We start from the raw sequence: 72089 nt of genomic DNA, 5'->3' as shown, positions 1-72089 counted from the left end.
TATTATTATTATTATTTTAACCACTTTATCTGGTTTATGTGTAGAAATATCAATAGAATACTTGATCACATTGAATGACATCATTCAATGTGATCAAATATTCTACTCACATTTCTATTTATAATTCATACATACAATTATGGCGGCACGGTGGTGTAGTGGTTAGCGCTGTCACCTCACAGCAAGAAGGCCCGGGTTCGAGCCCCGTGGCCGGCGAGGGCCTTTCTGTGTGGATTTTGCATGTTCTCCCCATGTCCGCGTGGGTTTCCTCCGGGTGCTCCGGTTTCCCCCACAGTCCAAAGACATGCAAGTTAGGTTAACTGGTGACTCTAAATTGACCGTAGGTGTGAATGTGAGTGTGAATGGTTGTCTGTGTCTATGTGTCAGCCCTGTGATGACCTGGCGACTTGTCCAGGGTGTACCCCGCCTTTCGCCCGTAGTCAGCTGGGATAGGCTCCAGCTTGCCTGCGACCCTGTAGAAGGATAAAGCGGCTAGAGATAATGAGATGAGATGAGACATACAATTATAAGTTACTCACAAATGAACAAAGTGAGCAATAATTTAACACTTATTCAAAATTCAGAACTGTGCTTTGAACTTCGTGCTGAGATGAAACCCTTCAATGCAAACATCTCATCTCATCTCATCATCTCTAGCCGCTTTATCCTTCTACAGGGTCGCAGGCAAGCTGGAGCCTATCCCAGCTGACTACAGGCGAAAGGCGGGGTACACCCTGGACAAGTCGCCAGGTCATCACAGGTCATCACATTTCAATAAATAAATACACTTTATGATTAAAAATAAATGAATACACTTTTTGGTTTGTGGACACCTAGCTATAACACAGGGTGGCACGGTGGTGTAGTGGTTAGCACTGTTGCCTCACAGCAAGAAGGTTCTGGGTTCAAGCCCAGTGGCTGACGGGGGCCTTTCTGTATGAAGTTTGCATGTTCTGTCTGTGTGGGTTTCCTCCCACAGTCCAAAGACATGTGAATTAAGTCAATTGGCTACTCTAAATTGCCCATAGGTGTGTATGTGTACCCACTACCAGATGAGGGTTTTGGTCCCTCTGGTGTGCTATAGTCGCCCAAGAGAATTCAGGATCGCTGACCAGGCAATAGACAGAACTCTAACAATTCCTGAAGGTGGGATAATGAGGGACTGGAGACAGGTGCTACAATCCAAGGTGCACTTTTATTTTTAATACTCACTTTTCAGTGATTAATACTTACTTGCGTGCGTGCGTGCACTCACTCTCTCTCACTCACTCACTCACTCTCTCTCTCTCACACACACACACACACACACACACACGTTGCAGGACACATCTCTCTCTCTCTCATTACTGGCTATTTGAAAGACACACAGACACACACATTAATAGACAGACAGTAATTAGGCACAGGTGTAACTCGTGATATGTTACCTGCTGGTTCAACCTAACTCCTCGCCGTTCACAGCCAACACTCAACCACACCCTCACTACCACAAACACTAATATGTGCTTATTGAACATCCTGTTCCAGACTTAGTTCCCAATTTGCTGTTATAATAACCTCCACCATTCTGGAAAGGCTATCCACTAGATTTCAGAAGATGGCTGTAGAGTTTTGCCCATTCAGTCACAAGAATGTTTATGAGGTTAGGGATCGATGATGAATGAGGAGGTTAATCAGTTCATTCTGAAGGTGTTCAGTGGGTTTGAGCTCAAGGCTTTGTGCAGGCTACTTGAGTTCTTCTATTCCAACCTTGGAAAACCATCTCTTTATGTTTTTCATTTTGTGTACAGGAGCATTGTCATGCTAGAACAAGTCTCTTAATTCCAGTGAAGGGAAATTATAATTCTATGTCATACAAAGTAATTCTCTATGATTCTGTGCTTCCAATATTCTGGCAACAGTTTGGGGAAAACCCACAGATGGGTGTGATGATCAAGTGTCCACAAACCATTGGCCATGTAGTGTATTTTCCAAATTAATGGCAAAATATTAATTTCTGGGGTATTATTTTATAGGGTCAAATGCTGGCTGAAATTTGGTAACAATGCCAGTGAAGACATGTAAAACTATAAGTAGCAACCATTATGACATACTTTTATTCATAACAGTACTGTGAAAAGGTCTTAGGCACCATAATTTGTTTTTCATAAAATGTTGTCGTACTGTAGGAGGCAAGTTTTAATTTTATGAACCCCCCCCCCCCCAAAAAAAATAAAATAAATAAATAAATATCATTTTACGGAAAAATATTATATATAATCCACTAGTAAAAAAAAAGTGATATATTCCATCATAGACCTTTTTTAATAATAATAATAATAATAATAATAATAATAATACACATAAGGCTGTTAGGGATTACTTGAGAAAAACAACTAAGAGCAAGTGGGACATTCATAATCTGTGAGAAGAACTGCTTCAGTGTTCTGATAAAACTCTATGATGTGTACTTGAGACTTCTGATGCATTTTTAAAGACAAAGGGTTGTCATGTCAAGTCAAGTTTCTTTCTATAGCGCTTTTAACAATAGACATTGTCATGCCTGATATTGGCTTTGTTTAGGTTATTGCTGTTAATGCTCTTTTTTAAGGCATCATTGCTTTACAGCAGGGCGGCACGGTGGTGTAGTGATTAGCACTGTCGCCTCACAGCAAGAAGGTCCTGGGTTCGAGCCCAGTGGCCGGCGAGGCCCTTTCTGTGTGGAGTTTGCATGTTCTCCCTGTGTCTGCATGGATTTCCTCCGGGTGCTCCGGTTTTCCCCGAAGACATGCAGGTGAGGCTAATCGGTGGCTCTAAATTGACTGTGAGTGTGAATGGTTGTTTGTCTCTGTGTCAGCCCTGCGATAACCTGGTGACTTGTCCAGGGTATACCCTGTCTCTCGCCCATAGTCAGCTGGGATAGGCTCCAGCTTGCCTGCAACCCTATAGAACAGGATAAGTGGCTACAGATAATGGATGGATGCTTTACAGCACTTCTTTACATGTACCCAATACCCTTGCACAGTACTATATTTTAAAAATGCTGTTGGTTCATTTTGCACATTCACAAACAGACAGCTATAAAAGGGGTAATAAGTCAAACATGTGGCACACCAGTGTGTGTGTGTGTTACATTCCAGCCGTCTATGTAAATTGCAGTTAGATTTGCCACTCTCTCTTATGCACTCACTGTGTAAACTGTTGTCATGACTAATTAACTGGGGCTTGAAAAGGGTCAAACAGCACACAGCTGTATGGAGAACCCCTCTGCCCTGGAGCTTTATGCCTCTCTGTTCCAGCTTGTTTGAATATGCACATTGGCAGAGAGAGTGCAGTGGTCAGGAGTGAGACACCTGTCTCAGTTCTCCCCCAGAGAGCCATTCTGCACTTTAATGAGCTCCACCTGCAAGCACACAGAGCAGTTGACACTCCTATCCTAGATACATATGCTACATAGCCAGGTTCTCGGAGACTACCACTCTAATGAGAAGGCTCTAAAGGTTAGATATGAAAAGCAAAAAGTCCTAATTAAAGTGTACAAAGGTCACCATCTAACATGTATAAAGAACAGAATCTGTGGTCCTGCAACATACAGAGAACATAACGGTGTGAAATATTTGTCCGTTGATTTTGGAACTGTCCTTGATGCTGATTTGCACAAAAACACAGCACAATGATCATGTTGCTGAAAAAAAATGTAACCTCAAGTTATGCATATACACTGGAATAGCTGCCAAACAGATTTAAATAGATACTACAGAACTAAATAGTATATTGCACAACCCCGATTCCAAAAAAGTTGGGACAAAGTACAAATTGTAAATAAAAACGGAATGCAATGATGTGGAAGTTTCAAAATTCCATATTTTATTCAGAATAGAACATAGATGACATATCAAATGTTTAAACTGAGAAAATGTATCATTTAAAGAGAAAAATTAGGTGATTTTAAATTTCATGACAACACATCTCAAAAAAGTTGGGACAAGGCCATGTTTACCACTGTGAGACATCCCCTTTTCTCTTTACAACAGTCTGTAAACGTCTGGGGACTGAGGAGACAAGTTGCTCAAGTTTAGGGATAGGAATGTTAACCCATTCTAGTCTAATGTAGGATTCTAGTTGCTCAACTGTCTCAGGTCTTTTTTGTTGTATCTTCCGTTTTATGATGCGCCAAATGTTTTCTATGGGTGAAAGATCTGGACTGCAGGCTGGCCAGTAACAGTACCCGGACCCTTCTTCTATGCAGCCATGATGCTGTAATTGATGCAGTATGTGGTTTGGCATTGTCATGTTGGAAAATGCAAGGTCTTCCCTGAAAGAGACGTTGTCTGGATGGGAGCATATGTTGCTCTAGAACCTGGATATACCTTTCAGCATTGATGGTGCCTTTCTACATGTGTAAGCTGCCCATACCACATGCACTAATGCAACCCCATACCATCAGAGATGCAGGCTTCTGAACTGAGCGCTGATAACAACTTGGGTCGTCCTTCTCCTCTTCAGTCCAAATGACACGGCGTCCCTGATTTCCATAAAGAACTTCAAATTTTGATTCGTCTGACCACAGAACAGTTTTCCACTTTGCCACAGTCCATTTTAAATGAGCCTTGGCCCAGAGAAGATGTCTACACTTCTGGATCATGTTTAGATACGGCTTCTTCTTTGAACTATAGAGTTTTAGGTGGCAACGGCGGATGGCACGGTGAATTGTGTTCACAGATAATGTTCTCTGGAAATATTCCTGAGCCCATTTTGTGATTTCCAATACAGAAGCATTGTGTGATGCAGTGCTGTCTAAGGGCCTGAAGATCACGGGCACCCAGTATGGTTTTCCGGCCTTGACCCTTACGCACAGAGATTCTTCCAGATTCTCTGAATCTTTTGATGATATTATGCACTGTAGATGATGATATATTCAAACTCTTTGCAATTTTACACTGTCGAACTCCTTTCTGATATTGCTCCACTGTTTGTCTGCGCAGAATTAGGGGGATTGGTGATCCTCTTCCTGTCTTTACTTCTGAGAGCCACTGCCACTCCAAGATGCTCTTTTTATACCCAGTCATGTTAATGACCTATTGCCAATTGACCTAATGAGTTGCAATTTGGTCCTCCAGCTGTTCCTTTTTTGTACCTTTAACTTTTCCAGCCTCTTATTGCCCCGTCCCAACTTTTTTGAGATGTGTTGCTGTCATGAAATTTCAAATGAGCCAATATTTGGCATGAAATTTCCAAATGTCTCACTTTCGACATTTGATATGTTGTCTATGTTCTACTGTGAATACAATATCAGTTTTTGAGATTTGTAAATTATTGCATTCCATTTTTATTTACAATTTGTACTTTGTCCCAACTTTTTTGGAATCGGGATTGTATGTTTCCCTAAATATACTTCCCACAAGAAAGACTCTGAAATAAAATATAGCACAGTTATAGCAAATATTATTTGCTTTATTTTTCTTACCTTGGAATATTTTCTCTTAATAAACTCATTATGTATATGGAAGGAAGGAAAGAAAGAAAGAAAGAAAGAAAGAAAGAAAGAAAGAAAGAAAGAAAGAAAGAAAGAAAGAACACTAATGCCAAATTCAACTAAAGGTTTTCCATCCATTATCTGTAACTGCTTATCTTGTACAGGGTCGTAGGCAAGCTGGAACCTACCGGTATCCCAGCTGACTATATGGGCGAGAGGCGGGGTACACCCTGGACAAGTTGCCAGATCATTGCAGAGCTGAACACAGAGACAAACAACCATTTACACCTATGGTCAATTTAGAGCCACCAATTAGCCTAACCTGCACGTCTTTGGATTGTGGGGGAAACCTGAGCACCCGGAGGAAACCCATACAGACACAGGGAGAACGTGCAAACTCCACACAAAGGCCCTCGTCGGCCACTGGGCTCGAACCCAGAACCTTCTTGCTGTGAGGCAACAGTACTCACCACTACACTACCATGCCACCTCAACTAAAGGTCCTAACTCAAATTCCAACCTGTGAAAATGATCAATACCAAAAATTGTACAAATGAGGAAATATATGTTGGCTCAACATAATGGTTGTGTCATAAAAGAAAAATATGTTTGGTCAATGATTGCATGATTTTCATTCTTGTACTACAAAATGTTCATCAAAAGAAAATGTACAATTGTGTTCACGGAACTTTTAATGTTGCACAAAAACTATTATGTTGGCCAAGCAAGGGGGACCATCAACAATCGTCCGAGCATACGCAAAGGAGTTCTAGAAGGCTTCTGGAATTTCTCTCATGAGTCACGATGTTGTTTGAAGTGGTGAGTGCCTCAAAGTTAGCTCCCTGTCTTTGTTCTGCGAGGTAATCAGCAAATTTAGGTTAAGAATATATCTATTGTCTATCAGCAAAGTTTGAAATAGTTATATTGTCAGTGCCTGCAGTGATTAGCAGTGCTGGCAAATCACATTTTTAACTCATAAAGGTTAGCATTCCTTTCCAACTGGCATGTGGTTAACGTTGACCCTAACGGTTACGTATCACTACATTGCATGGCATGTTCATGTTTAGTATTTTTAATGGTCAATATTTTCAAATTCCATTTGCATTCTGGCTTATGATGTGTGTGATAATTCACTCTGCTACAGCCAGCTAGTCTTGGCAACTAACGGTAGCACGGTTTGCTATCACAGAGTGACTGATCAGATAGGCTAGTTCTAGCTGGCATTCAAAGCACGTATGCCTTCATGTTAGCAGCTAGTACTCTGCACAAAGTCTGCTTTTGCAAGTGTGCAATAACATTTCAGTCCGATTAAAAAATAACCAGTTGTGCTAACACGAAAACTAATAGCTGCTACTGGAGTTGTAAGCTGTTTAACATATTTGTACGTAAACAATTTGCCTCACAAAACCCCCTGTTAGCCTGGTACCCAGCTATACTTAGCCTAGAAGAGGCATGATGGCAAATGCGCCATAGTTAGGTTTAAGAATGCCCTAAAAATACTTAAGCATAGTTTAGTATGGTTGTTTTGTTTATAGAATTATGAGTTATTGATACATTTGTCTTTGTTTGTATTTCAGGCATTTTTTTTTTCAGGCTTAAAACTAAATGCAGTGCCGCTATTTTAAATTTTCACATCTGCAGCAAGATATCCTGCTTTAGCACTACAGGCTTCATCACTGGCAAGCAGGTAAAGGTTATTTTCCCTGCATTCATCCAGACTGTGTTTGTATTTTTACAACAACAGGGGCCTTAAAACCCATTTATGGAGAGCACATCCTAAAATAGATAGACTTAGCTCTGCATGCACTGACCATGCCAGTTTTCTGTGTGAATTATGTGAATTCTCAGATATTTGCTCACTTAATCAATTTCTGAAACATTTAGGAAGACATTTGCAAAACCATGAGCAAGTTCATTGTCCCCAACTGTGATTTTAGCAGCAACAACAGCACAACTTTCAGAGCTCACAAGTCCAAGAAACACAGAAAACAAACTTTGAATGACCTCTGCACATCTGTTTGTACAGTAGGCAGTACAGACAATGAGTTTGACACAGTCTCAGTTTCACAAAGTCTATCAAATCAAGCTGGTGACATTCAGGCAGATTCTCATATTTCAGATTCGGACCTTGAGGAATGTGAGCCAGTACTTGAACACAAATTTGCTGCTTTATTCTTGTGTATGCAGTCACAGTTGCATGTGTTCCAAAGTGCCTCTCAGCAGATTATTGATAATGTAAATAACATTCTGTCAATTGCTAACTCAAATACACTGTGTGCAATTAAGAATATTCTGCTTAAACACAACTGCAATGTCAATGAGTCTATTGTTGCTGACATTACTGACGCATTACAAAAAACAAACCCGTTTCTGAGTGCCACCACTGACAAAGGTCCCCTTTCAACTAATCATAAGCGAAACATCTACTTTAAAAACAATTTTGGCATAATTGAACCTGTTGAATGTGTGTTCAATAAGGTACAAAATCACACACTTGTTTATGTTCCTCTTTTGAAGACTTTGAAGTCTTTGTTGGCGCAACCTGACGTTCTTGAGAAGACGTTTCCCATAAAGAAGGGTACACCAGGATTCTACACTTCACCTTTTGATGGTCAGTATTTCAAAGTTAACAAGCTTGTTAATGGTCAAGATTTCAGACTTTCACTTGGGTTTTATATTGATGATTTTGAAATTGCCAGTCCATTGGGAACTTCTAGAAAGAAGCATAAAATTACAGCAGTCTGTTGGGTCATTTTGAATTGGAAATCACAGTACAGATCGAGTCTCCACTCTATCCAATTGGCGCTGCTTGGGAAAAGTTCTAAAGTGAGAGTGTATGGTTATGAATCATTTTTGAACCATTTTTACATGACTTGAGGAGCCTAGAGAATGAAGGCTTGTATGTTGAATAGATAGGTGAGATTGTCAAGGGGACTGTGCTTAATGTGTCTGCAGACAATCTTGGCGTGCATGGACTTGGAGGTTTTCAAGAAAGTTTTCGTGTTGAAAAATTCTGCAGATTTTGCTTAGCATCTCTGAAAGACATTCAGACCACAGAAGTTAGGCAGGGACTCTTTCCACTCAGATATCCTGAGCAACATGATCAATGCATTGCTGAGTTCAAGAGCAATGAGTTTGTAACAGATGTGCATGGTGTGAAAGCTGAATGTGTTCTTCAGAAACACCTATCCTTCTTTCATGTCATTACTGGTTTTCCTCCAGATGTTTTACACAATCTGTTTGAAGGGGTAATACCTAGGGAATTGGCCCTGTGTCTGCAGAAATTGATTGGTGCCAAGTACTTTACTTTTGAGCAGCTCAATAACATTATCCAATCATTTCAGTACTCGTATTCAGATAAAGTGAATCGCCCTCAAAGAATTCCAAAGAACTTTCACTTGAAAAAAACAGTTGGAGGAAATGCACATGAAAATTGGGCCTTAATTAGACTGCTCCCTCTCATGGTAGGTGGTATGGTGCCTGAGGATGAAAAAGCATGGCAACTTTTAATGGACTTAAAAGACATTGTGGAATTAGTGGTTAGTTCAAAGCTATCAGAAGAATCTCTCTGTTATCTAGAGAGTAAAATTTCTGATCGCCAGTTGTTCACTGATGTTTTTCCCAATGAGAGGTTTCTACCTAAACATCATTACCTTGAGCATTATCCAAACTTGATCCGCTGTTTTGGGCCTTTGGCTGATCTGTGGACAATGTGGTATGAGGCGAAGCATAGCTTCTTCAAGAGGGTGGTGCACGACACCCGCAATTTCAAAAATCCCCTCAAAACTTTGGCAAGTAGGCATCAATCAATGATTGCTTTTGCTTTGGACTCTCAAAATTTCTTCAAAGCACCACTGCATGTTGAAAAATTGAAAGTGGTCAAAATGTCGGCTGTTGATCCACAGCTGTTGAGAACAAATATTCAAATTTGAGTTCCTTGTCCCTGGCATCAAGTGCAACATTGCTTGGGACTTTGTATAGTAAAGGAATGATTCTACCAGTTGGACTTAGTGATGGCTTTCCAGAGTTTAGTTGAATTCATAGTATTCTGGTTGTTGTTACAGAGGTCTCATTCATAGTGGAACAGCTGTCTTCATGGTACTTTGAACATTTTAGAGCATATGAAATTGTTGGAAGTACTTACTGCAATGTAGCCACTGTCAACCCACAAGATCTCATTGATTTCTACCCTCTGGCATCATACAATGTAGGTGGAAAGATTATGGTGTCTGCTAAGAGATTTTTACTTTGCTAAAATTGAATTTCTTCTCAATTTTCTTTCCCAGGAAACAATGTTACTTCGAGTAATTCTCTCACCTGACAACATCAGGAAGCTATCAATACCCACACCATTGTCAGTTGAGGAACTCTCTGCAGTTCGCTGTGAAAAACTGCAGATAATGGGAAGTTTTGTTATCCAGTTTGAAGACCCTGACTTCAACAATGAACTTTGTACTTTACATGACATCGCAGAGCTTCCAAAAGACAAGGCTACTTTTGAGAATCCACTGGGAAGTACAACCCCGATTCCAAAAAAGTTGGGACAAAGTACCATACAAATTGTAAATAAAAACGGAATGCAATAATTTACAAATCTCAAAAACTGATATTGTATTCACAATAGAACATAGACAACATATCAAATGTCAAAAGTGAGACATTTTGAAATTTCATGCCAAATATTGGCTCATTTGAAATTTCATGACAGCAACACATCTCAAAAAAGTTGGGACAGGGGCAATAAGAGGCTGGAAAAGTTAAAGGTACAAAAAAGGAACAGCTGGAGAACCAAATTGCAACTCATTAGGTCAATTGGCAATAGGTTATTAACATGACTATAAAAAGAGCATCTTGGAGTGGCAGCAGCTCTCAGAAGTAAAGATAGGAAGAGGATCACCATTCCCCCTAATTCTGCGCTGACAAATAGTGGAGCAATATCAGAAAGGAGTTCAACAGTGTAAAATTGCAAAGAGTTTGAACATATCATCATCTACAGTGCATAATATCATCAAAAGATTCAGAGAATCTGGAAGAATCTCTGTGCGTAAGGGTCAAGGCCGGAAAACCATACTGGGTGCCCGTGATCTTCGGGCTCTTAGATGGCACTGCATCATATACAGGCATGCTTCTGTATTGGAAATCACAAAATGGGCTCAGAAATATTTCCAGAGAACATTATCTGTGAACACAATTCACTGTGCCATCCGCTGTTGCCAGCTAAAACTCTATAGTTCAAAGAAGAAGCCGTATCTAAACATGATCCAGAAGTGCAGACATCTTCTCTGGGCCAAGGCTCATTTAAAATGGACTGTGGCAAAGTGGAAAACTGTTCTGTGGTCAGACGAATCAAAATTTGAAGTTCTTTATGGAAATCAGGGACGCCGTGTCATTCGGACTAAAGAGGAGAAGGACGACCCAAGTTGTTATCAGCGCTCAGTTCAGAAGCTGCATCTCTGATGGTATGGGGTTGCATTAGTGCGTGTAGAATGGGCAGCTGACACATCTGGAAAGACACCATCAATGCTGAAAGGTATATCCAGGTTCTAGAGCAACATATGCTCCCATCCAGACGATGTCTCTTTCAGGGAAGACCTTGCATTTTCCAACATGACAATGCCAAACCACATACTGCATCAATTACAGCATCATGGCTGCGTAGAAGAAGGGTCCGGGTACTGAACTGGCCAGCCTGCAGTCCAGATCTTTCACCCATAGAAAACATTTGGTGCATCATAAAACGGAAGATACGACAAAAAAGACCTGAGGCAGTTGAGCAACTACAATCCTACATTAGACAAGAATGGGTTAACATTCCTATCCCTAAACTTGAGCAACTTGTCTCCTCAGTCCCCAGACGTTTACAGACTGTTGTAAAGAGAAAAGGGGATGTCTCACAGTGGTAAACATGGCCTTGTCCCAACTTTTTTGAGATGTGTTGTTGTCATGAAATTTAAAATCACCTAATTTTTCTCTTTAAATGATACATTTTCTCAGTTTAAACATTTGATATGTCATCTATGTTCTATTCTGAATAAAATATGGAATTTTGAAACTTCCACATCATTGCATTCTGTTTTTATTTACAATTTATACTTTGTCCCAACGTTTTTGGAATCGGGGTTGTAGCTTTAAGCCCAGTGGTGGACGATACTCACCTTTCAGATTTCACTGTGCATACAGCAAGCATGACATCCACTCAGTCGTCAGCTTCATCACCCCGTTCAGTTTCTCATCTCTTTCCATCTAGATTAGAGCAGTGGCCAAGCACATTTCCAGTGCCTTCATTTTCATATGAGGTGGAGTTGAGGCTGAAAAAAGCTAATGAGGATCTTCAAGTAAATGGAACAGCCCTGATTGTTCCAAGAGACATCTCATCTCATTATCTCTAGCCGCTTTATCCTGTTCTACAGGGTCACAGGCAAGCTGGAGCCTATCCCAGCTGACTACGGGCGAAAGGCGGGGTACACCCTGGACAAATCGCCAGGTCATCACAGGGCTGACACATAGACACAGACAACCATTCACACTCACATTCACACCTACGGTCAATTTAGAGTCACCAGTTAACCTAACCTGCATGTCTTTGGACTGTGGGGGAAACCGGAGCACCCGGAGGAAACCCACACGGACACGGGGAGAACATGCAAACTCCACACAGAAAGGCCCTCGCCGGCCACGGGGCTCGAACCCGGACCTTCTTGCTGTGAGGCGACAGCGCTAACCACTACACCACCATGTCGCCCTCCAAGAGACATGAAAATGAATACCTTGGACAAATTGGCTGAAACTGTGTTCTCTTACAAAGCCTACCCAAAGGACTCTGAAATAGAGAAGATTGCAACTGCTTTGGTAGAAAAACACCCATGTCTCAAAGACCCAGGATCTGACATGACGGGATATGAAGCATGGAAAATTAGCCTGAAGTTTAAAATGGCTAATTATCATCAGAAACTCCACAATACAGGATGCAGTGAGATGGTTGTGAATACCCACTCAAGACAAAGTTCATCTCGAGGATCTCTCAAGAGACCCAGAAAATCTGAACTCAACTTTCTTCCCGACCATCCTGTTGGTTTAGATGAAGAATAATTGGAGAAGGAGAGGTCATCGATGGAGGAAGAAGTGAAAAAGAGAAATTTTGAGCTTGACTCTTTTGAATGCAAAGATGGAGACGACATTTTCCTTGAGGAGAAAGGAAATTATGCAGGATCAGCCGCTGGTGTCAACAGTCAAGCAAAGATGGCCAGGACTGTTTTCTGAGGAGGAGGTAAGTTATTTTTTCCTGTGTCACCATTGGAATTGAATGTCTTGAAATAATTTGCTTTGCTATTACTTGTTTGCTTATTCTGAATCTCTCATTACCCACAGGTTTGTGCTGAATTCTTCCGTATCAACCGTATTGACCTGAAGTCAACATTCCTGACATCGCTGGACAATCACACCTGGGGTTGCTGAAAATGTACAGAGCCAAAGCAAGACAGGGAAGGTGGAACAACTTGGATGAACTTCTGGAGAAACTGGATGCCCAGGTATGTTAATCATTTCTTTGTATATAATATACGTAACAGTGTTAAACAGTGTAACATCATTTACTGATACCTGTTTAAGAGAAGAAACTGCCAACAGCTCCACAAAAACTTTCAACTGCAAAACTCAACATTTTACAGTAATTTCAAGGTCTCTGTCAGTTGATCTGATACCTTTGTCTTGTGACATTTATCCATTGCTCATTATGTGAGCAATAGAATTACATTATATGATCAGAATGTGTCAAAAAAGGTTCCATGTATACCTGATGTTGATGATCTACAATACATGTACAAATCCCACAAATACTTATAGGTTGTAGAAATGTGAGGGGAAAATGGTGTACAAGAATATCACAAATATAAGGATGCCATAAATGGTGTTTAGAGATGATGGCTTATTTTTTTGTTTGTGGGATGTCACACTTACTGTTTACGTTATCTTATTTACATGGGGTGTACATGGAACCTCTGTGAGACTTTGATCATGGTGCCATTTTATTGTTTGAATGAGATGGTATGGATAACAAAACAGGTCAAAGCACTCAACTTCCCTGATTAAGACCTTGTGATCAACATGTGTGCATTACACAGAAAGATTTTGGTGTAGCTGTTGTGCATAGATTTTCTCCTATCATATAGCTCAGTTTGACCAGCACCTACATACACTACTGCAGTGTTTCCCACAGGAATTTAGGAAACTATGGGGGGTGGGTGACCTGAACTCTGTAGGGGGGTCCGGGGGCATGCTCCCCCGGGAGAAAATTTAGTATATATTTTATTGAAATGCATCAATTTGGTGAATTGTGAGGTCCAAATTATGAGACATAATACGCTTAGATTTTGCTTTTTCTGGAGAATTTTGTGGTCATTCAGTAAAGGCATGGTAAAGGCATGGTGAAGGAGGTTACCTCTTAAAATATGGCTAAGATTTGTGGTTAAACATTTTCAAAAATAGATAGCAAAAAATGACTAACACTGATCTGCCTCTGTATGATTAGTTTATTATATTACATTTCAGCGACACGGTGGTTTAGTGGTTAGCGCTGTCGCCTCACAGCAAGAAGGTCTGGGTTCGAGCCCCGTGGCCGGCGAGGGCCTTTCTGTGCGGAGTTTGCATGTTCTCCCCATGTCCGCGTGGGTTTCCTCCGGGTGCTCCGGTTTCCCCCACAGTCCAAAGACATGCAGGTGACTCTAAATTGACCGTAGGTGTGAATGTGAGTGTGAATGGTTGTCTGTGTCTATGTGTCAGCCCTGTGATGACCTGGCGACTTGTCCAGGGTGTACCCCGCCTTTCGCCCGTAGTCAGCTGGGATAGGCTCCAGCTTGCCTGCGACCCTGTAGAACAGGATAAAGTGGCTAGAGATAATGAGATGAGATATTACATTTCTAAACAGACAAAATAATCTCTTTCTCTCTCTCTCACACACACACACACACTATGAGATAGGGATGTATACCCAAGCATTGGGTGTATTTGTGTTAAAGCATTAGATTTTCTGTGAGAACAACATTAAACAATATTGCATAAGTAGCGCTAGCCAAGCACTATTTCCAAAAACGAGCGTAAGTAACACAGCTGATTGCATCTTCTAGCTATTTAAAGCTATAGGCTATGTCAGGTGTTGTTATGGTATATAGCCGGGCAAGATAGGCTATCTATGCCACTGTCAAATTTATGACTTTTCTCTGCTAATGTCTCAGACATCAAAAGAGGAGTCGGGTCTGTCAAGAAAATGAAGAGGCTAGCTACCTTGCGAGATGAGCTGAAGTAGCGATTTCACGCACGCAAACAACATTTTAGATAGGTTACTAACATTAACATCGCCTCAAAATGTTGTAGTCACAATGTTAAAATAAATAGTTTATCATAATGAACATCCCTGATGCTATGACTGAATCAGGGGCAGATTCAGACAAAAACACCGTCATGAAATAAACAGCTACCTCACTAACTAACTAACTAACTAACTAACTAACTAACTAACTAACTAACTAACTAACTAACTATAAAGACAAACATTTCAGTTTACTGTACTACATCACTTGACAAACTTATTAGTATTTCCAGATGTCTCGAAGAAATGGGTGATCGTCGCTTCACTCGGTGGCTGTCAGTTTTCCTCAGAATAAATAATATACGTGCAGTTGTGCACTCACTGTCAAGCTCACGATGGGAGGGTGGGGTGGGGGGGTCGCTTTGCCATGTCAGCCGGATATAACAGAAGCGTGAAGAGTCAAATCAGCTCAAGAATCAGCTGGGAAGATTCTTACTAAGCGTTCCAGTGCATTTAATACCAAGTGAGGTTCATTTGCGAAACGAATTTTATCCTTGATCAATTTTGAAACTATGGTGGAAGAAATTAAACTATGGCGGGGTGCCATACTTTTGTCTATGTATGGGAAACACTGCTACTGTGCTAAATTGACTAATTTCAACATTGGTTCATCTTGATCAGCCTCATGAAAGTCACCTGACATGCTTTTGGTCAATATAACCTGGGTGCGATTTGCTGGGGGGGGGGGGGGGGGGGGGGGGGATGGTGGGGATCATCCCCCCCTCTGGTTTTTATCTCTGCTGAAAAAAAAAATCCTCGGGGACAACCCCGTCAATAAAACAAACAAACCAAAAAAAAAAGTTGACATGACAGGCATGTTGTGACAGAGTTTTCTATGGTCTACATTGCACTCACTTTCAAAATGACGTGAAATGGCAGCTTTGATGTTCACGAACGTCTAGGGTTGCCAACCGTCCCGTATTGGGCGGGACATCCCGTTTTTTGGGTAATTTTAATTTGTCCTGTCAGGGACAGATCCTGCCACTCACTCCAATGCTGTGGTGCAAATCGCGTTATTGCCGTGAGAAGCGCTATTACCGCGAGTCGCGGTCATCTGCGATTTAAAACCATTCACTGTTGCCATATCCTGAATTTTTAAGCTATACTGACAAAATAGGCATCAAATTAAACTAGAGCAGATGGTGCAGCCAGTGGATACAGCCTAACTATTCGATAAGGATAGCAGATAGCTTAAAAAAACCTTCTGAAACAAAATAGACCTCAGCCTATAGAAGGGGAGCTTTTCTGCCTCACTCCTGCCTTTGTGATGTCTTTCTCTCTTCTTCTTCGTCTTCTGCTATGAAGCATTGCAGAAGGTTCTTAGTAGGGATGTCCCGATCCGATCACGTGATCGGAAATCGGGCCCGATCACATGGTTTCAGACTCGATCGGAATCGGGCATTGCCTCCCGATCAGGGATCGGATATATATATCTATATAATATATTCTCATTTTTAACACATCAATAGCTATGTGTTGGCACAGAGTGAGACCAGACCTTTTGTCTCAACACAGCAACATCAACGCGTGCGGCATGACATCACTTTGTAGCGGAGACGCTATTGGTTATTGGCTGCCTGTTGCCGGCAAAGTTGAACACGGAAGCAGTTCGAAGCGGAAAGCAAAGCATGAGATCATTTTTTTTTTCCGTTGGATGACAAAAGAAACGGGCTCAAACCTGAAAGGGTAGAAATGCTTGTTTTCATCAAGAAAAACGTTCATTTCCTTAATTGAAATTACTGTACACCACTGTGAGATGCGTTCTTAAAAGCAAATTACCGGCACTGTGGCACTTTATTTTTTTTTATTTGTTTACATTCCTGCCAGGTATTTTAAGGTTATTTTTTAAAAATTTGTTATTTATTGTTCAAACTGCCTCACGTAAGTGCTCTGTTTGCTAACGGAGTTGTTGGATGTTAAAATAAGGTGTTAAATAAAAAATGAAGAACATCCTGGATCCGTTTCTTTCCTTGTCTTTATTTTTTATGGATTATAAGAAGTATCGGATCGGGACTCGGTATCGGCAGATACTCAAAATCAAATGATCGGTATCGGATCGGAGGGCAAAAAAACCTGATCGGGACATCCCTAGTTCTTAGGGTTTTCAAATGGACAATTAAGCAAATATCAGGGTTTTACAGCTACAGCAAATCATTTTTCAGTTTATGACATTGCCTTCATAAATATGGCCTGATGAATTATTTGGCCAAAGTTTAAAAGAGAAAAATGAGACAATAATATTAGAATTGTTTATTTTGCATTAAGTTACTTAAAAATATCCATTAATTGGTCTATTAATTTTTAAAAGCTCCATTTTATAAATGAATTTGTAGTGGCCTACATTTGAAACACTCACCTAAAGGCGATTCGGTACTGTAACTATTTTGGGGCGCTGGGGTGCGTGTACAGGGCCTGTACCGGTACTTGTCCGCACCCGGAACAAAGTGTCCCTCATTTGGATATGAGAAAGTTGGCAACCCTCCGAACATCCCCAGCAAATAGATACATTGTAGATAATCAGAGTGTGAACGTGGATTTAGCGCCATGAATCACATCCTTACTGATGAGCGCAACAGAATGAATGTATCCACACTGACAGCCTTCTTTTCCTCGCTGTCAATGGGCCAGACGTGCGTTCCTTCCCTGCTGAGAAATTCGCAGAAATGTGGATTAAAGAAGGGCGAAACGCGGCGGATAGCGCACCGACGGGAAAGCAGAAAAGGCCACATGAACTGCGCCATCAGAGCAAACTGTTCATTTAGTATTCATGTATTTCAGTGATTTTCGAGTCACTGTCCATTTAATCCGGAGGGAGAGAAACATCACAGCAACGCGAACTTTGTTGTGTGTTTTTGTTCGTGTATTTAGTCAGAGAGATAGGAAGATGAATTTACTATCTCTGGTTTAGTGTTCGTTTTCATTTAGTGTTATTCATTTGATATCATCGGATGTTATTGAGCTGTTAGCCTATTGTTACCTTAATTTTGTGACGTTTCATGATTAAAAAAAAAAAACATCCCCCTTCTGGTTTTTTGACAAATCGCACCCTGAATATAACTGAACAAAAAACAGCCAACAAGTGCACAGCATGTTTGAGATCTCTTTTAGGACTGTTAGAAAACCACTCTCAGTATCAAACTTAAGTAGACTCTGGGAATGTTATTCCAACAGTCTTAAGGGATCTGCATACTTACTGCATACTTACAGCACTTGTTAGCTGATTATCCCTCGCAGATTGTAATCTTAATGCATTTCAGGTAACTATTTCATGACATTGATTGTAATGAAGCCCAATGGTGAAAGGATTAGATGATCCTAAACTGTTGCATGGTAGAGTAGATGTGCATAACCTCTTTGTGAATTAGGTGACTTAATAATGTCTTATTGATGACCTGTCTTTTTGACAGACTACAGATCTAACTGCTTACCGGTCTGCTGTTCTTCGTGGTCTTCCCCTGTACTTGAGAGAGCCAGCTTCGATTTTAAAGACTATTAAGGTAATTAATTTTAATAATTTTATGGTGTTACTGCTTCAGATGCAGTAATGATTGCATAAGACATTATGCTTTCAGTCTGACACCAAGTGTCATTTATTGTGTTTCACAGGATACTGAGGCACTGGGGCCGCACACAAAGGCCATGAAAATGAGGATCCTGGAAGTGACTGACAGTTCTACCAACTCAGGACCATATCCCACAGTAGTTAATGTGGCTGTAGTACTGGAGGAGGAAGTTGTCATGGACAATCTGGGAGACTTCACAAATGCCCTCATGATCCTCTTCAGTCTGCTTTATGCTCTAAATATGGAGTACCCTAAGGACTTAAGGTAGACATTCGAGGCAGTCCAGAAGATTCTCTTAAACCTGGGAAAAGAGTGCACAGCAAGGATACAGTCCTTGAAGAACAAGCTATTACAGGTTTAATGGTCATTACATGTTAATTGCTAGTCATTGAGGTATTTTGAGGTATCGAAGGTTTCATGCAAATGTTTCTGTTAAAATGCCCGTGAGGTTTGTTGTTGTTGTTGAATTTTTATAACTGTTCTGGAACATGTCTGAAGTAAGAATCAAAGGATGATTGTGTATTTCTTTTTTTCCCCACACTGCAGTTTATTTCCAAGTAATTGGAATTTCAGAGAGAATAAGTTTTTTTCAGCAATATCTGAGTTTATGCTTATATTTGATTTGTAAAGCAGTTATCCCCTGAGATATCAGAATGTTTCATTTTTATGGCAGACATTTTATAGCACTGTTTTGATTTAAATAGTGACCATTGTAGCTTGAAAGTAGTGGGCAGTACTGTATATTTTTTTAATGAATACTTGTGTAATCTTGCACTTGAGCCTAACAGGCGAGTTCATATAGATTTAAATACATAAATAAAATGCACTTTATCAGAGCATACTGTGTAATTTATTTGAAATAATGAAAAATAGACTTTTTGGCTAACATGAAATATTTAATGAATACAACATTTAATTTCAATTTGAGTTTGCTTGTTGGCCCAACTATGTTTAGTCAACAGAGAATATTTAATCGACACAACATTCTATTTCAAGTTCAGTCTACATGCAGGGGTAGTCAGCACAACAAAAAAAAAGTTGGTTTCCACAACTGAAATTGGGCCAACTAAAAATTTTAGGTGCAACGGGTCACAAGAAATTTTTATGTTGGAGAGGCATTTTTTTTACAGTGAAAAAAGAAAATGTCTCAAAAGAAGATGCCTCCTCATGTTGAAATTCCTACTCAGAATGCTGGAAAGGTCATCTTAAACCTGAATTCACCATACCGGTATGATGTCATATCAAGTCATGCATAAATACAATGCTTTACATGTGTTTTTGGTAGTGTTTACGATAGGATTTCCAAGTTGAATCGCAGCATTGACCTTTTACAATTATCATTGATATATTAGTTGGTTAAATGTATAACACTGAACCACACATGTTTTTAAGAAGATGTAATATGATCACTGATACTGTATTAGCAGGCTGGCTTGGTGCTAATAAAACACACACTTTCATGGAGTTCCCATTTTATATCTTGAACTCAATCTAAAAAATTACATAATTCTGAGTTGAGTAAAGTTGATCTCAACATACAATATATTGCCAAAAGTATGTGCACACTTAACCATCACATGCATATGTGGGTCTTCCCCACATTGATGTCAACAAAGTTGGAAGCACATGATTGTCTAGAATGTCTTTTTATGCTTATCATTAAGATTGTCTTTAACTGGAACTAAGGGGCCCAAACCTGTTCCAGCATGCGCACAAAGCAAATTCCATAAAGACAGGGTTTGCCAAGGTTGGAAAAGAAGAACTTAAAACTATACGGCCTTTTGATTTCATAAAACTGGTGAAATTTAGTTCCCTCTGAAATTTGGTCATTGTGATATACATTTATTTCTCTCTCTCTCATCTCTCATTATCTCTAGCCGCTTTATCCTTCCACAGGGTCGCAGGCAAGCTGGAGCCTATCCCAGCTGACTACGGGCGAAAGGCGGGGTACACCCTGGACAAGTCGCCAGGTCATCACAGGGCTGACACATAGACACAGACAACCATTCACACTCACATTCACACCTACGGTCAATTTAGAGTCACCAGTTAACCTAACCTGCATGTCTTTGGACTGTGGGGGAAACCGGAGCACCCGGAGGAAACCCACGCAGACACGGGGAGAACATGCAAACTCCACACAGAAAGGCCCTCGCCAGCCCCGGGGCTCGAACCCAGGACCTTCTTGCTGTGAGGCGACAGCGCTAACCACTACACCACCGTGCCGCCCACATTTATTTCTGTAATATCTAAAAACAACAACAACAACAACAACAGCAAAAAAAAAAAACCAGGCCATTCTGTGGCTGGGAAGTTATTTAATTTGAGGGGATTCCCTAACAAATAATGTGCATGAAATTGCTCACTTCGCACAGTCAAGCAGACAGAGGAAGTCCGGTGTGTGCATGCGCAGGTTTACCTTTTGGCGTCTTCTTCTCTTGGGTTTTATGGCAGCTGGCATTGAGTGTTGCATTACTGCCATCTACAGGTTTACCTTGACCATACACTGACAGTTACATCATTCTGTCGCTAAATGAACAGCTGATCACACCGAGGTGCTCGCTGACCGCCGATATTTATTAGTTTGGTCCTGCGTTTCCTTTCCTTCGCAACATAACATCTTTTCTTCTCACTTTCCGTTACTGTAGTTGGTCTTTCCAGTTTAATTTGCATCCTCCATTTTCCTCTCCTGTTTCAAATTTGTATCCCACAATGCCTTGTGTGAACAGGGAAAGCCCACCATGTGATGCATGACATAGTATCTTGTATTGAATCATGGTGAAGCAGGAAAAAATAGTGGTGAATTTAGGGCCACGTGGCCCTAAATTCATTAATTGTTCTATTAAATTAAAAAAAAAATAAATTGGAAGGCTGTGATTCGAGTTCAGGAGCTTTTAGTCCACTAAACAAAAATAATTGGGTGTCAGAAAAAAATATTTTTATGACCTACACTTGAAAAATCTGAAAGTCAGTCTACCTTTAAGTGGCCCTGACTTCAATCCAACAGAGTAATTCTGAGTTCAGACCTCTAAGATAATTTGAATGTAGTATAATTCCACCCAAATCATGCCAGCATCCTTTAAGAATATTGCCGTAATGCAAAAACAGCAACAAAAAAACCCTGTGGTATATTGTCCAATGACATAATACAGGCTGTGACAAGGCAAGGCAAGGCAAGGCAAGGCAAGGCAAGTTTATTTATATAGCACATTTCATACACAATGGCAGTTCAATGTGCTTTACAGAAGTAAAAACAAAAACAGTAAACAATAGAGAAATAAAATTACATAAAATAATTTTATCTTTATTCTAAAATAATTAATTAAAAGAATTAAAAGAATTAAAAGAAAATAATAAGAATTAAACAATAGTAGAAATAAAATATTAAAATGCCAAAAAGAAAAAGAAAAAGAAAGAAAGAAAGAAAGAAAGAAAGAAAGAAAGAAAGAAAGAAAGAAAGAAAAACAAAACAGAGATCAAGGAATTTCTATCAGGTACAAAAACTTTCCAAAACTCTTCTGTGGCTTTCAGACCAGGCATAATGGCATAAAGGCGTTTGAAGAAGATATAACTAAACAAGATTTATCTTCATGTGTGTATAATATGGATATAATATGTATATAATACTTTAGTGTTCCACTGACACAGGCACGACAAAGTGTAGCTTAATTTTCCTTTGAAGGAGTCTCTGCCACACAGACTTCATACAGCTCCTGCTCTCACTGTTGCCTGAGTATTTAACTTAATGGAACTTGTGTGTGTGTGGGGGGGTTTAAAAAATTATTTTTGATAAATGATGATTTGAAGAAGAGTGATGGATAATGATTGATTCTACTAATAGTACTGAATGATAATAAATGTACTGCATATTCAATGCAACTATACCTGTTTTAGCAGATCATTTCAACCAAAGTGCTGTAGCTCTTTAACAAATGATTTAACAAAATCATTCGATCTGTTAAAACCATCCGGCAATGTCTGTATACAGTGTCAGCTTAAATGAGCTGTGAAAATGACTTTCCTCATGCAAGGAGAACAAGATGGGATGTTGACTCTAGCCTGAGCCAATGACTCAGCAACTATATCCACAATCACACGTGCACGCACACACACACACACACACACACACACACACACACACACACACACACACACATGTTCAGTGCATGTAAGCAAGACAGTAAAATAATATTAATCAAAACAAAAAAAAAAACTAGTCATTTTATTACTACTGGGCAAATAATGAAAAGCTTTTCTGGTAAAATTAAAATGCCACACCATGAACACAGTAGTGATTGTCAGCATGCCTCCTGCTTAACACATGCAGAGACAAACAGCCTTCTCTAGGGCACAGACTTTTCATCAGATTCAACTTGCTAGGAGCCATGAAGAAATGATTAAAACAAAATTTCTCCTTTGCACAGATTCTTGCAACAAGAAACTCAATATTGCCTTTTCAAGGCATGTAGCATGTAAAGCTTTTGGATAAAGAGCAAAAGAGATCAAACCTGATTTTATATATATATGAAACGTGTTCCCCTGATTTTCTGTTATTACAGTATTATTTGTATTTGCAATCACTGCTGTTTGAGGAATTTAATATTTTGCTATTTATATCTTGTGAAATTACCAAAATACTGTGTGTATATTTGCCATCAGCATCAGGATTTGTGTAAAACGTTTATTCTTTCATGCCAGATATTTCCGAAAATAAATCTCTCGCATCAGGTTTCCTTGGCTTCCATAATTTTTTTTTCCACTTGCAAGTAAAATTCTCTAAATGTCAGTAGGTGGTGTTTACTACAGTATTTCACTTGTAGATATTTCTGCATATCCCAAGCAACTGCAAAATCAGAACCATGTTTTTCATCAGATTTGCAAAATGTTTCACTGTCAGGTTTCCTCATTATCATACATACTATTACATACATATATCAAATTGGCACATTACCATGTCTGTTGGCTCTCAGAAGTGTTATACAGTGGTGCATGAAAATTTGTGAACCCTTTAGAATTTTCTATATTTCTGCATAAATATGACCTAAAACATCATCAGATTTTCATGCAAGTCCTAAAAGTAGATAAAGAGAACCCAATTAAACAAATGAGACAAAAATACTAACCTCTAGGATTAGCAGTTAATTTGAAGGTGAAATTAGAGTCAGGTGTTTTCTAGGATTAGCAGTTAATTTGAAGGTGAAATTAGAGTCAGGTATTTTCAATCAATGGGATGACAATCAGGTGTGAGTGGGCACCCTATTTTATTTAAAGAACGGGGATCTATCAAAGTCTGATCTTCACAACACATGTTTGTGGAAGTGTATCATGGCACGAACAAAGAAGATTTCTGAGGACTTCAGAAAAAGCGTTGTTGATGCTCATCAGGCTGGAAAAGGTTACAAAACCATCTCTGAAGAGTTTGGACTCCACCAATCCACAGTCAGACAGATTGTGTACAAATGGAGGAAATTCAAGACCGCTGTAACCCTCCCCAGGAGTGGTCGACCAACAGAGATCACTCCAAGAGCAAGACGTGTAATAGTTGGCGAGGTCACAAAGGACCCCAGGGTAACTTCTAAGCAACTGAAGGCCTCTTTCACTTTGGCTAATATTAATGTTCATGAGTCCACCATCAGGAGAACACTGAACAACAATGGTGTGCATGGCAGGGTTGCAAGGAGAAAGCCACTGCTCTCCAAAAAGAACATTGCTGCTCATCTGCAGTTTGCTAAAGATCATGTGGACAAGCCAGAAGGCTATTGGAAAAATGTTTTGTGGATGGATGAGACGAAAATAGAACTTTTTGGTTTAAATGAGAAGCGCTATGTTTGGAGAAAGGAAAACACTGCATTCCAGCATAAGAACCTTATCCCATCTGTGAATCATGGTGGTGGTAGTATCATGGTTTTGGCCTGTTTAGCTGCACCTGGCCCAGGACGGCTTGCCATCGTTGATGGAACAATTAATTCTGAATTATGCCAGCGAAATCTGAAGGAAAATGTCAGGACATCTGTCCATGAACTGAATCTCAAGAGAAGGTGGGTCATGCAGCAAGACAATGACCCTAAGCACACAAGTCGTTCTACCAAAGAATGGTTCAAGAAGAATAAAGTTGATGTTTTGAAATGGCCAAGTCAAAGTCCTGACCTTAATCCAATCAAAATGTTGTGGAAGGACCTGAAGCAAGCAGTTCATGTGAGGAAACCCACCAACATCCCAGAGTTGAAGCTGTTCTGGATGGAGGAATGAGCTAAAATTCCTCCAAGCCGCTGTGCAGGACTGATCAACAGTTACCGGAAATGTTTAGTTGCAGTTATTGCTGCACAAGGGGGTCACACCAGATACTGAAAGCAAAGGCTCACATACTTTTGCCACTCACAGATATGTAATATTGGATCATTTTCCTCAATAAATAAATGACCAAGTATAATATTGTTGTTTTGTTTGTTTAACTGGATTCTCTTTATCTACTTTTAGGACTTGTGTGAAAATCTGATAATGTTTTAGGTCATATTTATGCAGAAATATAGAAAATTCTAAAGGGTTCACAAACTTTAAAACACCACTGTATGTTTATTATCTTACTGCTGTTACACCATTGTGTTGGTCTGTCCTGAGGAACTGATCAGTAAAACCATGCACAATCTGTGAACCTGGAAACAATCACCTCCCTGGACACAGATGAACATATACTGCATCAACCTTGACCTTAGTACCAGTCCTCTTAGCCTCTCATCAAACCCTTCAACTCTCATCAGACCTCTAACTTTCTTCTGTCCAAGGAACACAGCTGCTACCCCTCAGACATGTGTGCATGCGTATGCACACACACAGAGAGACAGACAGAGAGAGAGAGAGAGAGAGAGAATCTCAGACACACACACTCACCAGCAGCCATGTCTTGGACTGCTGCAGATGATGATTACTTTTTCTACCAGAGGCACAAATACTCTAGAGAGACTATTAGGCCATGGACTGTGAAGATGACAGGACTGGAATCTGTTAGGCATTTTCCAAACAGGTGCTCTTTTTCCAACTTGTAAACTTCAGAGGCTCCAGGAAGATATGTACTGAAGTGATAACGCTTAAAAAGGGAAGTATTAAATATGACAAACTCCTTCTTTAATGATATAGACATGATATATATTCTATCCACATTCACTGGATATGAGCAATCGCGTGCTCTGATTGGCTACTCTACTAGTAGGATATCAGATCATATACTGTGATTAGAGAAACACAAAATGGCAGAGTGTGTTGCCAAACCAACCAAGGATAAAATAAAAACTACTCGAAAACAAAATCCCCAAAAATACAAAAAAGCAACAAAATATGGAATGAAAGTATTTGATGGTCAGAACATGTCTTTTTTTATTTTTCAATAATTATTATTATAGCATTTTTCACAAATTGCTACTGTCATTTCGCCGGTTTGTTTACTTTCTAAGTGGAAATGATTTTGTCGGACATTTTGTATAAAGTTTTTATTTATCGAATTTGCAAAAAATAAAAATGCTCTGTTTCTCAAAATCCAGTGAATGTGGGAGAATAAAACAGTTATTCCACTCAATAGAGTTGTATATGAGCTGATAGCCGATGAGGTTGCATAGCACCGAGTTGGCTATAAACCATGTACGATGAAATTGAGTGGAATAACTGTTAAGTATATTTCTGTATCACTTGTAATCAAAAAATCATTAGTAAATGTTTTGAAGCTTTGTTTTAATTGCTTTGTTCACATAATCACTGTTTAGAAATTCCCAATACAGCCCCTTGTGATACTTGTAATTAGGCTGATCTCTGCTCTTAATGTTTAATTCAAAAGATAAATGTGTGCTCAAGATAAATTTACTCAGTGAAATCATGCACAAAAGATTGGCAATGGAATCAAAAGACTTAATACAGCAGTATGATCAGCCAAACCAAAAACTTCCAGAACTTTCCAAAAAACTTTCACAAGAGCAGTAAAATCAACACAACAAATATTTATTGAAAAAGGAAAGAAGTATAAATTCAACATGGTGATGTGGCCTTACCAATACCAATAAGCTTAGGTTGGCAAGTTGGAGGGGGTTAGAGAGCACCACCCTCCGACCCCCCAGTGTTATGATGAATGCAGAACCACAGTTACAAATTTAAGCAGCTTTTCTTACCCTGAAGGTGATATTTGCTGCTTTGGACTTCAAATTCCGAAAGCAGAAATACAACAACTGGGAAGGTTTTTTTTTTTTTTCTGCCAACAGATGACCACCAAATGTTTGATTAGATTAGATTAGATTAGATTAGATTAGATTAGATTAGATAAAACTTTATTGATCCCTTTGGGCGGGTTCCCTGAGGGAGAAACCGGAGCACCCGGAAGAAACCCATGCAGACACGGGGAGAACATGCAAACTCCGCACAGAAAGGCCCTCGTCGGCCACGGGGCTCGAACCCGGACCTTCTTGCTGTGAAGCGACAGCATTAACCACTACACCACTGTGCCGCCCCACCTCAAATAGCTATACAATGTAATTCACACTACTTTGCAAGTAATAGCTGGTATAGCTATAGACCACATGTTTTTCATTGAACATAGGCTATATTTATACAATACATTTTGGGGATCATACAATGTTTTTGAAAATAATTGTGACTCAAACATTGTACTGTAATGACACATTATAAAAGAAAGGAGCAGAATGGCCACTGTCTGTATTGGTGGATAATCAGACACTTTTACTGGAGGATCATCAAGCTTAGGACACTATTTGGATCAAGTTTGGACTCACTTGCCTTCTCTGATATGCTTGAGAACCACCCATAGTGGACACCAAAGAGAAATATTTCAATGTCCAGTTTGGGAGTGTCTGTGCCCATGATAGCCCCAGATTCCTGTTCTTGGCTGGCAGGAGTGAAACCCAATTTGGTCTTCTGCTGTTGTAGACCATCTCCCCCAAAGTTTAATGTTTTGTGCCTGCTGAGATGCTTTTCTGCTCACTATGGTTGTCAAGAGAGCTACTTATTGGAGCTACTGTATCGTTCCTGGCAGCTTGAACCAGTCTGGCCATTTTCCTCTGATCTTGCTTATCACTGAGGTGTTTCCACCCACAAATCTGTTGCTACCTTAATGTGTTTTTGTTTTTTGCAACAATCGATGTAAACTCTAGCGACTGCTGTGTGTGAAACCCCCAGGAGATCAGCAGTTGCTGAAATACTCAAACCAGCCCATCTGGCACCAACATCCACATCATTGTTTAATTCACAGAGATCACAGTTTTCCCCCATTCTGATGTTTGATGTGAACATTAACTGAAGTTCCTGACCTGTAATTGCAATGTTTTTTGCATTGCACTGCTGCCATAAACGTGGCTGATTAAATGAATGTGCAAGTGTACATGTGTTCTGGTTCAAGTGGACTTTTTATACACTGTGCATTTCAAGCTACTGTGTATTCTTCCTTAGATGTCAAAATTCACTGGTTCAATTTCGAATGAATTTTGAATTGTTCCAGTAGGTAAAGCTGTGAAATATTTGTCTAAAATATAATGCTAACTTTGAGTGTTGAAAACTAAGAGTATTTTACAGATGGAATTACTGGGAAATTGGTAGTGCAATATTTCCTGAGCAAAAATACCTTTATTCATCAGATGTATTATAAATAGCTCAGTGGCTATGAGAAGTGTTCATTTAAAAAGATGCGATTGAAAGTTTGCACAGAATCCTTCAATAGCTCTTGGAAACTGGTGAAAGGAGCAGTTAAAAATGGACTGATTCCAGTCTGAGACAATGAAGCTTGACTTTGAAATTAACTCACACCTCTCAGTCCTGGGTGCCATCTGGTGGGCTGCAGAGGCCCGACACAAAGTGGTTTTGAAATCAAAGAACACCTATTTTCTGAAGATGACTTTGTCTGGAACAGCTGAACACATTTATATGTTTTGCATATCTAAATTGTCAAAGAGTGACTTTGGGCTCCTCACTCCAGAGGTAAAAGAAGTGAACGCATATAGTTGGATTCACCTTCTTTACTTCCTCTCTGCCCTTTTCCTTTCACTGTTGTCCTGTGAATTATTACTCACTTTGGCCATACTGGGGGCCCGGAGATAACAGCTAAGAAAACAGAGGCACAGGGACAGATAAAGAAGACAACTTACTTAACATATGTTAGGAGAAAAACTCAAACAATCACAGTTTTTTAAACAAAAAACAATGTAGACCTCATCCATAAGTCCAATTTTTCTGTCTCCATGTGACAACTCAAATTTGTTACAAGTTTCAGACTCTAGAGATGTAGCTTGCAGGGCAGCACGGTGGTGTAGTGGTTAGCACTGTTGCCTCACAGCAAGAAGGTCCTGGATTCAAGCCCAGCAGCAGGTGAGGGCCTTTCTGTGTGGAGTTTGCATGTTCTCCCCGTGTCTGCGTGGGTTTCCTCCGGGTGCTCTGGTTTCCCCCGCAGTCCAAAGATATGCAGGTTAGGTTAATTGGTGGCTCTAAATTGACTGTAGGTGTGAATGTGAATGGTTGTTTGTGTCTATGTGTCAGCCCTGCGATGACCTGGGGCCTCATGTACAAAGCTTGCGTACACACAAAAAAGCTACGTACGTCACTTTCTGCGCAAACATTCGTATGTACAAAGATTGACTTGGTGTGGAAAAGTGCGGTACTCTACGCAAACCTCATGGCTGGCGTACGCACATTTCTGGTGCATCTTGGTACTTGGCGACACTTAGAGGCAGAGCAACGCAACTACATTTAGGCCTACTCGGTCAAGAGTCATGACATGGCGATAAGAGGCATCCAAAAATGCATCGGAACATCAGGATGCGTGAATTGAAATGTATGTCAGTCATACGACATTGTCGAGACACATAATGCGAGACTGTTGGGTAAATGCCAACAGATCCATCAACCATCCCTTCCATATTGTAATTACGGGAAATGAGAAACCCCAGCAATATCATTTCGATATTATTCCCATTGACTATTGGTTAATTAATTAAATTAAAGAATGCACATGCAGGACCATGCATTGCAGCTAGCTTAATAGATCTTCCTCGCGCATTTGCCGCGAGGTGTCAGACTGAAATATTATTAGTTGATGTTGCGTGGGGTAGCCTTATCACATAATTACCAAGATCAATATATGAAACGATTTCCAAGTGCGTACAAATCAGACACAACCGCGGTGTGTGGCGTGTTACACAATGTAGTGCAGCGGCACGGCGTGCCAATAATGGAGCGAGACCTGCCGGAGGACCCAGACCCTGGGCCTCACAACGAGGTGCCACAGCGACATGGCATACAAACCCGGCAGCGCTTAATAGCCACAGTGTGAAAAGGTAAGGACAGACAGGACACCATTCATTTTTTAAGATATTCTTTTAATGTGTTATTCAGTTCCTTCAATTCCTCGCGGATTCCCTCGAGGTTGTCGTTAATCGCCTCTATCCCCTTTAAAATTTCCCCCTGCGACTCAAGGACCGCGCGCGTCAGCACCTGGCCTGTGGACCCGGCGACAGGGGCAGGTGGTGGAGAAGGGGGGCAGGTGACAGTGACGCTGGATCTGCTCGGCTGGGGGTCCTCTTCCTGCTCGGGTGGGATGGACTGGGGGCCTCCTGTTGTTCCCTGGCACCCTGTTAGAATACATTTGTCATTAAAATCCTATTGTGGAAAATATGTGCACATGTTTTATTTCTGGTTACATGTGGCTAGGAATATTGGGCCTACTAAGAGAGGAAGACATTTCCTCAAATACAGGGTGTCCCTGAAAAAATGTACACATTAGAGCACTAAAGGTGTTTTTTTGTTTTCAAAACCCATGTAACTCAAATAGACACTCATTGTGGCGCAGGCACTGCGGACGATGCGAATCATACCGTTATCTTGGTATAGGCTACATTCACATTCAGTGGCATACAATCAGTGACCGTTGCATGTCTCATAGCATGCACTTTGAACATCACTTTAATTGGAGGTGACAGAACAATTAAGTGATGTATGTGAATTCTATTACACTGTGCTAAAGGCAGGGATTAACGCGAATAAATGTTAATGTTAAATTTTAATAATAAATGTTAAATGTTAATTTGATTAACGTGAGATTTCTAACATTTAATTAACATTAACGCGTTAGTAAAAGTTGCCATGTCTTTTACCTAACGCGGGCCTTACTGCAGGTCTATTTATACTAATTAACATATTCAGTGTGGAATAATTGAGGGAGGAGACGGGGCGGGGAACGGGGCTCGTGCATGTGCGCCGAATTCCACGTTGATTGGGATGTACAACAGGAGAGTGCGTGGAAACCTTCGTACGCACTGATTGATACATCCGGATTTTTTTGGTCGTACGCAAATTTCCCGATTTTGACGTGCGCACATATTTAGTGGGAAATCCACGCAGGTCTTTGTACATGAGGCCCCTGGTGACTTGTCCAGGGTGTACCCCGGCTCTCACCCATAGTCAGCTGGGATAGGCTCCAGCTTGCCTGCAACCCTGTAGGACAGGATAAGTGGCTACAGATAATGGATGGAAACGTAGATTGCGTGTCTCTTCCTGTGTCTCCCAAGCTTGCCATATTGTTTTTGTGTGTGAGATCAGGAGTGGAGGATTTTCTCTGATGGTCACAGTCAAACAGGGGCGATTTCTCAGAGACAACAAGGGAAGCCGAGCTTCCCCTAAAATTCTCTCCCCAAACTGCGGCATCTACGAAGTTGAATTCTCATTAAAACAATAACTTGCATAACATAATATATGCCCAAGATTGTATTTATGTTCATAACTATCCTGTAACTTATTTGAGTGATGTCTGACGAACTTGCAGTTCGCTACGAGAATCACCTTTGCTGCCAGGCTGTAACCTTTCTTATTTCAATGGGCTCTATGCACTGGCAGCAGTGTTGCCAGATTGGGCGGTTTTAAATGCATTTTGGCGGGTTTTGAACATATTTTGGGATGGAAAACGTCAGCAGTATCTAGCAACACTGACTGGCAGCCGGGCATCCGTTGCAGTCTACGAGACGGCTCTGAACAGCCAATTTCGGCTAGTTGTTATTGGTTAAAATCAACAAAATCGTCACTTCCAGGGAAGCCGGGCTTCTCTGGGACTAAACGAGACAGTGGGAAGTGCAAGAAGCCGGGCTGATAAAGGATTATTGGAGGTAGTGTTTGAAAGACATGAGGAGGGCGGTACTTCGGCGAGGAACACGGAAGTATGATCAGTCAGTCCCTAGCGGATGTCGAGAAAGTGTAGTCGTGTGCCAAAGTGCTGTCCGAATTTCTTTTCATATAAACGGTTCTTCTTATTGATGTCTCTGTACATTACTCTGTAAATAAATGTAAATATTACTCGTTGTGCTCCGTTAACTTTCATCCATTCTATCAGTTTGATCATTCGTGAATTCACTCGTTTATTTCATTTGTAGTTCAATCTGGTTGTAGGCTAGCTTGAGCCTTATTGGGATCTGCAGTGCTAGCTGCTAACAGAAATTGGTGAAGTCTCTGGAAAGCACAACCAGCTGATATGACAGGGTCACAGACCATTTTCTGGAAAAGGAGCGGAGGGCAGAATTTGTGTATAAATAGTGTTCATGTTCATGAATCTGAAGTGTGTATATTGTTCAGTAATGTTAAGAGAATGGTGGGCTCTGTGTTATAGGTTATACCTGGGTATAATATTCAAGGTTCTGTGTGTTGCATAGCCTACCTGGTTATGAATTTCCAGACTGTGTTGCAGAAGATGTTCAAGGATGTGTTGCACAGCTGGGTGTTGTGTTAAAGACTCTGTGTTGCATATCAGGGTATGATGTTCAAGGCTCTTCGTTGAATAGCCAGTGATTTTTGGATGTTTGATATTTTTGATTAAGGATATGAGGCACTAGCCTGGCAAGCCAGACTATAACATGAAATGTACAAGCAAAAATACTTTCTGCCACTAGGTAGGGTTGTCTAGTTCACTATGCTAATGGGGCACACCTTTCTATGCTTTGATATCCAGCCTACAGGTTTTATGATGAATGCGTAAAATGGGCTTCCCCTGTTTTAAAAAACAGCAGCCGCCACTGCAGTCAAAGTATGTGTGTAGTGCGACAGGATTAAAGACATGCCATCAGTGTTGTAGTCCAGTCACTAAACCTCAAGTCCGAGTTCAGTCTCAAGTCCAAGTCATTAAGTAAAACTTTGAGTTGAGTCCGAGTCGAGTCCACTATTGATTCAAGTCGAGTCCACTACTGATCCAAGTTGAGTCTGACACAAGCCCTGCTATCAACAGGGCAAATAACATGAGAGAGGGTTAACACTAGCTAGTTCATCAGTCAGCAAGCAAGCCCCGCTATCAACAGGGCAATGAACATAGCGTGTCATTTACTTCTCTGGGTGTAGTCTTGCCAAATGACGATTGAAGTTTGAGGTTGTCCCCATCGTCTCCTCGATAGTTCTTATACATATGGAACACATAGCAGTGCATTTTTTCCCCACTGCAGAAGAAGTCTGTTTTAGCAAAGCAGATAATCCTAGGGGCATTCTCTCCAGGCATTTTAGCATCATTAACATTAGTTTGTTCCTGAACATGATGTATGAACAGGTGAATATGCATTCTCTTGCACGAAATTAGTATAAAAATTAATGTAGATATAAATATAAATATGCCAAATTATAGCATGTTACAAAAATAAAGAAAAAATCAGAGTCCTCTTCTCCAATTTATGAGTCCAAATGCAGTTAATGCATGAGTCTGAGTCCAAGTCCGAGTCATCAGAGATCAAGTCCAAGTCAAGTCACGAGTCCTTAAAATTAGGGCACGAGTCGGACTCGAGTACTACAAGCCTGCATGCCATCATACTGTTCTGAATGCAGGAGTCAGTGTGAGATTATCACCAATTAGGTGCACTAGAAAACATCTCCTACTCGACCTACTGATGACTAATCACAAATATGTGTCAGTGTATGACTGAGTGACTGATGGAGGTTTTAACTCAGTGTGAACTCTGCAAAAAATCTATAGCTGTTCCCTCATCTGAGGATACTGCATAGTACTATATTAAGCTTTTTATTAAATCTTTTCCCCCCTTCTTACATATATCTATATGCATTTAAGCATCTGGGGCTACTGTGAGCAATTACAAGAATTTTCTTCACAGAGGTCAAACTGGAATCCAAAACGCATCTTCTTCGAAAATAAAAAAAGTAAAGACAGCTCTTTGATATTTAAAGTGCCCTTCAAAGATGAATGCATTTCTGCATGCAGATTAGCTGCAGAAGAGCACAGAAAATAATGGAGCTAATTTTCCAAGTTGAATGCTTCTCTGTACTCTTGATCATTTTAAGCAATAATTCCATTAAATGTTACTAAATTTAAATGGTTATTAGAATTACAGTAGAACAGGATGTTGTGAAACATGCACCAGTCTAGCTATAAGTAATATCCATCCATCCATTATCTGTAGCCGCTTATCCTGTGTAGGATCATAGGCAAGCTGGAGCCTATCCCAGCTGACTATGGGCGAAAGGCGGGGTACACCCTGGACAAGTCACCAGGTCATCACAGGGTTGACACATAGAGACAAACAACCATTCACACTCACATTCACACCTACAGTCAATTTAGAGCCACCAATTAGCCTAACCTGCATGTCTTTGGACTGTGGGGGGAAACCGCGGCACCCGGAGGAAACCCACGCAGACACAGGGAGAACATGCAAACTCCACACAGAAAGGCCCCCGTCGGCCACTGGGCTCAAACCCAGAACCTTCTTGCTGTGAGGCAACAGTGCTAACCACTACACCACCGTGTCACCTTGCTATAAGTAATATCCTAAATCTAAAGTGATTTTGAGTATATTCAGAATTAAAGAGTGTTTGAAACAGTGTGTGTGTGTGTGTGTGTGTGTGTGTGTGAGGACCAAAATGTCCTGTTTATGTAGGAAAACCATTTTAAAAAATCCAATGAACAGGAAAAAAAACAACAACAACAACGACAGGGGTATACTGTCATATCCTGCAAGATAGTCCTGGCAACATAAGCACATTTTATAAATGCTGTGGTATTTTGTTGTTTGTTTTTGTAACTAAAAGAGTAGAATAATTTCTTTGTGGCAAACGAGGTTAACGTGAGGGTTTGATTTATAATTAGGTGTAAGGTTCTTATTACATATACTAGGTACAGTTGATATTATAAAAATATATAGACACCCTTTTTTAAATTGCAAGGTTTTCTGATGAAAAAATGAATCTAAAGAAATGTTAGATTGTTTTGCATCTTTAATGTGATACAGCTACCAACAAAGTTCAAGTGAAAACAATCATTTTAAGCACAAAAAAGGTAATGCACATGTGTGCACACCCTTTTATAATGAGTCATGTGACTGTGCTCAGAAAAAAAAAATCATGTTTTACTCATGCTCAGAAGTAATTATCATACGCCTGTCGTCCATAAATGATCCTGATTTACCCAAAGTAAAGCTCAGCTGTTTCTGTAGGATTTTCCAGACCTCATCTTGGTTTCATCTCACTGCTGAAGCCATGGTCAGTGAAGAGCTTACAAAGCTTGTAGTTGATCTCGTAATCAAAAGGAATCAATCCAGAGAGGACTACAAAAAATTTACAAAACATTAGATGTACCATTGTCAGGCCTGCGATAATCTCGCGACTTGTCCAGGGTGTACCCCGCCTCTCGCCCATAGTCAGCTGGGATAGGCTCCAGCTTGCCTGCGACCCTGTAGAACAGGATAAGCGGCTACAGATAATGGATGGATGAATAGATGTACCATGGAACACCATGAAAACCATCATCAACAAATGGATAAAATGTGGAGCCACATTACCAAGAACAGAATGTCCCTCCAAAACTGATGAAAGAACAAGACAAAAAAAAAATGATCAGGGAGGCTGCCAAGAATCCTCAGGCAACATTAAAAGAACTGCAGGAACATCTGGCAAGTAATGGCCACTCCCTGTATGTCACAATGACCTCTCATATTCTTTTTATGTCTGGGCTGTGGGGTAGGGTGGCTAGACAGAAGCCCTGTCACACAGTCAATCAATCAAATCAATCAATCAATGCACATCTAAATCACCCCAAATCATGTGGCAAAATTTGTATGTGACTCAAAATAGTCAGAATAGAGGGACTCATGGTTAACTCCAAATACCAATCTATTTTGGCACAAAGCCTGCAGGCCTTTATTAAAACAGATGAGGATGAAGAAAAAAATCATCTTCCAGCACGATAATGATACAAAGAACAAATATAAGCCAACAAATGAATGGCTTCAAAAAAAAATTATCATTGTTTTGGAATGGCAATTACAATGTGTATACATGTGGGCAACCAGGTGATTGTAAGTTGTTTGCTTTTTTTTCCCCACTAAAATAGGGAAACACTTTTTTCACTTGAATTTTGCTGGAAAATGTTTACTGATTTTTTTTTTTTTTGGGGGGGGAGAATAAATTTGGCATTTTTTTTCACATTACAAAATCCACTGTATCTTCCATGTGTGTGTTACCAGATGCGCAGCTTGTGAACAGGCAAGGCAGGCAACTGCTTGGGGCCCCCTGGCCCAGGGGCCCCCTGAGAGTCGGGGCCCGAGGGCTTATTTATTTTGTTTCTTTTATTGTTTTTAGTGTTCTTTACCATTGTATTTTCACATTTGGAATTTAAAAAACTTTGGTTTCATACATTTTTTGTTGGTATCAGATTATTTATAACATATTGGTGATGAACACTGGTCAGAAGGGCCCCCTGGAAATTTTTGCTTGGGGCCACAACAAACTCTAGAATTGCCTCTGGTGTTACAAAAGTTAAAAAATTGTGTTTGGGAGAGAGAGAGAGAGAGAGAGAGAGAGAGAGAGAGAGAGAGAGAGAGAGATGTCTTACAGCATAAGAAGATCCACAGGCTACTAGAGCCACTTTCAAATACAAAACCTGTTACTTTATCAGATAAAAACAACGTGGGAAAATAAAAAAAAGTTTCATTCCATGCCCATAATGGTAAAGCAACAGGTGTCATGTATTCCCACCTACCTGCATTTAATGGGATGCTACGGAGCATGAACCTTCACGAGATGTGTGAAACATGTAAGACCTGATAAGATATATAATTCATTAGGCTGCAAGTCGATATTGTTGTGAAAAGGCCAAGCTGAGACATTAGCTACTTAGTTAGCAACCTGGCACCAGTCGAGCTGCATCACATCTCTGTTGAGAGTTCTGCCAAGCAATTTTGTCTTCGGCACAAGCAGCTAAAAGTTCTTTTATTCTGTGTCTTTCTGATTTCCAGCGATACCTGCCAATATTTTATTTGCTTGTAGTTCCTTTTCCCAGTAATTCTGTCACAGTATCACTGCATCATCATTTATGTCACTGTCAGCAACATTATGACCGCTCACAACACATTAATCCAATGGTCTGAATTCCCATTGAAGTCATGGCAAAAGATGATCGTTAATGTTACTCGGACGTCAGGTGATGGATTCACATTTCAACTTTACCATTTTGCTCCCATTCCTACATGATACCATGACAGTATCCATCCACCCATCCATTATCTGTAGCTGCTTATCCTATGCAGGGTGGCAGGCAAGCTGGAGCCTAGCCCAGCTGACTATGGGCAAGAGGCAGGGTACACCCTGGACAAGTTGCCAGATCATCACAGGGCTGACACATAGAGACAAATAACCATTCACACTCACATTCACACCTACAGTCAATTTAGAGCCACCAATTAGCCTAAACTGCATGTCTTTGGGCTGTGGGGGAAACTGGAGCACCCGGAGGAAACCCACGCAGACACAGGGAGAACATGCAAACTCCACACAGAAAGGCCCCTGTCGGCCACTGGGCTCAAACCCAGAACCTTCTTGCTGTGAGGAGACAGTGCTAACCACTACACCACCATGCCACCCCATTACAGCATAATAGTAATAAATAAATGGTTTTCCGTGTGAGTGTGAAAGGGGGATAAGTGCTCCTTTGTCCTTGTAAGTGTGAGGTTGTGTTGTTGTGAGGGAAAGTGAGAGGTTGGGGGAGAATACACAAGGAAATCCTACTCCCTTGGAGCTAATTACTGGTCAAACAAAAGCTCAAGCACTTCAAAACAAAGACAGAGTGACAACCAGAGCATGATTGTGTTTGCAACAGGCTTTTACAAGCTTTTAAACTCTCACATGACCAGAATAACGCAATATTCTCTTATAAGCTGAACCATTCTGGCTAGCTGCTCACTAATGATGAATGACCGAAAATCTCTACAGAATTACAACTGAATGTGCAGGAACAGAAAGAGACATGAAAGACTAACCTACTCTGAAACTACACATTGTCAAATTCAGTGATAATTCCATCCATTATCTGTAACCACTTATCCTGTACAGGGTCATGGGCAAGCTGGAGCCTATCCCAGCTGACAATGGGCGAGGTACACCCTGGACAAGTCATCAGATCATTGCAGGGCTGACACAAAGAAACAAACAACCATTCACACTCACTTTAGAGCCACCAATTAGCCTAACCTGCATGTCTTTGGACTGTGGGGGAAACCGGAGCACACAGAGGAAACCCACACAGACATGGACAGAACATGCAAACTCCACACAGAAAGGCCCCCTGTCGGCCACTGGGCTTGAACCCAGAACCTTCTTGCTGTGAGGCAACAGTGCTAACCATTACACCACTGTGCCGCCAATAATGATAATTATCAAGGTAAAAAAGAAACAGTTGTGGGTCTGATGCATACCAATAAACAGAAGATAACACAGAACAGGACACAGATTCTTGATGGTCTTGATAAAGAAAAAGAATAAGATTATAAAGAATAAGAAAAGAAAACAAAAGTAACAAGAAGACAGAGCTATCTATATCCCCCACCCTATATACCAACTATATACCAAGTTTCAAGATATTATTTGTCACATTTTTCAAGTTCTGCTGCAGGAAACCAACCCTACTGTCACACTTCCGGGCTCACCCTCTATCTGCCTCAACTCTCAGGACTCCATTTCCTATAATCCCCCTCACTCATCAGCTAATATTACATATACTCCATCAACCAATCCGGAACCACTTTGTAGAAGTGGTTTGCCTGAATTCTAATCACCATCACCTGTACCTTTTGTTTGTGTCTGTATTTATACCCCTTTGTCTGTCTTGTCCTTTGCACAGTATTGTCTTCACTTCTTGTAAGCCTACTGAGCATTATTACTGTATATCGACTGTTTCTCTGTATATGACCCATTTTGCCTTTCAGTTTTTTCCTGTTTTGCTTAGCCCTTGTGTTTTGATTGCCTATCTCTCTTGATTCCTGGTTTCTCAATTATTGCCAGTTTTTCTGACTATGAGTTGCCTGGCCCTTGTGTTCTGATTGCCTATATCTCTTGACTCCTGGATTTTTGACTATCGCCTATTTTTTGACTACGATTTGTTTAGCCCCTGTTACTGTTGTGCATTTCTCGGTTTTGACCTGGCCTGGCTTTTGTACATTGATTTCGGATTGTCCTTCTCTCATTAAAGCCTTGTTTTCATTTTACATCCGTGAGCATCTGGTTTGTCACAGCCGTATTTCACCTACCTCTTTACACTGACCTCAGCAGCCCATGGCATAAGCCCACTGGACCTTTGGTTCAGGTGAGCTAAAAATTAAGATTTCTCACATTTCTTAGTATCAAAAGGCACATATACATTACTTAAATCCAGAGGTGGAAAGTAACGAATTACATTACTCACGTTACTGTACTTGAGTAGCTTTTTTGTGTACTTATACTTTTTCAAGTAATTTTTAAAGAGTGTACTTTTACTTTTACTTAAGTATGTTTTCTTTTAAGTAGTGTACTTCGGTACATTTTACATCACAACCGTTACTGAGTAAAAAAATAAATAAATAAAAAATTTAAAAAAAGGCTAAAACGGAGAATGGGAAATGCGTTCTGGAAATGAATCACGGGAAGGACAGTTGTCACGCGCGTGAGTCTCACACAGACGATGGCGGACATGCACCGGCGCTTTGGGGGGGGGGCTTAAGCCCCTGGGCCACAGCCAATCAGGGGCCTTGTAATATTAATAAAATAATAAACTGTCGGAATCGTGGGCCTACATTAATGTACAGAGAGAAATAAGGTTAGAAATAAATGAGCGCACAGTATCCTGCTGTAAGAGACATGGTGGATGTGGTTCGCGAAATGAACATCCACAACTGTACCAGAATAAAATGTAACAAAATGTAACGTCACGCACGAAAGCGCGCCAAAGACTGCAGACTACAGAGACACAAATTTAGAGGCTTTGAAAGATGAAGCGTTCACATGTTAGCGGGGCGCATAAAAGGAAAAAAAGAGAGATGCAGGTAATGATAGAATCGTTGCCTAAAGTCACAGACTTTTTTAAGGTAAGGATCACCAATCTGTTCAGAATATCAGCTACTTATCAGTTATCAGCCTACCAGCAGCTAGGCTATGTGCAGCTAGGCTAGATATGCTATGATCTGTCCAACAGTAAAATAAATCAGTTGTGATTTGAATACGTGTTGTGTGATTTGAACTTATACGAATTTACCACTGTCTTAGTAGTAAATCCTTATAAATATAAGGATAAATCCTTATAAGGATTTATAAATAAATATATATGCCATGTATGATTTACTCCTGAAAGTGGCCCCTTTTGCATTTTCCTCATACAAATTTTTTATGAAAATCTAGTATGTATGAAGTGAACATTGTGCATGGTTTTTACAGATAATGTGTATGATGAATTACACCGTCTTTGTATGCTTCATGTAATGTTTGTAGTTTTAAATTATATTTTACAGTTTAAAATGTATATGCCTTTTATATGTAAATCCACACAAACATATATGTTTTTGTTTGAATTGTGGATGTATCATAAAGGTATTCTATGATGGCTCTCTATGTTTTTTATATGTCAACCTACTGAAAAAGACAGGTTTATTGTATGACTTCTTTAGGTTTATAGATGTTTTTATATGTTGATCAATTACTATAAATGTAAAAATAGAAGAGGTTTTTTGTATGAATTGTTCAGGTTTATCTATGTTTTTAAAATGTCAACCAATTACTGTCAATGTAATGTTGACATATAAAAAACATAGAGAGCCATCATAGAATACCTTTACGATACATCCACAATTCAAACAAAAACATATATGTTTGTGTGGATTTACATATAAAAGGCATATACATTTTAAACTGTAAAATATAATTTAAAACTACAAACATTACATGAAGCATACAAAGACGGTGTAATTCATCATACACATTATCTGTAAAAACCATGCACAATGTTCACTTCATACATACTAGATTTTCATAAAAAATTTGTATGAGGAAAATGCAAAAGGGGCCACTTTCAGGAGTAAATCATACATGGCATATATATTTATTTATAAATCCTTATAAGGATTTATCCTTATATTTATAAGGATTTACTACTAAGACAGTGGTAAATTCTTATAAGTTCTTTACTGTTTTTTTCGTATGGGTTATAATCCTGTTAGTATAATAGCATATCTCTATGGGGATAATAAAATGTCTAAAACGGCATCTACTGAAGAAATTGATGAAAAGATTGTAGCCTATAATGTTCACAGTTCGGGCAGCAGACAGAGTAAGCATACTGAGGGGAATAGCAATACAAAGCTAGCGCAGATCCACATTTCTCGCTAGCTGTGTTGGGTGTGTTGTTAACCCGTGTGGATTTAAGTGAAATACTTGAGAAGTTCTGTGGTCAAGACAAAGTTTTAAGGTAAGGACACTTGATTATTAATGTTTGCCCGCCGTGGCTTGTTGTTGACGAAAGGCCCACGTGATTTTGCCTTATGCAGCTACTGCTAGCGTCATGCTTTGAACTAGGTTAAGCTCATTTGCGCTAAAGGATGGGTTTATTGAAGGACTTTGATGTAGCTAGTTTCTTTTTAAAAAATCGTATGCTCAAAACAGTATGCCCGTGTTCATCATGTTTAACTTTTTTCTTGATGGAGTGCGTGAAATATTGTTGCAAGTGGTATTTCGATGCAGTCATGTCAAAAAGGCAGTTGAATGCACGATCTTATTCAAGGAGAAGGAAGACTTGCATGATGCTTGAACATAGATCGGTAAAATAGACCCTAGTAGGACTCGGTTTTGTGTATTTCGGTCTGTAGAGTTATGAGTTTGGCCGCTGTCCATGGTGTTTACATTTCATGTGGCCGCCGAGCCAAGTACCTTGACTTGCAGTGAATGTTTGTTTTCATGCCGCCGAGCTATTTTTATGTATTTTATTTTTTAAAAGGCCTTGTCTGTTGGTGTGTGTGTTTTATGTTTACACATAGGTCTACATTATCGCGCACGCGCGCTTGTGTGGTTATCTCTGGCCATGCCCCTGCGTGAAAGTTATGCAGTATCACTGTCCTGTCCGTGGTAATAATCAGAACCGGCTCTGTAATGATAATGTGCACGTTCTTCTCTCCCTCTGTGGTCGGATGTGTTGAGCGATGTGAGCGTGGGCCTTGCGCAGCTACGCTGAGCCAAACGTAACCTATCGTAGGCTTCTAGGCTAATTACGCACTTACACTGTAAATGCTTGACACGTATTGCAAATAAAATAAGAGTGTTTTCCTGGCCAACGGTAAGGGTAGGGTTGACAGGTAGCCTATGAGGGGCCTAGCCCCTGGGCCACGGGTGTTGATAAAGCGCCCCTGCGGACATGGAGGAGACCGAGGAACCTGTGATGGACGACCCTGCAGAAAACGCAATTTCTTCCAGTAATGAAGTGCACCCCTGGCCCTACATACGTGATCACTTCAGCTTCGTAGAGAAAAGGGGTGACAGTTTCATTATGCAATGCAGATTATGTGTGCCCAAGAAGACAACCATTGCGGCATACAAAAATTCGACGTCTAATCTGCGCAAGCATGTTGAGGTAAGTATTGTCATTGGCATAATGTTTCCTTTCCATAGTAAAACCGACAATAGGCTGGTTATATTCCAAAAATAGTGGATGGCATTGCTAATGTTGAAGTAGCAACCTGTTGGTACTGTAACATAACGGTAACTAGTCTGTTATTCAGTTGGCTAATCATGCAAGCAAGTTAGCTCGCCAACCTGACGTGATCAGTCCTCCTACCATTCTACATTCAACAGGCCAGAAAGGAATACTAAGCAAAACAAATAATGTTTGAATTGAATTGTTCAATAACACACAGTGCACACAGGCAAGCTACGAGATTTCGGTGCAACATTTCACTTTCATATTTCGTGTACAATGCTTTGTGTGTGGTCAGGGCGATGTAAACGACATGACTGTGTGTATTGACCTTTTTTGTTTGTCTCAGTTTTAATGCAGCATTATCCTAAGCATTCAATTTGATACACTTCCTTTAAATAAAACATCTGGGTTGAGATGTACATATATCCTTGTTTCCTCTTCTTTTTCATTTTTGCACAACACAATGGAGGCAGAAAACACCCATTGTTAAAAGTAACGTTTTACTTTTACTCAAAGTACATTTTAAATGATCTACTTTTTACTTTTACTTGAGTAGATTTTTTGTCTGGTAACTTTACTTGTACTTAAGTAAAATTTCATCAGAGTAACAGTACTTGTACTTGAGTATAATATTTTAGTACTCTTTCCACCTCTGCTTAAATCAAAACATATACCAACTTTCAAGAGCATACCACTCATAGTTTTCAAGTTCTGCTCCGGAAAAAAAACCTATCCCTAAGCCTGAAATTGTTTCCATAGAAACGTGAAAATTTTTTAATTTCTCAAATGTCTTAGTATGAAAAGGCACATCTACATCACCTTATTAACATGTATACCAAGTTTCAAATAGTTTTGTATATGCTCCGGAAATGAACATTGTTCTTAGAAACTAAGTCAAAATCTATTTTTTATGTAAAAATTTGAAAAATACTTTTTTTTTCAAAAATCCAAAATAGCACAAGGCACCAGTTCACATGTTGCTTGATATGTATACAAAGTTTCATGAAGATATCTTCAGTAGTTTTAAAGATATGGCCTGGAAACAAAAATGTGACCAGACAGACGGACGGACAGACGGAACCTGTTTCTATATCCCCCACCAAACTTTGTTTGGGTGGGGGATAATTAGGAAATGACAGAAATAAGGACAAAGGAGGGCGGCACGGTGGTGTAGTGGTTAGCGCTGTCGCCTCACAGCAAGAAGGTCTGGGTTCGAGCCCTGTGGCCGACGAGGGCCCTTCTGTGTGGAGTTTGCATGTTGTCCGCATGGGTTTCCTCCGGGTGCTCCGGTTTCTCCCACAGTCCAAAGACATGCAGGTTAGGTTAACTGGTGACTCTAAATTGACCATAGGTGTGAATGGTTGTCTGTGCCTATGTGTCAGCCCTGTGATGACCTGATGGCTTGTCCAGGGTGTACCCCGCCTTTCGCCCGTAGTCAGCTGGGATAAGCTCTAGCTTGCCTGCGACCCTGTAGAACAGGATAAAGCAGCTAGAGATAATGAGATGAGAATTTATTCACCTAATGCCAACAGATGATGAATTAGAAAGCACTTTTCTTAGGTGCTTTTCTCCGAGCTTATTCCCTGGCAGAAATCTGGTCACTGCTGTTGGTGTATTTTGGGACGGTGTGGAAGAAAATCAGCATGCTGAGAAACTGAATGATGCTCTAATAAACAGCAGAGGAGCTGTGGAATGTTGCACACTGCACATTTCCAAGTCAGCTGTTTTCCACAAAACCCACCTCACAATCTACTTTCTAACACACGCACACTATCATTTTTAACAAGGCTTTCCTTTACCTTTGCTAACCTAAAGTATTTCAAAATCCTTTCAAATTTGCATCATCTTTGACTCCATCACACTCTCTCTAACATACACAAACTGTCATCGTAATGTTCTCATAGTAATAAAAACAAAGGAACGCACATTAAATCAAATAAACAGTGCATATTTCAAGTTGCGGTTGTTTATATATGTGTGTGTGTGTGTGTGTGTGTGTATATATATATATATATATATATATATATATATATATATATATTTTTTTTTTTTTTTTATTAGAGAGAGAGAGAGAATATTACACGGTAGCTCAAAGATATGAAGTTTATCTTCAAGTGTTGAATGTATATTTCACGAGTGAGTGAAGCAAATTAATTATGTATTTTCCAACACGAGAAGATAAACTTCATATCGTCACCCACCATGTAATGTTTTTATTATCTAGACACAGCCACAAAAAATATGCAAGTTAATCAAAATAATTTTAACTTTGAACCGGTTCACCATTTTGACAATGCACATCTAGTCAGTGGGAAAACACTTGGAGTGACGTCATTGGAGTGAAATATCGGGAAACATGTCACTCTGATCCGCAATATATTTCATATTACAAATATGAGCTTTTCAACATGAGAAGATAAACTTCATATCTTCAAGCCAATGTATGATGTTCTTTTTATTATATAGACACAGTCACAAACAAAAAGTACCCAAATTTATCAAAATTCATCGATTACCTCACGAGTGACATATAGAGATTTATGTCACGGTTTTGGTTCTCCATGTCCCGGATGTAGCTCGTATGAAAAATGAGAGTGGCGTATTTCTCAGTAAAACACTCGTGTCAGGGTGGCACAGTGGTGTAGTGGTTAGCACTGTCACCTCACAGCAAGAAGGTTCTGGGTTCAAGCCCAGTGGTCAATGAGGGCCTTTCTGTGTGGAGTTTGCATGTTCTTCCTGTGTCTGTGTGGGTTTCCTACAGGTTCTCCGGTTTCCCCCACAGTCCAAAGACTTGCAGGTTCGGTTAATTGGTGGCTCTAAATTGACTGAGAGTGTGAATGATTGTTTGTCTCTATGTGTCAGCCCTGTGATGATCTGGCGACTTGTCCAGGGTGTACCCCACTTCTCGCCCATAATCAACTGGGATAGGCTCCAGCTTGCCTGCAACCCTGCACAGAATAAGCAGTTACAGATAATGGATGATGGACACTTGTGTCATTCATATATGTAAAAAAATGTTCTATACACATTCACTGGAAATGAGCAATAGTGCACTCTGATTAGCTACTCTACTATAGGATATCAGCTCATATACCGTGAGTAGAGAAAAACAAAATGGCAGTGGCTTTATCAAGTATTTAAAAGAACCAGGAATAGCTAAAATTTCTTTTTTTTTCAAGTAGCATTTTTATTTCGTCCTCAGTTGGTTCGGCAAAAACGCGCCGCCATTTTGTTTTTCACTACTCATGGTATATGAGCTGATATCCTAGTAGTAGAGTAGTCAATCAGAGCATGCGATTGCTCATATCCAGTGAATGTGTATACAATAAAACCCTGATATGCAGTCAACCCAATCCATTGCATCAAAACTCCCCCACAGCATCAAAGAGCCACCAGGTCCCCCCCTTTGTTTTAGCACCTGTCTGGACATACAGTGGCATTGATTTACAAAAATCCCAAATAATTGTTACTAATGTGCATAGCATATGCACTTGGAAAACTTGCAAGTGCAGTTAATAGGCATTTTGCAAGTGATTTACAGAGAAAGAATGTGAATGCTGTTATGTAAAAAGTAGGGGATGAAACAATATTTAGATGACACTTATCTCTTAGGAGATGGAACTAAAAATGAATGTGTCATTTGATGTGTGATGAAAAAAATGCACAAAATATGATGGAAATGTAAAATGTAAAAAGAGTATACATAGGTATGAGCGTGCATTAGTTAATATAGTGCAGTATATTATGAAAGAAAAGCTTTTTACAGACTCTTTGGATGCTGTTGCATTCAGAGGTGTGAATGTGTGCTGAATACCTTCAATTAAACCAAACATACTTCAGTATTTGTAAGTGGAAAAAAAACAACACTCTGACTGCTCTAAGATAAGAAGGCACACTGTAATGTACTGTATATCCGGAACACGTGCTCAAGATGTATCTCTGGGACAAATTAGCATAAAGTTAAGAGCAGCTTGTTGAATTTGTTTCTCACCCTAAATATGCTAATTATGTGTCTGTAGAAAGATCCTGGCTGATACACAGCAATTTGCCATTCAGGCCAGTGTGGAAAAAAAAAAAGACACTCTGAATGCACTGATGTTCTAGGAATTTAAAAGTAGATGATTTCCTTTCGAAATCATGCTACTGAAGAAAAACTTCACACCACTTACATCAGACCACAGTGCCCTCTTGGAGGAACTGGGTTCATTCAGCATATCTTCTAACTATGTGCTTAATTTCTCATCTCTCTTTCTCTGAATGTGTGTAAAGCAATTTAACCCTAATGCAAGCCCATACGGTACACAGCATGGAAGGTGCAGAAACTGAATGCATTAATGTGCCTATAAAAAGGATATCATGTTTATCCATGTCTACCCCTTCGATCTTTGGCCCAAAGTGTATGTGTGTGTATGATGTAAAGATGGAATACAGGGCCACAAATCATCTCTCTCTCTCTCTCTGTTACTGTTAAAGTGAATATAATGCCTCTAAACCCCATTTTTTTCCTTGTACAAAGCAACAATTATTATGTTGATTGACCATGTGTTTTCGAACCATAGCTGATCCAAAAGGCCATAAATTAATGGAAAATCAATAAGATCAGCCGATTTTCACAGAATTTGCCAAGACTCATCCGGAAGATCCTGAAAGGGCTGCGTGACGTTACACATGTAACAATCCAGGCATCAATTTCGTTCATGTGCGCATCAGTGGTTAGACCAGTCTCGATATAGAATCACGTTTTGGAGAGAATTCTGATAGTGATTGGGATTCTTATATGTCGGCTGAAGGGGCAGATGATTATCAAGTATATTCCAGAGTAAATGGTCATCTTTTCGAGCCCCCAAGACAAGAAACTGCCAGTTCACTCAGTTCATGACAATCTTCCTCTGTAGAGCACGTAAGATGGAGAGATAGATAGATACAGAGATGTGCAGAACGCGGTGGTTACCTTTCATCATGTTTTCCTGAACAAAACTTAAAATAAATCGAGTCTTGTACTATTGCAATCTGAGAGCATTTAACACATCAGTTAATAATTAATGATGATTTTTTTCTTCCTGTTAAAGTGCATCAGATATGATCAGATTGGATATCTTGAGCGTGTAAACATTGCTCATAATCCTGCGTCTGGTGCACTTTGTGTGTGTGTGTGTGTGTGTGTGTGTGTGTGTGTGTGTGTGTGTGTGTGTGAGTGAGAGATAATAGGGGAATTGACGAACTGTCCAAATGTCAGATCAAATGTCATTTTTTTAAATAAATGGGTTTCTTTTTGCTCCAGTAATTCCCATGTGGTCGTTCTGGTGGTGATGAACACTTGATGAATCAGATTTATTATTAGTAGGTGACACAAAATCTGCCTGCTTCGTTTGCACAGACCTCACCTACTGTTACTTTAGATTAGTGTCATTTCTCAGAAATTCGTGAGCTGAATGTCCTGTTGTATATGAATTTGAACATCCAAACACAACGCAGTGCTTTCCCATTGTTATTTTTGTAAGATTCCTACAACAATATTTGATTTTAGTGAGTAAACAAGCACAGAGTCAGATGAATGGAAATGACCCAGATAACCAGGGTTCCATGCGTGACATCATGTGAGATTTGCCCCGAGGCAAGATTGCCTTTTTCCGGGATCTGGAATCTGCGATTTATCGATAGTTTTGTGCTTGATAATAAAATAACAAATAATTAATATTATTTCCCCCTGCTTTATCAATTAATTTTGGTCATTACTAATGATATATATTCATTTTAAAGCATTACAATAAGGCATTACATACACTTTAAAAGGCATAGGCTTCTCAACAGATATATTTAATAATCCACCCCCAAACTCTGTTTTATGGATTGGAGAACCAACTGACTGATTGATTAACAGAGTGGTTCTGGAACCATTTATGCATTTATTATAGTATATAATGAAGACTGAATATGTCAGAGAGGAAGTACATAAACATATATCGATATTAGATCTGCATATCTACCATGGTGTATAGATGGTTGTGTGAGGTTTGAGGAATGGCAATTTTTCTTTACAAAAATCAATGTAACCAGTTAGTAAGCAGCAACTGTTGTTATTATGTTATTCATTATGGTTCCTTAGCACTGCTATAACATTCCCTCCAGCCTTCCTGCTGGCAATAGACTTTATTTTATAAACACACCTCTTAACAGAGTGCAAAGAGGCAAAAAGAGTCTTAACCTCAAACCTGATCAATAAATAGAAAGGCGTGTGTTACTTGGACACAGCCATCAAACAAATACAATGTACTAGAGAGCTCTGTAACAAGGAGAGCTTTCACTGTAGCCATCTACTGCAGCCCTTCTTCTGCCCCCATCGTACAAGATGAACTCTTTTTTTGTTCATCATAGTGAGAACCAGATACTGAGGATTTCCTATCTCAGGAAAGATAAACAATGCAAGACAATGAGGAGCGCATACAACATTTAGCATGCATCTACAGTGGTGCTTGAAAGTTAAGATAAGTATTAAGTATACTAATATATATATATATATATATATATATATATATATATATATATATATATATATATATATATATATATATATATATAAATAAATAAACTACAAATTTAGAGATAAAAAATTTAACAAATTTGCATAAATTAAATGGTTTGCAGATATATAGTTACCATAAGTGTATTACAAAGGTGGTATTGCACATGTAAGTATTGCACAGGTATTATTACCAGTACCAGTTTGTGAACCCTTTAGAATTTTCTATATTTCTGCATAAATATGACCTAAAACATCATCAGATTTTCACACAAGTCCTAAAAGTAAATAAAGAGAACCCAGTTAAACAAATGAGACAAAAAATATTATACTTGGTCGTTTATTTATTGAGGAAAATGATCCATTATTACATACCTGAGTGGCAAAAGTATGCGAACCTCTAGGATTAGCAGTTAATTTGAAGGTGAAATTAGAGTCAGGTGTTTTCAATCAATGGGATGACAATCAGGTGTGAGTGGGCACCCTGTTTTATTTAAAGAACAGGGATCACTATCTACGTTTAGGACTTGTGTGAAAATCTGATGATGTTTTAGGTCATATTTATGCAGAAATATAGAAAATTCTAAAGGGTTCACAAACTTTCAAGCACCACTGTACAATTGGATACAGGTCATTTCATCCAATGCCATTTCGTCCAATAGTTAAGACGTTTTGTCCAAAGCCTTTTTTCAAATGCACTATCAATTATTTTATATTTCAGGTATTTGTTTGTTCGAAAAAAGGAGGAATTCTCAATGGAATTTAACCACAGCAAAACACATTTTTGCAAAATGAAACTGGCAATGATGGGTATCAGCGGGTGTCAACTTCGGGCGCGTTTGGCTGGAGCACTTGTGAGGAGAGAGAGTTTTTATTTGACCAAATTACATAGAAAATCTATACTCGCACTTGCCAGATATCCTTGGCAAGTGTGAGATATGAGATATGATATCCAGATATGAGAAAACATGCATTTTCTCAGTCTTTATATAGGCACACTGATGCCTCTTGATCATGTGCAGGTGAGCCTCATTAACAGCACGTGTGCGAGAGTCCACCCGGGTGCACTCCGGACTGCGTGCGCGCCGAGTGGACTCTCACACGTGCGCTGTTAATGAGGCTCACCTGCACATGATCAAGAGGCATCAGCGTGCCTATATAAAGACTGAGAAAACGCATGTTTAGTGCGAAGTATTACACCACGTCAGTGCGCATTACCGAGCCTTATTCTCCTGTGTAGATTCCCTGGGTTTCCAATCCTGTTTCCTGTTCTTAGTTTCTGTTTTTGTCTTTGCCTGATTTAGCCTCTTTGTGCCTCGCCCGACCTTTTGCTAGTTTCACTTTTATGAGATTGCCTGCCGTTTTGGATTGTTTGTCTGTGTGCTTTTGATAGTGCTTAATGCACTCCCTTAAATGAATTATGGTTTGTTTATAGCTTGATCTTGTCGCACATATAAAATAATTGATAGTGCGTATGAAAAAGGTTTTAGACGAAATGTCTCAACTATTGGATGAAATGGCATTGGATGAAATGGTCATTGGACGAAGTGTCCTGATCTCCTACAATTTACAGGAACAGCTTGATGACTTGCTTCATGGCTCTTTGTGCTTACAAGTTTACTACACTGAATGTATCATGCAGTTTCTGAATATACTTTTGTGCGTGCTGTACGCCAAACAAATGTGGATTTTTACATAGCTTGGACATGTTTTTAAAGCCTGTGGATTTACTTTGACTACTTTTTATGTGATAAATTTATGGGCTTCTGCAGGCAGTAACATCAATCCTTGAACCCAGTGCCGTATATTGTATCTAAATCCATTTCATAACTTAGTATGCATTCAGCTTCATTATTATTAACTTACTCTCTTGCATACACTCTCACTTCATTTGTCTGGGAGTTCCATGAGGCCTTGGCCACAGTTTTTCATTTTGAGAGAATACCTTACTGGCAGAACCTGGCACTTTTAGAGAAGAATTAAATGTCAGTGATTGGCCTGAAAATCGACCACTTTATCAAACTGCCATTTGACTGCAGTACACATTTTCAGCATTCACAAGTATTCTGAAGAGCCATATTTTTTTGGCGTAGGCACCAACACATTAGGTTGAAGAGCTTAGGGACTATTATCCCTCATCCCATTGTTGATTTAAAAGATCTAACTTGAAATAAGCCGATGGCAAACTTGATTGAACCTTTGTAAGCCTCTCCAAAATTACTTGTGACTATTGGAATCAGGAATGTGTGCCATTCTAAGTATTCAAGTGCTTAGATTTAATGAGACAAGTGAGATTTTTATTTATTTATTTAATGTTTAACCCATAATATGCAACAAGGAGAAGAAAGGGGTTGAACTAAAGAGTTACAAAAAGTGATAAGAAAGGATAAAGATAAATAGAGTCAAGTTGAAAGAATGCTCTGAATGTTTGCCCTGAATTGGTTAATGCTTACAGTACACAACCTCCTATAACAGGCAAATGCTACACTGACTACAATGAGTCCGAAGCCTCTGAGCTCTAGAGACCTGGACCAAAACATTAGTTATTTATATAGTACTGAGGAACAATAATGAATCTGCAGCACTTGCATCATTCACAGCCACCAACGTACACACTTGGGTGCTCAGTTCAAAAGAATTTATGCTCTGCTTTCTGATTTTCAGGTCATGTTTCTTTGCACATGGAAATATTCGACTATGACCTGAAGCTTAAATATAGTTTTTACATCTTTTTGAATTTCATCATTGCACTGCCTGAGATGAAGAAAAAGTATTAAAGATCAATGTGGGAATCCATGTCCAAAAGGCTAGCATGCACTTGTAAGGGACAGTTTTGGCAAAAAGCAATACATCACCATGCCTGACGCAATATGATGACTGCTGTAATATAATAAAAGTGCAATAACACATACATACATACATACATACATACATACATACATACATACATACATACAGAGATCATATAGTATACTACTTTCTCAAGTTTTTTTCCTTCTCTCTAGCCAAGTGCACAACTCATAAGGACTGTGTTTCACAAACATTAAACCCAGCAACTATAGCTTTTCAGAGAACAGACTAATTCAAGCAGTTTCACTGACCGATTCCCTTTGTTTTTCACCAGCTTTAAAGCTGTTCCTTGCATTATAAACTCATATGCAACATGAGAAACACAAATAAGCTGCATGGTGTACCCTCCGATTGGGAGCACAGTACCTTCCAAACTTGGCTCTATATTAAAATCATGATTTCAAAATGTGATTTAAATTAACCAATGACATTATTACTGATTGTCCTCTTCCATTTTATGAGAGAAAATTACACCCAATAAACCAAGTGCACGTGAACAGCCTGCAGATGACCAATCAGAAACTGGCAATCATCACACGTGCTGTTAATAATGACAACAAAGCAGAATTATATGAGCAAATATAATATGAGCAAAAATGATGAGTGCTTCACTGGAGCAAGTGAGTAAGAGCTTTTATTTGTTAAGTGACATGTTGGTCCACAAAAGAAACAGCACCTTGCTTGTTTTGAAGTATTTTAGTTACTAAAATAATAGCTAGTAGTAACTAAAATCAAGGTAAAGATTTACACAATGTTCACCTTTAAGACCAGTTCACATCCAGACGTGTCACATAAAGACCTCATTCAATTCCATCCATTAGCTGTAGCCACTTATCCTGTACAGGGTCTCAGGCAAGCTGGAGCCTATCCCAGCTGACTATGGGTGAGCGGCGGGGTACACCCTGGACAAGTCACCAGGTCATCACAGGGCTGACACATAGAGACAAACAACCATTCACACTCATGGTCAGTTTAGAGCCACCACTTAGCTTAACCTGTATGTCTTTGGACTGTGGGGGAAACCGGAGCACCCGGAGGAAACCCATGCTGACACGGGGAGAACATGCAAACTCCACACAGAAAGGCCCCCATCAGCCGCTGGGCTCAAAGCCAGAGCCTTCTTGCGATGAGGCGACAGTACTAACCACTACACCACATACATGTCAACCTATACGGAATGTCCGTATTTTATACGGATTTGATTCAATAAACGTAGTATACAGGCGTATAAATAAAGTTATACGGATTCTTTAAAAAAACTTCAATATTTATTTAGAGCTATAATCAATTCCCACGATGATAAGAGCGCATAACATTTACAAACGTACTGTACACCACAGACAGCCGGTAAAGAGTCTTATGAAATCGTGCGTTATCTTGTGGTAGCGAGACCCCGTTCCACTTTTGATCATGCGCACACCGCATTGCGAGAATTCCGCCAACCATGAAGTCATAGACATATAAACATAGACGCCGCCTTCTGCGTAGAATCATACGTCATCCTCTCTGCCATATTGGATGTGGCAAAGTGGAGATTCTTCAACCGTCTCTGGTATAGCGTCTAGACAGTAGCCGAGAATAAAGATGCCTCATTCATGTGCTGCGTTTAACTGTACCAACAGGTTTACCGTCCAAACGAGATCACATAGGATTACCTTTCACAGGTGAGACTGGAAAAATACTTTTCATTGTATTTGGTCATTATAACGTAATTTTACGAACAGATTTTCCTGACTTTGTGGCTAATATGAAGTCTCGTGCATAATAGCCGCTCGGTGAAACCTGTCTCCAAACAACGAAATATTTCCTTCGTAACTACGCTGATAACACTTTGTGTTTTTGTCAAACCTTGGAGCTTTGTATTCATTCTGAAGGTTTATTGTTATTAATATTGAATAAAAAGTAACTGGGATATATCATTGTTAATTATCATTCAAATTTTAGGAAAATTATTTTAATTTGCATCTTATACAGATTTTATAAGGGAAATACGGATTTTGGAGGTTGGTTATACAGGTTTGATTGACCAAAGGTTGACATGTATAACACCACCGTGCCACCATTTCAGTCATCAGTAAATAAGGAAATTTTGCTCAGCTTGGCTGAGAGGAAGCTTGGTTGGTAGAGGATGCAATTTTCAGCAGGAGATTCTGTTAGCTTTCGGAATAGGTTTATACCAATCATTACCCTTGTCACACCTGGAACACAGGGACACCTATGTTCGAATGCTGTTTGTGGACTACAGTTCAACCTTCAACACCGTCATCCCCAGCAGACTGACTGAGAAGCTCACCACCCTTGGACTGACATCCTCCCTCTGCTGCTGGTCCTGGACTTTCTCACAAACAGACCCCAGGCTGTCAGAGTTGGTACCAGGACATCCAGCACCAAGACAGTGAGCACAGGGACCCCCCAAGGCTGTGTGCTCAGTCCACTCCTGTACACCCTCTTCATCTATGACTGCACCCCCACCCAGAGTAACACTTCCATCATCAAGTTCGCTGACGACACCAGTGTCATTGGGCTGATCACTGGCGGAGATGAGAGAGCCTACAGGGAGGAGGTGGCTCAGCTGGTCTCCTGGTGTCGGGAAAATAACCTCTCCTTGAATGCTGAGAAAACCAAGGAGATGATTATTGACCCGAGGAAGAGGAGGAGAGACCAGCACGCCTCGCTGCACATCAACGGGACACAGGTGGAGAGGGTGAAAACATTTAAATTCCTCGGAACTCACATCAGTGAGGATCTCACCTGGACACACAACACACAGCAGACCATCAAGAAGGCTCAACAGAGATTCTTCTCCTGAGGAAGCTGAGGAAATTTGGACTGTCCACCAAACTCCTCAGCAACTTCTACAGGTGCACAGTGAAGAGCGTCCTGACAAATTCCATCACCGTGTGGTACGGGAACTGCACAACTCAGGACAGAAAGGCTCTCCAGCGTGTCATTAAAATGGCACAGTTCATCTGTGGAGCTGTCCTCCCCCCACTACAGGACATTTGCAACACCCAGGTCACAAAAAGGACACAGAGCATCATCAGGGACCAAATACACCCACAACACAGACTATTCACGCTCCTACCATCTGGCAGACGCTACAGGAGTGTGAAAGCAAGGACTACTAGACTGACAAACAGTTTTTACCCCCAGGTCATCAGGCTTTTGAACCACGGATTATACTGTAATCACCATCTACCTCTATATTTCCATCAGGCTTTTGAACCATGGATTATAATCATCATCTACCTCTATATTAGCAATTTTGCACAAGACATTGCACAGTATATCTACCTCTATGTTTGCACATTGCTTGTCTCTTTTTTTAAATGTTATCTTCATTTTTCATTCTACTTTTATATTTTGCATTCCATATGCACTTTATATTTTATATTTTGTATTTTATATATATATATTTCTTTTTATATTGGTAAGCATAGTTTGGTCGGGCAGTTGCAAAATAAGAATTTCATTACCCAATAATAAACCGCTGTGTCTGTTATTGTGCATATGACAAATAAACATCTTGAATCTTGAATCTTGAAAACACTTAAAAGCTTCTACCTTTCAAAAGAAAAAGTAAGTCACCAGAATTAAAATGTACCTATTAATAAATGATGAATGCCTTTTTGCCATTGCTCTTTCCTGATTAGTATTTTCACTGATTGACTATGACACTGTATTTAATGTTCAACAATGCAGCTGTGTTTCTAGTAGCAAATGCATGTCATATCAGGTTTGTATAGATTGAAGTGTGTACATGGAGACTAACACAGTTAAACTAATAGAAAATATGGCACATCCCGCGGTGGCACGGTGGTGTAGTGGTTAGCACTGTCGCCTCACAGCAAAAAGGTCCTGGGTTTGAGCCCAGCGGCTGATGAGGGCCTTTCTGTGTGGAGTTTGCATGTTCTCCCCGTGTCTGTGTGGATTTCCTCCGGATGCTCTGGTTTCCCCCACAGTCCAAAGACATGCAGGTGAGGTTAACTGGTGACTCTAAATTGATTGTAGAGGTGAATGGTTGTTTGTGTGTCTGTGTCAGCCCTGTGATGACCTGGTGATTTGTCCAGGGTGTACCATGCCTCTTGCCCATAGTCAGTTGGGAGAGGCTGCAGCTTGCCTGCGACCCTGTACAGGATAAGCAGCTACAGATAATGGATGGATGGCACATTCCACTTGTTTTCCAGGCAAAGTTAATGATCTGAGATTTCAGTCCACCACCTTTTTGCTTAGGGTCAATAAAACTTAGACAGAGCCAGACATTCAGCTTAGGTGGATTTTAGCCATTTATTAAATATTTTAAATCAAGCTCCCAATAGGTTCACTTTTACACTGAAGTAAATACTCAATTTGATAGTTGAAGATCGCCTGGAAAAAAAAAAATCACCTAGTCTTTTTCCAGTCTTCAACTGTCCAGTTTCAGTGAGTCTGTGTCCATGATAGCCTCAGATTCCTGTTCTTGGCTGACAGGAGTAGAACCTACTATAGTTTTCTGCTGTTGTAGCCCATCCACCTCAAGGTGCAATGTTTTGTGCATGTGAAGCTTTTCTGCTCAGCGTGATTGTAAAGAGTGATTATATAAGTTACTATATCCTTCCTGACAGCTCAAACCAAGCTGGCAATTTTCCTCTGACCTCTCTGATCAACAAGGTGTTTCCATGCACAGAACTGTCGCTCACACAATGTTTTTCACACCATTCTGTGTAAACTCTAGAGACTGTTATATGTGAAAATCTGAGGAGATCAGCAGTTTCTGAAATACTCAAACCAGTTCATTTGGCACCAACAACCATGTCATGATTAAAGTCACAGACATCACACTTTTCCCCCATTCTGATGTTTAATGTGAACATTAACTGAAGCTCTTGACCTGTATCTGCATGATTTTATACATTGTACTGTTGCTATATAATTGGCTGATTGGATAAATGCATAAATAAGCAGGTGTACAGGTGTTCCTTTTAAAGTGGAAGGTGTGTGTATATTTTAATGAGATGTAAAAGCCCCTGAGCCTTTATCCACATAAGAATAGTAGGCCCCTACAATGTCACATCAGACAATAAGACATGGCTGAGCTATGAGACAAAGCTGCTTCCAGTATTCTTTAACAATTGTTCTCTAAAGGCGAGGTGAATATCTGTGAATAATAACACATGAAGTCAAGTTTATTATTCACCAATATTAACTGAGCCTGTGGCAGATAGTTGTTTTGGGGAAGTCATGGCCTAATGGTTAGAGAAGCAGCTTTGGGACCAAAAAGTCGCTGGTTTGATTCCCTGGACCAGCAGGAATGGCCAAAATGCTCTTGAGCCAGGCACCGAACCCCCGGCTGCTCTGGGTATGTTGTATGTTGCTCTGGATAAGAGTGTCTGCTAAATGCCTGTAATGTAATGCTTTAGTACAAATACACAGGTGATTCTTTGAAAAAAAAAATCAAACTTCAAAAGCGGCATGCAAATGTAACGTGCACAGACTTATGTCACTTATCTATGTGAGTCACATAAATAAAGTCACATACTTTGTTTTGGGGCGGCACGGTGGTGTAGTGGTTAGCGCTGTCGCCTCACAGCAAGAAGGTCCGGGTTCGAGCCCCGTGGCCGACGAGGGCCTTTCTGTGTGGAGTTTGCATGTTCTCCCCGTGTCCGCGTGGGTTTCCTCCGGGTGCTCCGGTTTCCCCCACAGTTCAAAGACATGCAGGTTAGGTTGACTGGTGACTCTAAATTGACCGTAGGTGTGAATGTGAATGTGAATGGTTGTCTGTGTCTATGTGTCAGCCCTGTGATGACCTGGCGACTTGTCCAGGGTGTACCCCGCCTTTCGCCCGTAGTCAGCTGGGATAGGCTCCAGCTTGCCTGCGACCCTGTAGAACAGGATAAAGCGGCTAGAGATAATGAGATGAGATGAGATGAGACTTTGTTTTGGAATCGATAAAATAAATCACAATTCCACCTTAACTTTGAACAACTTTAGATCAAACTTCATAGCATCTTTAGTGCTTTTAGGAACAGCATTTTGTTTTTTTCTTAATCTGTAAATCTTCCTCATGTATGGTGACAAAGTGATTGGCAGCCATTTAGCTGAATCACTTGGTGATTATCGAGAAATAGTCCGAATCTCTCGACCAATCAGTGTCCATGATTTCCTCTAATCACCTCCATATTTACACAAAATAACTAATCAGTTATTTCATGAAAGATAACTACATGAATGAGTGATGAATTGAGGCAATGTGGAGAACTGGAGGCCAAATAACTCCGTGAAAGAATGAATGTTTCTTTTACTTGAGGCTAACACACATTTCAGTTCAGAGGGCATTCACTCAACCTTTTCAGGAATTCAATTTTGGCCATTCACTTAGGACCTGGGCCAGTAATATTCTGAAGTCAGAGGTCTTTATTCTGTAGCTGCCCTGTCACTATTAAGTTTGACGATGGTATATATTAATGAACAGATGGCTGTGGCACCTGGAAAGGACCATGCTGATCATGCAGGTTAATCTAGCATTTTTATATTGCTGTACTGTACTTTACTTTGTCCTGTTTTGAAAGGAGTTGCAGAAAATATGGAGGTTGAGTTATGGCTATGCTGTTTTTCTTAACGGCTAAATTCCATGGAATGTTTACGGAAGCGTATTGCTGCCACACTCAAAAAAACCTGGCTTAGTATCAAGTGATTATGTGAAAACTTTGTTATAACAATATCTTATCATGTTTTTACAATATATTTATCATGTAATAACATGATATCACATAATTTCATGATATTTTAATGTAATAACGTGAAAACACCTTATCAAGAAATAACGAGAAAGTATGGTTTAACGTCATAAGCTAGGCTACTTCCATTAAAAGCAGACGTCCTAGCCTAGCCTACTGTATAAATTTGGTCGAACAAAAACCAAGCAAAAACATGGCTGAATCCTGAATGACTCAGTTTTGTATAAATAGGGGACTACATAGGCGGCAAAATGTAGTGTTTTTCCTGCCATGGAAGTGCACTTGTATACTGAGGGGGAAGCAATTTGCATTACAGCCATGAATGAGGATTCAAAATGGCGCCTCAGCTCAGTTTTCCCTTCCTCCTCAGTATACAAGTGCACTTCCATGGCAGGAAAAACACTACATTTTGCTGCCTATGTACACTGTGTGCACAATTATTAGGCAAGTAAGTACTCTGACCCTACCATTATTTCTATGCATAGTTTCCAACCCCAAGCTATATACACTTGAATGCTAATTAGATTTAAGCATTCTCAGGTGGTATTTATTTGTGTAATGAAGGAGGGTGTGGCCTAAAGTAATTAACACCCTATATTAAGGTGTGCATAATTATTAGGCAGCTTCTTTATCTCAGGCAAAATGGGCCAAAAAAAGAGATTTAACAGACACTGAAAAGACAAAACTTGTAAAATGCCTATTAGAGGGCTGCAGCAGTTCCAAATAGTCAACAGGGTCACAAAAAATGTGTGGAGAAGAAAAGGCACAAATTAAGCACAAAAGACTTGAGAAGGATTAAACATGAAGCTACTGGGAACTCACTATCCTCCAGTGCCATCATATTCCAGAACTGCAACCTACCTGGAGTGTCCAGAAGTACAAGGTGTTTGGTGCTCAGAGACATGGCCAAGGTAAAGAAGGCTGAAACATGACCAAAACTAAACAAGACTCACAAGTTGAAACATCAAGATTAGGCCAAGAAATATCTGAAGACAGATTTTTCAAAGGTTTTATGAACGGATGAAATGAGAGTGACTCTTGATGAACCAGATAGATGGGCCTGTGGCTGGATAACTAATGGACATATGGTACCACTTCCACTCAGACGCCAGCAAGGTGGAAGGGGGTACCGGTATGGGCTGCTATTATTAAGGATGAGCTAGTTGGACCATTTTGGGTTGAAAATGGACTTAAAATCAACTCCTAAACCTACTGCCAGTTTATTGAAGATACATTCTTCAAGCAGTGGTACAGGAAGAAGTCTGCATCATTCAAGAAGGCCATGATTTTTATGCAGGACAATGCACCATCATATGCATCCAAATACTCCACTGCTTGGCGAGCCAGCAAAGGCCTTAAAGATGACAGAGTAATGGCATGGCCCCCTTCCTCACCTGACTGAAATCCTATTGAGAACTTGTGGGCCCTTCTTAAACATGAGATTTACAGTGATGGAAGACCACTCTGAACAGCATTTGGAAGGCCGTGGTTGCTGCTGCACAAAAAGTTGATCGTCAACAAATAAAAATACTAACAGACTCCATGGATGGAAGCCTTAGGGCAGTTATTGACAAGAAGGGTGGCTATATTGGTCAATGAATATTTTTGAAATGCCAGAAGTGTTTATTTGTTAATTCTGAGTTGTTTATTTGTTACACTTACTCTAAAAATTAAAATAAATAAGTGAGATGGGGAAATTTTAGCTTTTCATTTAGTTGCATAATAATTCTGCACACTAAATGTTGCCTAATAATTGTGCTCACTTTTATATATTCCCCTGAGAAAGCCTAAACTACCTTTTCCTTTGTTAAACATTCAGGTTTTAGGTTTATTAACAATTTGAATTGACTGAGAGCACTGTATTTGTTCAACAATAAAATTAATCCTCAGGAATACAACTTGCCTAATAATTGTGCACACAGTGTAGTCCCCTATTTATACAAAACTGAGTCATTCAGGATTCAGCCATGTTTTTGCTCGGTGTTTTTGTTCGACCAAAGTTATACAGTAGGCTAAGCTAGGACGGCTGCTTTTAATGGAAGTAGCCTAGCCTATGGCGTTAAACCATACTTTCACGTTATTTCTTGATAAGGTGTTTTCACGTTATTACATGAAAATATCATGAAATAACGTGATAATTTCATGTTATAACATGATAATTTCGTATCATGAAATAACATGATAATTTTGTATCATGAAATTACGTGATAATTTCATATCATGAAATTACGTGATAATATCATGTTATTACATGATAAATATATTGTAAAAACGTGATAAGATATTGTTATAACAAAGTTTTCACGTAATTACTTGATACTAAGCCTTTTTTTTTTTTTTTGAGTGTGGCAGCAATACGCTTCCATAAATGTTAATCTACAACCTTAAATTAGAAACGGTTGGGACCGTATGAAAAATGCAAGTAAAAAGAAAGAAAGAAATGATTTCTAAATTCACTTTGACTTTTATTTCATTGCAGATAGTATGAACCCAAGATATTCCATGTTTTGTCTGGTCAACTTCATTTCATTTGTTAATATACATCCATAATATACAAGTCAGGATGGGGGCAATTTAGGGTTAGTAATGAGATAAAACAATTAAATAATGATGTGATTTGAAGCAGGTGGTGTCAACAGGTGATTGAAATCATGATTTGGTACAAAATCAGTATCCAGGAAAGACCTAGTCTTTGAGGAGCAAAGATGGGCAGAGGATCTCCAGTTTGTCAACAAATACGTGATAAAATTACTGAAATATTCCTTTATACCGGTACAATGTTCCTCAAATAGGAAGGGATTTGGATATTTCACCCTCTGTGGTGCATAATATTGTAACCCATATGGCTACTAAACCCATATATGTTATTTGAGTGTAGTTCCCATGCCCCACCAATTGGTGGTGAATCGGCCCCGTGTTCCTTTTAACTGTCGCTGAGCATGTCCTGCTCACGCCCACACACCGAGCCACACTCACTACCGATACACCGATCCGAGAGCAGCACACTTGTTGAGTGAGCTGACGGACCTTGGGTATGAAACATGACATAAAACTCATAAATTCACAATTAATCTTCACATAGTGTGTTGATAAACCTTTCGTTTATTAGGAGAGAGTTTGTGAATGTTGAGGAAAAGAGAGAGGAGCCGCTACGACCGCGTAAGCCCTCTGTTGGACTCCGGTAAGCGCAGAGCTACATGTTAAGATTCTGACACTACGTTCAGACTGCAACCTGAAACGACCCATATCCGATTTGTTGTGAAATCCGATTTTTTTGTTAGGACGTTCACATTACCAATTATATGAGACTTGTATGCGATCTCCAATATGAACGGAAAACGACCCAAAAGTGTCCCGCATGCGCAAATTGACACGTAATAAGCACATCTACGTAATACATAAACAAAAAAAGAGCGCACTCTTCATGTTTAATGATTTCTTTTTTGTTTGTTTGTTTGTTTGTTTGTTTGTTTGTTTGTTTGTTTGTTTAATTATCTGGTTAGTGTTAAAGTGTGAGGTCTCGTGTGTGTTTTTGTTTCTGAACTGAAATGAAAACGTGTAGCCTGGTAACGAGGGTTGACTCCTAAATGTCTCTCTAATTTCTATATAAGTGCACTACATGTTACTAGGAAGTAATGGATTTTTAAACTCTGTATAGTGCACTCGAGCTTCAGTAGGCAGTCATTTGGGATACGGCCGCTGTATTACCAAACTCTTAATTCAGGCTTAATAATTTGCACATATTTATTTCATCATATTAATGAACTTTTTCTACATTTTTATAAATATTTATTTAGATTGTTTATAGCCAGCTGAATTCTGCAACTTCTCTCAGCGCTGGCTCAAGGTGCATAAACACCAGTGCAGTTTGCTATGGAGATGAGGCGAGACCTGGTCATGTGGTTTTTGTGGTGGCGGCGGAACTCACACAATAATCTGATTAATGTGGGCAGCAGACTAATGAGACCGAAGGTGTTAAATTACTGGAAATTTCCAGAACAATCTTATAATCTTGTAATACAGGATGGTTTCAGTTATAAATCAGTTATAGAAACTGTTTTATTTAATCAGGCTAACAGATAAACATCCAGGTCCCTACCAAATCCACCATTAGCTTGATCAATTCTATAAAAGTCTATTTAAATTCTGAAAACTGTACAAATGTTGTTGTTTTCCACCAAAGAGGCAAGATTAGCCAACGCAGAATAGTGACGTTTGTCTCTTGTTGATGACGTGTAGGTCGCATGAATGCGACCTGTCTGGCCAGACTGCAGTCGCATGTGAAAATATCGGATATGCATCGGATTTAGGACCACATATCCAAGCGGCCTGGGTCGCATGTGAAAAAATCGGATCTGTGTCGTTCAGATTGTCAATAACAAATCGGATACAGGTCGCATATGGGCAAAAAAATCGGATATGGGTCGTTTCAGGGTGCAGTCTGAACATAGTCTAAGATGCTAGACCTCGGTATAGACCCCTTCGCATGTTTGTAAACAAACCGACCGTTGCCAGGATGTGCGCGCAGCCTGGACCCAGAAACAATGGCGCTGCCCATAGACCGGCATTATGAACTGTCAGATTATGCAAAACAATTGTCGTTACAAGATTGAGAATGCTACATAAATAAGTTAACTCTAACAAGTGGACATCGCCTACCGGATCCGCATTTAATTAAAGAGTGGACAGACGATGTTAGTAAGTTCCCTGGTATACAATGGCCAGATATATACTTGTACCTTATTGACAAGACTTCAGTGTACACCCACGAAAAACTTTGTGCCTACAAGGCTTTAGACGCATATGATTATGTTATGTGCGGGCATGTACAACTTGATTAACAATGGGACATTCATATTCATTTTGTTTTAATCAAATTATGCCAGTGATGTGATGGCAATGTGGCTTTAGCTACAACAGCAAATACCAACACTAAACAGCAATTTGCAGGAGGTAATGGCATGAAAAGAATGATAGTGTAAAGAGTGCAGCTAAGAGAAATCAGAGCTGCGTAAAAAGCGAGAGGCAGAGAGCAGAAATGAAACTGAACGGGGCGGGAGCTAGGTTAGAGCAGTCAACGTAAGTTGGCATTTAGAGTGAGGGCACACAATTTTACCTTTCCATCCTTGCTTTAAAATTGTGATTTTCAGCATACACAAATAATGATGGCACAAAATCTGGACTGCTTGAGTCAAGCGAGACCTCTCCTACAAACAAAATTGCATGCAAAGCTAAGTTAACATGCTAACAATATTCATTACATTGTGTAACTATGACCCAGCTAATCAGACAAACGTTACCAAAATATTTTGCTACATCAATAAACAAAGACTAGAAAGAATAAAAAAGAAAGATTTAATAAATAGCCTGATCTTACCTGTGATGAAGTGGGCGCTGCAAACCTGCGCATTTTTGATAGTGCTTTCATCCCAGTCTACACTTTTGATGGCTTGTAGTCATAGACGTCGGTGATTTTTTTGGAATGGGTGAGATCCTGCTGGAATTCTGTACATTTTAACCCCATCACTGCTACGATTCTGACACCCGACAACACAACAACTAGGCATTTCTGAGTCTTTTTTGGGTCCAGGCTGCGTGCGCAATTTCCGCTTACGTATGAATGACGTTTACTGAGACGGGGTCTATTCGCCTGTTGATATTAGCTCATGTGAAGCTGTTGCTTACTAAAACACTTTAATAAAACCAGTCAGAGTTATCATTCAATGTTTTTACCCACTGTGGTACAGTTGTATCATTGTGTTATGTGAAAAAAAAAAAACTTTAAAAAGATCGCTAGCTACCACTCTAATCATGGTTAGCCCCGCTACGCTAACTGAGGTAACCTGCCAAGTGGGCAGTAGAGATTAATGGTGTAGCTGGCCAAGCTACTGGGCCACCGCCATTTTGAATGAGGGAGACAGAGATGGGATATGATGACAAGCTGCAAGAATGTTGTTCTACTGTACTGTTGTGTACATAATGTGATTTGTTTTATTGTGGTTGTTTAGTTATTCATGATGATTAAAAAGAGTTAATTAATAAAATTCATTTAAGGTTTAAAAGGTTAAGAAAAGATAAATATATTGCAGTTAAAAGATAAATATTCATTTAAAAAGCTGCTTAAAAAGACAATTAAGTCAGTTATAAGTGAGTTGGTTATGAATATTCAGAGAATCAGAGTGGAAGTGGTAGAGGGTCGATGTGAATGTAGTATTAATGGAATGTGTTTTCTACACCATGTGTGTAGATTGGTTTTATTCCTTTGCTAGATCAGGGATTGATCAGTACAAGTTCTGAACCTTCCAGTTCAGTGGCGAGCCAGGCGATCGACAGAGAACGGAGAACGGGATCCACTCCAAAGAATACAGACCTCTACTCACTACACTCTGATACAGATAAGAACATTCACCACAAAACCTACCCAGGTAGTAGAACGAACTGATACACACACACACACACACACACACACACACACACACACACACACCAAACACAGAACTGAACTTTATTCTTCTGATACAGAAGAACAGGACACTTTTGGTTGAACTTTGTTTTATTTTTTTTATTAATCTATTTCTGGGCGGCACGGTGGTGTAGTGGTTAGCGCTGTCGCCTCACAGCAAGAAGGTCCTGGGTTTGAGCCCCGGGGCCGGCGAGGGCCTTTCTGTGTGGAGTTTGCATGTTCTCCCCGTGTCCGCGTGGGTTTCCTCCGGGTGCTCTGGTTTCCCCCACAGTCCAAAGACATGCAGGTTAGGTTAACTGGTGACTCTAAATTGACCGTAGGTGTGAATGTGAGTGTGAATGGTTGTCTGTGTCTATGTGTCAGCCCTGTGATGACCTGGCGACTTGTCCAGGGTGTACCCCGCCTTTCGCCTGTAGTCAGCTGGGATAGGCTCCAGCTTGCCTGCGACCCTGTAGAAGGATAAAGCGGCTAGAGATAATGAGATGAGAATCTATTTCTTTATTAAAGAGCTCTATTTTGTTTTTGGGGTTTTCAAAGTCCATGTACTGCAAGTAATAATTGTTTGGATGCAATAAATGATCATTGTTCAACTTCCACTCAAGTCCAACTTTCCGTACCTAGAGAATGTGGTTTCTTCCCTAACATTTAGGTTAAAGGTGCTACAATATCATTAAACGATTCAAGGAATCTGGAGGAATTTCAGTGCATAAAGAGTAAGGGCGCAAGCCTAAGCTGAACACCTGTGATCTCCCATCTCTCAAATTACATCAAGAACCATCATTCATCTATAGCTTATATAACCACGTGGGCTCAGGATTAATTTGGCCAACCTTTGTCAAGCACTACAGTAAGGAGTTACATCCACAAATACCAAACTTTACTGTGCAAAAAAGAAGCCTTATGTTAACTGTGACCAGAAATGCTGTCGACTTCTCTGGGCTCAGAGGCATCTGCGACCATCACACAGTGGAAGTGTGTATTGTGGTCTAACGAATCAGTATTCCAGGTCTTTTTTTGTAAGAAATGGATGCCATGTGTTCTGGACCAGAGAGGAACAGGACCATCCAGACTGTTACCAGTAACAAGTCCAAAAGCCAGGGTTTTTCATGGTATGGAGATTTTGGATCAACATATGCTACCTTCAAAACAACATCTTTTCCACAGGTATTTCAGCAAGACAAGGCAACATCACATTCTGCACACATTACAAAGGCATGACTGTGGAAGGAGAGGGTGCCTGTCCACAAAAGAGAATGTGTGGAAAATTTTGAAATGAAATATATGACAGTGATGACCCCATACTGTTGCACACCTTAAGACCTATTTGCAGGAAGAATGAGACAAAATAACACCCGAAACGTTTCATCACTTGGTGTTTTCAGTCTTTCAACATATTTTAAGTGTTGTGAGAAGGAATGACAACATATAAAAAAGTGGTAAATCTTTACCGTTCCAACTTTTTTTTTTAGAATATAATGTGTTGCAAGAATCAAAATTGAAATATGTTTAATTTGAAAAGAAAATGAATGAGGTAAAACATCAAATAATGTGCTATTGTATCGTTTTGAGTGCAAGCCAGGTGAAAGATTATTTACAAATAATTGTTTTCAATTTTCATTTCAATTTCATCATACCGTCCCAACTTGTTCTGATTTGGGGTTGTAAATGCCAGCACAATCTCTCAATTGATTTAATAATGCAAGTTATATTATCAAATATCAGTCACAGAACACATCTGTTGTTTTTAACCATTCTACTCAAGTTATCTCATCATTTTGTTTTCAGGTCCTTCAACAAACACCCTGTGTATCACAGCTCCATCTAGGGACACCATTTTCTGTATGTATTGATCACCCTTTCCTGTTTCCACCTACATCTTATTATAAGAGGACTGTTCAGACTCATGCTACCAATAATTGACATTTGTGGTGCTCTGCCACCCCCCTCCACACACACCCTTTTTTATATATCCTGTTTACCTTTTTGCTTATTCTCTTTGGACTGTGGTTTGTACATTGGTTCCTTATGTTGACTGTGTATTGTACCATTTTTTATTATTATTATTTCTTTTTTTTTTCCTTGATTCGCCTGGTGATAATGAAATGTTTGGAATAAGCTTTTCCCCTGCAGAAAATTCAGTGCTTGCGGCAACCCATTTGTACTGGAATTAAAATAAATTTAATTGAATATGCAGGCAACTGTGTCAGAGGTGCTCACACAAACTCTGTGCTCAAGTAACTAGTTTAGCATGTAAGTTAACATTTAAAGTCATTCACTCCAAGTGCTTCGCCTTTTTCACCTATGAGTCAGATGTATTTTTACACCCTATCACACCCTGTATGAGAGCCACCTTGCCAACCAATGAAATCCAGATAAGTGCAAAGTCCAATCCCCCTTCAGTGTATTCATATGAATAAAAGACCCTTAGGATCATGTCATCTTATTGCTTTTATCGCATTTACATTTATGCATATTTATATATTAACCACATTTGTACTGTGAATGCAAATGTGTCTCAGTGTGCCTCAGAGAGCAACGAAGGACGAAATAATCATCTGCATCATTGCCCGAGTTAGAAAATATATAGTCACTGTGAGACTTTGTGGATATTGTGATGAATGATAGAGGTCTTTGCTGCTAGGCTAATAGAAAAAGACAATGTTATAACAGCAGAGATGAAAACAGTTTCTTTTCATAGCTTAATTTGTCATCTCATCTCTCATTCATTCATAGGTTTTGTTAGCAGACCATGTAATTAAAATGGTTGAAATAGTCTGTACAGGTATATGAGATTTTTTGAAGTTTTGCTGGAAATTTTTTCCTGAAAATAAATGCAGCGGAAGACTGACGTTATAAATGTGCCTTTCTCCAGCAGACACGATGTATGAAATCTGATCACGAGCGGTAGGCGATGTATTCATAATACAAAGTGTGAATGGTTATGTGTCTCAGCTGTCTACTTGTGATCCGATCACCCAGAACGCATTATAATGGCAGATGTCAACAGGGCTACAGACCCTGGGCGAATGTAGAACATACTGTACACTGCAAAAAACTGAATTTGAGGAGAAAATTCCTTAATACTAGTGAAATTATCTTGCTGCATGGACAGATCATTTTACTTGACATCTTGGAATAAGTTGTATAATAACCTAGAACTAGTTTTAATAATCTCAGAGTTGGTGTCTTGTACAACCCCGATTCCAAAAAAGTTGGGACAAAGTACAAATTGTAAATAAAAACGGAATGCAATAATTTAGAAATCTCAAAAACTGACATTGTATTCACAATAGAACATAGACAACATATCAAATGTTGAAAGTGAGACATTTTGAAATTTCATGCCAAATATTGGCTCATTTGAAATTTCATGACAGCAACACCTCAAAAAAGTTGGGACAGGGGCAATAAGAGACTGGAAAAGTTAAAGGTACAAAAAAGGAACAGCTGGAGGACCAAATTGCAACTCATTAGGGGTGTTTTCACACTTGGTCCCTTTCAGCCATCTAACCGAACTCAGATCGATGACTCAGCATGTTTTGCGCATATGTGAACACTCCAACCGTACCCAGACCCCTTTAAAGCGAACCGAACTGAGACCACCTCAGGAGGTGGTCTCAGTACGGTTCGCTAAAAATCAACGGTACGGTTCGCCTAATCTGCGCGTTGTGAACAAAAAGCGCACCGGGTTCACTTCGCCTTTTTCACTGTAGTTTAACCTTCTTCGTTTGCCGTAGTTGGTCACCTGACTGTAGCAGGGAAACTCAACTTCCTTTTGCAACTTACCACAGCCGCTTTACAGTTCTCTGAACTTACTGACTGATGAGTCGGCCACAATAATATAACTATATATATATATATATATATATATATATATATATATATTTATTTATTTATTTATTTTCCTTAATCCGCACTATTTTGATCAAAGAATACAGCAGGGCAAGCATGGCAGCAGACATTTTGATTCAAGAGAAAATTACCCAGAATTCTGTGCACTGGGGGTCTGAGGGCTCTAGAGGACCTGGTGTGAACAGAAAGAGGACTGAGGCCCCATCAAAGCTTAACTGGACCAGAAAGAGAACCCAGTCCTCTTTGTAATAAATTCACAGTGTGAACACAAAAAGAACTGAGTTCTTTTTCTGTTGGTCCACTTTTTGGTCCACTTAAAGAGGACTGAGTCTGGTTCCTTTAAAGGGGACCAGGTGTGAAAACACCCTAGGTCAACTGGCAATAGGTCATTAACATGACTGGGTATAAAAAGAGCATCTTGGAGTGGCAGCGGCTCTCAGAAGTAAAGATGGGAAGAGGATCACCAATCCCCCTAATTCTGCGCCGACAAATAGTGGAGCAATATCAGAAAGGAGTTCGACAGTGTAAAATTGCAAAGAGTTTGAACATATCATCATCTACAGTGCATAATATCATCAAAAGATTCAGAGAATCTGGAAGAATCTCTATGCGTAAGGGTCAAGGCCGGAAAACCATACTGGGTGCCCGTGATCTTCGGGCCCTTAGACGGCACTGCATCACATACAGGCATGCTTCTGTATTGGAAATCACAAAATGGGCACAGGAATATTTCCAGAGAACATTATCTGTGAACACAATTCACCGTGCCATCCGCCGTCGCCAGCTAAAACTCTATAGTTCAAAGAAGAAGCCGTATCTAAACATAATCCAGAAGCGCAGACGTCTTCTCTGGGCCAAGGCTCATTTAAAATGGACTGTGGCAAAGTGGAAAACTGTTCTGTGGTCAGATGAATCAAAATTTGAAGTTCTTTATGGAAATCAGGGACGCCATGTCATTCGGACTAAAGAGGAGATGGACGACCCAAGTTGTTATCAGCGCTCAGTTCAGAAGCCTGCATCTCTGATGGTATGGGGTTGCATTAGTGCATGTGGCATGGGCAGCTTACACATCTGGAAAGACACCATCAATGCTGAAAGGTATATCCAGGTTCTAGAGCAACATATGCTCCCATCCAGACGACGTCTCTTTCAGGGAAGACCTTGCATTTTCCAACATGACAATGCCAAACCACATACTGCATCAATTACAGCATCATGGCTGCGTAGAAGAAGGGTCCGGGTACTGAACTGGCCAGTCTGCAGTCCAGATCTTTCACCCATAGAAAACATTTGGCGCATCATAAAACGGAAGATACAACAAAAAAGACCTAAGACAGTTGAGCAACTAGAATCCTACATTAGACAAGAATGGGTTAACATTCCTATCCCTAAACTTGAGCAACTTGTCTCCTCAGTCCCCAGATGTTTACAGACTGCTGTAAAGAGAAAAGGGGATGTCTCACAGTGGTAAACATGGCCTTGTCCCAACTTTTTTGAGATGTGTTGTTGTCATGAAATTTAAAATCACCTAATTTTTCTCTTTAAATGATACATTTTCTCAGTTTAAACATTTGATATGTCATCTATGTTCTATTCTGAATAAAATATGGAATTTTGAAACTTCCACATCATTGCATTCTGTTTTTATTTACAATTTGTACTTTGTCCCAACTTTTTTGGAATTAGGGTTGTATTCTTCTAATAGGAAATGCTAGATTGTTTCAACTATATTCAAGATATTCTAACTTGTTAAGATATCATTTTTGAAGTGTAGAAGAATACAAGTCTGAGATTATTAAAACTAGTTCTAGATTGTAACCAACTTATTCCGAGATGTCTTGTCAAGTAAAATGATCTGTCCATGCAGCAAGATCATTTCGCTAGTATTAAGGAATTTTCTCCTCAAATTCAATTTTCAGTTTTTTGCAGTGTATATCTACCACTTGTCAGTAACAGGCTAGTGATGAAAGAAAAATATCCTTTTAAACCACAGGCAAGGACAGAGAAAGCGACCTCAGCATTTTGATCATCCTCAGGCCTGTCAAAAGAAACTTGAATCAAAATAAGAAAGGCTTTTTTCTTCTAGAATTGTAATTAATTTTCACACAGGATCTAACAACAGAATGTGTGTGGATTCAGTTGGCTGGTTTTAGGAGGATGAGGCACAACAAAAGACATTCCCTGCTGGGTAGGGTTGTCCCTTTGGTTTGTCCCCCTGGCTGAGGGGCTATGAAGGTTCTATGGAGGGGGAAACCCTCCCACACAGTGTGTCTCTTTTTGGTAACTAGTAACCTTTCCAAATTATCCAAAATTCCCTTAAATTTTTAATTATGTATAGTTTTCTTAATTTTCTCCTGGTGGTCCTTAAACTGGCCTACTCAGTGACACACTCATGTTTTACCTTTGCAATATATTTTATACATGCTAGCCTGTTTTAATCAGAATAATGGAGTACTTTAGTGATAGGGTCACTGCTTAATGACAAATGCTGTCCATTTTGTTACTGATGGGTCATTGCTCAATTCCCTGTGCTTCACTGCCAACATCTCACACCTGCCAAGAAACATAAACCCACCTTTTCACATTTTGTGATTAATAAATTCACTCAGGAAAAATCACAATACAGGTAGTCGTCGACTTATGACTGCGTTTGGTTACAACTGACCGGTCGTAAACCGATCTGGTCGTAAGTCGGCCTATGTTAAATGAACATAAGTACAACCCCGATTCCAAAAAAGTTGGGACAAAGTACAAATTGTAAATAAAAATGGAATGCAATGATGTGGAGGTTTCAAAATTCCATATTTTATTCAGAATAGAACATAGATGACATATCAAATGTTTAAACTGAGAAAATGTATCATTTAAAGAGAAAAATTAGGTGATTTTAAATTTCATGACAAAAACACATCTCAAAAAAGTTGGGACAAGGCCATGTTTACCACTGTGAGACATCCCCTTTTCTCTTTACAACTGTCTGTATACGTCTGGGGACTGAGGAGACAAGTTGCTTAAGTTTAGGGATAGGAATGTTAACCCATTCTTGTCTAATGTAGGATTCTAGTTGCTCAACTGTCTTAGGTCTTTTTTGTCATATCTTCCGTTTTATGATGAGCCAAATGTTTTCTATGGGTGAAAGATCTGGACTGCAGGCTGGCCAGTAACAGTACCTGGACCCTTCTTCTATGCAGCCATGATGCTGTAATTGATGCAGCATGTGGTTTGGCATTGTCATGTTGGAAAATGCAAGGTCTTCCCTGAAAGAGACGTCGTCTGGATGGGAGCATATGTTGCTCTAGAACCTGGATATACCTTTCAGCATTGATGGTGTCTTTCCAGATGTGTAAGCTGCCCAT

The sequence above is a fragment of the Neoarius graeffei genome, chromosome 7, assembly GCF_027579695.1.
Source record: "Neoarius graeffei isolate fNeoGra1 chromosome 7, fNeoGra1.pri, whole genome shotgun sequence".
NCBI lineage: Eukaryota > Metazoa > Chordata > Actinopteri > Siluriformes > Ariidae > Neoarius > Neoarius graeffei.
This window is presented reverse-complemented; position numbering follows the sequence as displayed.